Consider the following 72,089-nt stretch of genomic DNA (forward strand, 5'->3'; position numbering starts at 1 on the left):
TTTGGAAGTTATTTCAAATATGTCTTTGCCCATCACACTTTATTGTGATAATAGTGGTGTCATGGCAAATTCTAAGGAACCTAGGAGTCATAAAAGAGGAAAACATATAGAGCACAAGTATTATCTCATTAGGGAAATTGTGCAACGGGGAGATGTGATTGTCACGCCTCGGAGCACAATGTTACTGATCCATTTACAAAGGCTATCACAACTAAAGTGTTTGAGGGTCATCTAGAGAGTTTGGGTCTACGAGATATGAGTCACCTAATCTAGGGCAAGTGGGAGATTTTGTTGGGTATACTGTATGCTCTAGTTTATTGTATTCTATTTGATATCATTTATACTCCATTTCATTATAATGTATTTGATACTATACAACCCACTTGTTTTTAGGACAAGTGGGAGATCATTATAGTTTATGTCCTAAATCTCATGTATCATGTGGTTTGTAAAGATAAATTATATATCTAATAAATAAGAGGTATTTTATTAACGTTTAGACTACATTAATTCAATCCGATAAACTAAAATCCAAAGTTATATTATAAAACTTAAACATGTATGTAGAGACATACAGGTGGATCTTGTTTAAGTGATAACCTAAATGATCTGTAGTATATGGATAAAGCTGGGTATCTTATCTTTGTGACACTACGAACATGACCCACTTTGTAGATATTACAATTGTTGTAAAGTGCTACAAATGATCTGATCCTGATCATTTATGTGGAGACATGTGAGTAGAGGTATTCTATACAAAGAGTTTGTATAAGACTGGACCACGAAATGAATAGTCTTGCTTTATAACATTGTTGCTAGAAGAGACTTACATTTCACTAGGATAACCATAGGTGACTTGACTTTAATCCTGAGTGAGTTGTGAACTCCTGTTTATGAGGACGATCCTTTGATTTGTATGGGTGAGAGTGGCTAGATTATCCGATTCAACAAGCCTACCATTTTAGGTATTTTTCTGAATGGGGAGTTGAGAACAAAGCTACACAAGATGGAATTCACTCATTCCCGTCTTTAGAGGAAGTAGATAAATTGCTTCCTTAATAGCTGATTCTAGGTCTTGAACATTGAGACCTCAATGTCTCACTGGCCTGAGAGGTTTTAATTTATAGTTTGACTATAAACTGTTTGTTCATTAAAGGGAGGAGTGGTACTTAAGGAGTTAGATGTAACTACAGGGATAAAACGGTAATTTGATTTAGTTGTAGTTATGAGCAATTTGTGAAGGGTTGACTCATTATTGATTGGTTATATCTATGCACACAAAAATATATCTACAGTACGAAGAGTATAGTTATCGGTCTTTAGTGGAGTTCCCGGTAGTTAATGAATATTGATTAATTTAATTAAAGAGTTAATTAATTAGTCTCATATCGTTGGAGCTTCTAATCTGTAGGTCAATAAGGTCCACTTGTTAGCTCACCAAGGAAAAAGAAGAATGATTTGAATTATTCAAATCAATTGATGGAATAACATATTAATGAGATTAATATGATATGGTTAACTATAGATCAGATCTATAGTTAAGAGAGAAGTATTTGAATAGGATTCAAGTATTAGATTCTTATGAATTTGATTTATAAAGAATTAATTAATTAATATTGAGAGGTGGAGGCAAATAAACATATGATGTTTATTAATCAATTAAATATATATTAAATTGGATTTAATATGACTATTTAATTAATGAGCTAATCAATTAAATAATGGTTATTTAGTTATGTTAGCCTTAAGGGTAAATTTGGAAAGCTGTGGAGAAAGTCCCCATATAAATTCATCATTTTGCCCAAATTAGGGCCAGAGATTTCATTTCATGAAACCCTACCCTCCAAATCATTTTCCTCCAAAAAATTTCTTTTCTCCATATTCTCGATTTTTTTTCCTCAACCAAGGTGTGAGAGACCACTCTTCTCTCATTAATTCCTAGAGAATAACGAGATCTCACTTACGGTGGTGTTTATTGTTCGTTGGAGAATTGTTCCCGAGAAGACGACAAAGAAATCGTGAAAAGTTCGGGAATCGAAGAAGGTATGTGATATTCTTCTTCCCCTTTTCTTTTTTACTCTTCAAATAGCATGCTGGTTTATTGAATGTTTATCCCCTGTTTGGTTTTGTTTTTATGTTGATTTTATTTCAATTTAACTTAAAGAACGAAATACAAGGCATTCACATGCTTTGCTCAGGATTTGATCCCTTTAATGATTTAGTTATATCCAGAATATCCATTCAAGAAACAAAAGAAATCATTTCCTTCAAAACGAATAAGCATCTGGTCAATAAAAGGTAGTGGAAAATGATTTTATTGGTCATGGCGTTCAAATTTCTGTAATCTATACATATTCTCCACCTGGTGACAGTTCGAGTGGGTATCAACTCATTGTTTTGATTAGGGATCACATTGATTCCTCCTTTTTTAGGTACACGTTGGACGGGGGTCATCTATTTACTATCGAAAAAAGGGAAAATTATGCCCGTATACAACTGAAGGGATTGGAATTCCCCACAGCAGAATCAATTGGATGTATCGGTCTCAAGATTTTGTTTTATAGAACATACAACATAATTGAAAGCAATGAAAACTCATGGATAATTTTTTTTTTTTAACTTAAACATGTTGCTATTGAGGAAATACGTAGGGGAGAAGAGGAAAAAGATATCACATACCGTTGAAGAATATCATTTTCTCGCTTCCTCTCCCAAGCAAGAACACAAACTTTTTTCTCAATCTCTCGAACTTGGCATCGACATGAAAATAGCTATAGTGACTTGGACACCACCACGTGGTCTTCCTCGTTAATCTCAGGGACGAGAATCGTGCAGAGTTTCATGGCTTACACTCAATCTTGGTAAAAGGAGAAGAATGAAAGCTTGAGAGATTTTTCTGAGAGGGAAAAAACACAGAAAGTTGGGTAGGGATGAAGAAAAAATGATCATCTTTTTTCTATCTTGTTTTTACATGATTGAGAGAATAAAGGAAACCACTTTCTCTTATTTTTCACCAAAAAATTGAGAGAATAACTCCTAATGGGAGTTGTTAAATTAAATTCAAATTCAAAATTTGAATTTAATATATATTAACCATTTTAATATATATATAAACTATATGTTATATCACATATAATATATAACCTATAGTTTATATTATATCACATAATTATATCACCTATAGTTTATATTATATCACCTACAGTTTGTTATTCTCTCAAATAAACTATGATATTAATATGAATCATATTAAAATTAATTAGTTTTCATATGAATTTAATTCATATAAATAATATTTGAATCGCATTCAAATAATTATCTCTCCCATAAAACTATATAAATTTAATATGAATCACATTCACATTAACTTTAATACATAGTTTCTATATGAATTATATTCACATAATTAATATTTGAATCATATTTAAATATTTATTTCTCTTATAAAACTATATATAAATTTAATATGAATCATATTCACATTAATTTTAACATATAGTTTCTATATGAATCATATTCATATAAATAATATTTGAATCATATTCAAATATCTATTTCTCTCATACAACTATATAATGTATCAACATACACTATGCTTTATAATGTATCAACATTCATTATTTAATTGTATCTTTTACAATTAATTCTCTTTAATTAATTAGAACAATTCAAATTAAACCAAAGTTAATTTAATTCTCATTAATCCTTATTGACTTAACAAAGGGACCTTATGGACTTATAGATTAAAGCTTCAATGATACTTGATTAATTAATTAAACTCTTTAAATAAATTAATCAACTTTCATTAACTGTCGGTCACTCCACTAAAGACCGACAACTGCACTCTTCGTACTATAAATATATTTATGTGTCTATTGGATATAACCAAACAACAGGACGTTGACCCTTCACAAATTTCTCATAAATACAATTGAGTCAAATTACTATTTTACCTCTATAGTTACATCTAACTCCTTAAGTACCACTGATTTCTCTAATGAACAATTAGTCATAGTCCAACTATAACTGAACTCCTCTCAGGTCAGGAGAGGGTGAGACGCCTCATTGTTCAAACCCTGTAATCAACCTTTAAGGGAGCAATTCTCGTGTAGCTATGTTCTCAGCTCCCCAATCAGACAAATCCCTAAAATGGTAGACTCATTGAGTCAGAGAATTTGGCCACTCTCACCCATACAAATAAAAAGACCGCCCTCATAGACCAAAATTCAAAACTCACTCATAATTCAGGTCAAGTCACCTATAATCATCTTGGTAAAATGTAAGGATCTTCTAGCAACGATGTTATAAAGAGAGACTATACATTTCGTGGTCTGATCTTATACAAACTCTTTATATAGGATACCCTCATTTACATGTCTTCATATGAATGATCAATTCAGATCATTTGTAGCACTTTACAACAATTGTAACAATTACAAAATAGGTTGTATCAGTAGACCAGTATAAGACACCCAACCTTATCCATATACTACAGACTATTTAGATTATCACTTAAACATGATCCACCTGTATGTCTCCATATACATGTTTAAGTTGTTGGGGTTGATGCCTAAATCTCGTAGGGTTCTATAGTTTATAAATATTATTGAAAAACTCATTGTGTATTTAATATAATATATGATATTTTATTCAAATTCATTGTTTATAAAATATATGATATTTTAGTTGTATTAAACAAACCAATAAATTAACATCAAAGGTTATCTTTGTAACTTAAACGTGTATGTAGAGACATACGGGTGGATCATTGTTAGCTCTAAAAAAGAGCTATTATTCTTAGTTTAATTTAGACTCGTTAATGGATTTTATATGTTTATTGTCTTATTTTTTAGGTATCATGCATCGAGGAGGTAGAACCAAGAAATCAGAGTCAAACGAGACTGATTTGAAGCAATTTGGAGGTGATTAGAGCAGTCAGGCTTCAAAACAGTGAAAATTACGAAACTACCAGTACATTATCAAAGCGTTGCAACGCTCTACCCTGATGCTCTAAGGCAGATTGTGCAGCATTTCAACGCTATTTACAACCTTGCAACGCTCCAAAGTTATGCAACGCCAGTGTTGCAACATTGTTTTCAGCATTGTGATGCTGTGATCTTTTCTATAAATACTCCTCTTCGTCTTTAGGTCAAAATATGTCGAATTTTGGAGGCCAAATCAATGGAGGCTGAAGTTAATCTTCATTCTTCGTCCATTCCCTTCAATTTTCGGTATCTTTAGGTTAGTTTCACTTTTAAATTTGGGTTGTAATTAATGGAACGGATGTGTATCTCAGATTTTTATATGAATTGAGAGATAATCTCTATCTAGTTTCTTTGAGCAAGAGTCCTATGTTTAATTTCTTGAAGGTTTCATAATTAATTTAACTGCAATCTTGTGAATTCTTTGGTTTTATTTGTTTTAATCTTAATGAAGTTTTGATAAATTCTTCTGACAAATTAATTTGTTAAAATTCTTGTTTGCAAAATCATTATAGCCTATGCATCATTGATTTATTTAGTTGCAAGTATTAGGATCACATGTTTAGGGTCTAGACTTTTTTTGGTCAAACACATGTATGCCCTAATATAATCTTTCCAAATAAACCGTGCTACAAGATATGGCTTTCCGGCTTGTAATATGTCTCAAAAATTGAACCATTTCTTAATGCTTTTCAGTTTTAACTTGTATGTCTCTAAGAAGGAAAAGTTTTAAACTGAATTAGGGCTGGTTTGAATTTTTATCAAGATTTGCTAATTGGACTATTAGATTTTCTAATAGATTGAGGGATTGATAGATTCGGTGTAACTAATTAGTGCCTTATGAAAGAAATTACATAGGAACTCTCTCTTGCTTTAGAAATTAGATAGACTTCTACCCTAGATTACATTTACCTTTTTGTTTCAATTTACACATTTATCTCTTCCACATAAAAACCCCCCATTTATTGCTCTAGATAAAAAATTAACTCAACAAAACCAATCGCGTTTCTCTGTGGATCGACTCGGACTTACCACTATTGCTATATTTTAGTAGTAATAGGAGTAGTTCGGTATTTATAAATTTTCTTTTGTTTCAGTTTGGAGTCAAATTAACGACATTGATTCTCGATCCAAACAAAATGGCACTATTGCCAGAGAAGCCATTGATATTTCGTTAGTTAAATTTCTAGTTAAAGTATTCTTTTGCTTTTGTTTTGTTTTCTTTTTGTGTCTATTTGTTCTTTTATGGTAGGAAATATCAACAGGTATGGTTTTCCATATGCTGAGCAATAGGAATTACCAAAGGTAAGAGAGATTCATGGTTTAGAGATCAAATTTCTGAACTAATCTCTATTGTGCAAGCTTTGGCTAATATGCAAGTTTAGAATTTGCACGGTCCTGAGTGCGAATATCATCCTCCTTGGGAGTTGGCTAGCCAAGCACCATTGCTAATGCCATATCAATCTGCCCACGCAGGTATTTCTTTAAAGGATATAGTTAGGGAACTTTTTAATTGCTCTAGTGAGTTTGTGCAGGAACACCCCTACTATTATCAAAAACCCATCATTTTCCAGTAGGAGGACCTCTATTTTGAACGTGAGGTCAAAGCTGAAATTAAGAGTTTGAGTGACTAAATCACTTAGATCGCTGAATCAGTTAGGAAACTTGAGGAGTCTTATGAATCACCCTCCGAGGATGCCGAGGTGAGCAACGACGATATGAGCATAAATGATCCCACAGAACAGACGAACCCTCAACTTTTTTAGCAAGGTAAGGCATTGGATTATTTAATGTGTGAACGTACTAATGATTTTTCTAAGTGCGTAGGAAATCATTTAAAGCTATCCCGTGTCTGTGGCACTAAGCTCGACCTTGTGATGGAATATGTGTGGACCGATTCGGACGACGAGGTTTATCTTCTGCCACAACAAGAACGAGTTAGTGAGGTTAAGTATGAGTATGGGCTTAATTTAGAAGAATTTTAGGTAAAAGAGTCAGAGGCTCCCAAGCCTCGCCCTGTTCTTTGTACCAGTATTCCTCTTATTTTTGAATTTTTCTACCCTTCACCTCACAAGTCAGTTGAGTTAGAATCTTTATTTTCTGCAGGGTCAGTTCTTGTGTTTTTTATTTTATTTCCTTTTACTTATATGAAAAATATCAAATTCAACCTGCCTGGTTCTCTTCAAAAGATGAAGAGCCTTGTAGCCTTATCGGGCTATATCGACTCATCCAAGAAGGCAAGAATTTCTTTGTGCCTTGACAGGATAGGTCATGTCGAGCAATCGATGTTAAAAAAAATTCATTCCTGGAGGGAGCCAGGTGATAAAATTTACTGTTTTCTTTATTTATTTTCTAGATTAAGTTTCTTTTTGTTTTTGTTTTGTAGGGATGAACTAGAGGAGAGGAGCATCTTTTTCAGGTGAGCCTTTGACCACCACGATCTCGTGTGCGACTATGTTTTCAGGGGAGGTTTTCTATTCCCTTGTCTCTATTTTCATTGGGCTTAGATTAGAGATACATTGGGGACAATGTATCGTTTTAAAGTTAGCGGTGGTAGTTATATATGCATGTCTAGCAAGTCCTTGAGCACCTGAGCTCGGACTTTATGGTTGAACTATTGATATGATATTTATGATATATGTATTATGACGATGAATTTCTATGATAGGATTTAGATAACTCTCTCTTTGATCTGTTTAGGGTTCACAGAATGTATGCATGATTTTGGGCTAAATTTAAAAAATTTTCTTGATTCCCTTGAATATTTTGGGCAGCCGTCTTATTCATGGTTTTGAATGCTTAGGATTGGATTATTTTGTCCATACGTTTGTTGTCACTCCGAAAGGTCTAAGTGAGGGTTGTTAAGTAACTGAAGCTCAACTTTGTAATGCATGCTTAGGTTTTTTCCAAACTCTTGTGTTGTTAAGTAAAGCCTGTTATATGTTAATTAAAAGGCAAACATGTTGTAGAGTAAAAGAAAGTTTGTATGATATTTTTTAAGGGAATTACTCCTCTTTCTTGGGTTATGATTAACCTGGGCCGGCTATGACACCTGTAGTTTCCCTCTAAACTAAAGTATCCCGAGGAATAAGTAAGCTTCGACACCTTGTTAGGAGACATTGCTCGTAGTTGGATGATTCACATGACACTCGTGAGGGAAAGTCAAAACAAAGGTGATGTATCGAGATAAGGTTTCCTCTTTCATGTGTATAAAAGTGAAATAAATAATAATAATAATAAAAAAAAGGGTTTGGTTCCCTTAAGTGTTTCATTGCCACCTTGAGTCTAGGGAGCTTAATGCTTGATCCTCCGAGCCAGAGTAGGGGAAAAATGAGTTGAGGGCTGAATAAAATTTTCCCGGGCTAGTAGAGGCCTCGATAGGATTCGCTAAGCACCTGTCTCTTATACACATCTAGATGTGTATAAGGGGCAGGGGGAGGATAGAGAATTAGTTTTAAATTTCTTGATTAAGTGCATGCATTTGAATGACCCATTCGTGGAGAAAGTTTGTAATCTTTAGCCTTGAGATCCGAGTCACTCATTTGCATCATAAGTTTCATACTTATATTTTGTTCTGCCTTGCTCGAGATGAGCAAGAATTAAGTTGGGGGTGTTTATTAGCTCTAAAAAAGAGTTATTATGCTTAGCTTAATTTAGGCTCGTTAATGGATTTTATGTGTTTATTGTCTTATTTTGTAGGTATTATGCACCAAGGAGGTAACCAAGAAAATCAAAGTCAAACGGGATTGATTTGAAGGAATTTGGAGGTGATTTGAGCAGTCAAGCTTCAAAACAGTGAAAATTACAAAACTCCCACTGCACTATCACAGCGTTACAATGCTCTAACGCAGAATGTGTAGTGTTGCAATGCTACAGCATTGCAACGCTCCAAAGTTACGCAACACCAACATTGCAACGCTGTTTTCAGCGTTGCGACGCTGCGATCTTTCCTGTAAATACTCTCATTCGTCTTTAGGTCAAAATATGTCAAATTTTGGAGTCCAATCGATGGAGGCCGAAGTTAATGTTCATTCTTCGTCCATTCCTTTCAATTTTTGGTATCTTTAGGCTAGTTTCGCTTTTTATTTTGGGTTGTAATCAATGGAACGAATGTGGATCTTAGATTTGTCTATGAATTGAGAGATAATCCCTATCTAGTTTCTTTAAGCAAGAGTCCCGTGTTTAATTTCTTGAAGGTTTCTTAATTAATTTAACTGCAATCTTGTGAATTCTTTGGTTGGATTTATTTTAATTTTTAATGGAGTTTTGATAAATTCTTCTAACAAATTAATTTGTTGAAATTCTTATTTGCAAAATCATTCTAGCCTATGCATCATTGATTGATTTAGTTGCAAGTATTAGAATCACATGTTTAGGGTCTAGACTTTTCCTGGCCACTCATGTATGCCCTAGTATAATCTTTCCAAATAAATCGTGCTACAAGACATGGCTTTCCGACTTGTAGTATGTCTCAACAATTGGACCTGTTGGGATAATTTAGGGACGCGTTTTGTTTTGTTTTATTTTTAAGGACGAATGCGGTTGTACATTAAATCATGTGTTAGAAATGGCTAATGTGTTTGCTCCCATGCGTCTGAGATCATGCGTCAGAATGATGATTGATAATCTTAGCATGTAATAATCGCATGTTCCTATCACAAGTTTTGTTACGCTTGTGCCAAGTATAACACAAACACAAGTTTCTCGGGTAATCTGAGGTCGAACATGGGGACTTGTCACTCAATAATATTTGTGAAGTGATGCATTTTAGGCGATGAATAAGAATGAAAATAAAGCGAAGAAGGTTTAAATGTTTTACACACTACTCCTACTCCTAACTAAACTGATAAAGCAATAAAAGAATTGCAATGAGAATAGGTAGAGACACAACAACCATTAATGCTTAGTAACGTTGCACTAACGCATCACACCTCTAGATGGTCAGCCGCATGACTATATCTCTATAGTGAATGATTGCGTCGAGCATAAGATTGTGCCTATCTCTAGGAACAATACGAACCTTGCTTAGTGCGTTCCATCCCTTACCTTTTCAGGCAGTTAGACGCGGCTATTTAACTTATAGACAAGCGTTCCTACAGCTTTTCACCAAGCCTGTCTCTTATACACATCTAGATGTGTATAAGAGACAGATATAATACAGAGATTAGAAGGGAGATGAAGGACTCTGCGTCAAGGCTGCTGGTGGTGCCATGGTTGAATGGTGAAGATGTCTCTCTCGAGCTCTATCTCCGGCGAATGCTCCGATCGTCACTTGGTCTGGGCTGTGGAGATGAAGAATTTTCACTGGAAATCTCTTTAAAGCTCTCATCTGTTATCACAAACTTGTGCCTTGAGGCAAAAGCTCGGATGTATCAAAATGAAGGTCTCAAGGGCTATTTATAGAACTTGGACGCTGAGAGCTGTAATGATGAAGGTATGGCTCACTGCTGCTTTTGTCGCGGTATGGGCATTGTTACATCGCCTTATCTTGTTGATACTCCCAAGGTATGCGTCCGAGCTTAATTTAGCTGAAGTTATCAACACGTTCTACCGTCTTGCGACCTTCTATTATGGCTGTCAGTTCGTGGCCACAATCTCTATTTGTTCACTGCATTCTCCATGCGTTGGACGCATGTAATTATTGCAACTTCCATACGTTGGACGCATGGGGTTACTGCAACTTCCATGCGCTGGACACATGGGGTTACCATCTACGTTCGTCTTTTGTGGTCGCCTGGCTTCAATGCATGCGTTTGTCTGTGATTGCTTATTACAAATGCATGCATTTGATTCCTGTGATAGCTACAAAAATAGACACTTTGGCACAAAATAACACATAATATTGGGTCAGTGAGGTTTTAGGTGCTATCGACGCAAAATTCGATTTTTCATAAATTCTAAGTATTATCACCACGTTTTCTACCTGTTAACACTCATAATTCTAAATAAAAGGCTTATAATAACTGGCATTTCTGCCAGTTATCAGCTTTTTTAATGCTTTTAAGTTTTAACTTGTATGTCGCTAAGAAGGGAAAGTTTTATACTGAATTAGTGTTGGTTTGGATTTTTATCAAATTGGGCTATTAGATTTTCTAATAGGTTGAGGGATTGACAGATTTAGTGTGATTAATTGGTGCCTAATGAAAGAAATTACATAGGAACTCTCTCTCTAGAAATTAGATAGACTCCTATCTTAGATTACATTTACCCTTTTTCTTTAGTTTCACACATTTATCTCTTCCATGTCAAAACACCACATTTATCGCTCTAGTTAAAAAATTAACTCAATGAAACTAATCGCGCTTCTCTGCGGATCAACTCAAACTTACCATTGTTGCTACGTTTTAGTAGTAATAGGAGTAGTTTGGTATTTATAAATTTTCTTTTGTTTCAGTTTGGAGTCAAATTAACGACATCGATCCCCGAATCTGAACAATCATGTTTAAGTGATAACCTAAATGGTCTATAGTAGATGAATAAGGCTGGGTACCTTATCTTGGTGATATTACGAGTATAACCTGCTTTGTAGGTGTTACAATTGTTGTAAAGTGCTACAAATGATCTGATCCTGATCATTCATGTACAGACATGTGAGCGGGGATATTCTAAATAAAGGAGTTTCTATAAGACCGAACCACGAAACGCTTAGTCTCATTATATAACACCGTTCATAATAGAGATTTACATTTCACCAGGATGACCATAGGTAACATGACCTGAATCTTGAGTGAGTTGTAAACTCTTGCCTATGAGAGCTATCCTTTGATTTGGGTGAGAGTGGCCAGATTGTCGACTCAACAGGCCTACTATTTTAGGGTTTCCTTTGATTAAGGAGCTGGGAACACAACTACACAAGATGGAATTCACTCTTTTCTCAAGGTAGAAGTAAGTAGATAAATTGCTCCCTTAAGAACTGATTTCGGATCTTGAAAAATGTGGCACCACACCCTCTCCTTACCCAAGGGGGGTTTAGTCATAGTTAGACTATGATCTATTGTTCATTAGAGGGATCAATGGTACTTGAGAGTTAGATGTAACTACAGAGGGAAAATGGTATTTTTGGCCTAATTGTACTTATGAGCAATTTGTAAAGGGTCATCGTACTATTGATTGGTTATATCCAATGGACACAGAAATACATCTATAGTGTGAAGAGTGCAGTTGTCAGTCTTTAGTGGAGTGCCTGACAAATAACACATGATGAATAATTTAATTAAAGAGTTTAATTAATTATTCATGTACCATTGGAGCTTCAAGCTACAGGTTCATGAGGTCCCGTTGGTAGCTCAATAAGATTAATTAAGAATAAGTTTTTGGATTAATTTGAATAGTTTAAATTAGTGGAGGAAATTAATTATATATGATATAATTAAGTTGTTTCAATTATATGCTATAATTATTATAATGTATTTGATACATTATAGCTTAGTGAGAAAAAATAAATATTTAAATAAGATTCAAATATAGTTTCTATGAATTAGATTCATAGTTGTTAAATTTAATATAAATGTGATTTATATTAAATGTCATATAAGAGAGAAAAGAAACTGTAGTTTATATTTTATGTGATACAATATTAAAACTATAGGTTATATATTATATTTGATATAACATATAATTTAATATATATATAATATGATAAGTTAATTATCATATTTATATTTATATTAATTATTATTTTAATAATAAGGGAGGGAGTTACAACTCCCTTCCCTCTATTTTCTCTCCATCCACATAAGTGGGTGGTTGTTATATTTGGCATATTGAAAAAAAGTTTTTTCTTCTTCTTGCTTGATTGATTGAATTTGACAGTGAGGGAAAGAGACAGAAGAGTTATGGGTTGTGAAATTGTTATTGAACAATCTCCAAATCTCTTTCTCCTCTCTACACAAAATTCCCTCCTAATCCAAAATAGCCAAAGCCCATCACTCCTAAGTTCTCACCCTGAGAATACCGTGGAAGTCTTTATGGTCATGTTTGAACTTGTTCGAAGTTTTTTTTTCTTGAAGAAAGTCTTCAAGTGGTTCGTGTGCTGTTCGGGGAATCTTGAAGAAAAGTCTTCAAAGGTAAGGTTTCTAAAACCTTTTGTTAAGCATACTGTAATTTATATATAAATGCATATCTTGTTTATTGTTTTACTGTAAAATCTCACATTCAACGAAAAATGGAATTTAGGTCAATCTTGCTTTCGCTTACGGTTCCCTCCCATTAGGGATCCTTCATAAGTCACATCAGATTATTTTGGATCTTTCTATAATGGGTTATTGAATATAAAACTAATCAACCATTTATTCAAATAACATATAATTATAAATCTTTAGGGTATACATCCCAACATGTTGGGGTTGATGCCCTAACGTCTTGTGTCCTATAGTTTGTATGAACGCTTGTGATGTATAGTATATGATATTTTACTTCACTTCTTGATTTTGTTCACTTGTTTGTTTTATTTGCTTTACCACAAACTAATAAACATAAAATCCTTGGTTATCTATATGTAACCTAAGTATGATGTGGTGACTTATAAGTGGATCATATTTTAAGTGATAACCAAAATGGTTTATAGTATATGGATATAGGAGGAAAACCTTATCTTGGTAACGCTACGGATATGGCCCGCTTTGTGGAATGGTCACAAATGTTATGACTTGTCACAGATGGTATGATCATGATCATTCATGTAGAGGACATGCGAATGGGGGCGTCCTATATAAAGAGTTTGTATAAGACCTGACCATGAAGTATTAACATCTTGTTATATAACACCGTTCATGACAGAGACTTCACTTCACTAGGATGATCATAGGTAACATGACCTCAATTCTAAGTGAGTTGGGAACTCCTGCCATTGAGGGGGGTCCTTTGATTTGTATAGGTGTAAGTGGTCAGGTCGCCAACTCAAACCTACCATTTTGGGGATTCGTCTGATTTGAGAGTTGGGAACTTAGCTACACAAGATGGAATTCACTCCTTCCCCGAAGCAGGGGCAAGTAGGTAGATAGCTCCCTTAGGGGCTGGTTCCAGGGCTTGAACGATGTGGCACCACACACCTTCTCTTGGCCCGAGAGGTGTTCACACATAGTTGGACTATGTGGTATTATTCATTAGAGGAATCAGTGGTACTTAAGGAGTGAGATGTAACTACAGGGCAAAACGGTAAATTGGCCCAACTATACTTACGAGCATCTGTGAAGGGTCATCATACTCATGATTGGTTATATCCGATGACACAGAAATATATCTATGGTAAGAAGAGTTTAGTTGTTGGTCTTTAGTGGAATCACTGACAGTTAACAGATGGTGGATCGCGTGGCTAAAGAGTTTAATTGTGTGATAATTGGCTCGAAACTTCTCCTCAATCGTGCGTTAGTGAGAAAAACTTATTCGGTTATTGTAACTGAAAAATAAAATGAAAATTGGTTTCATTTTGCAAGGAGGTCGAAAAAATCGCTCAGGTGTGAAAACGTAATAATCGCTTACCTGAGAGCCTATATGATAACGCCCTATTGCCTAAACGATCGTACACCTCGCGTACTAAATGATCGCACGCATTCTCTAAATGATCGCTCAGCCTTTCTAAGCGATCACTTAGCGTGCTAAGTTTTCTAAACGATCACTTACTAATTACTAGACGATCGCTTAGTAAAGCTTACACGATCGTGTAGCTTTCTCTAAACGATAAGCATCCGCTATAAGATAGCCTTCTCCCACTTGCTTGTCGTTCTACACGATCATCCCTTTCCTCCTTCCTCTACCAATTTCATCAAAGACCACTATTTAGATTCTCACTCCGGGAATACCAAGGGCTCTAAGTGGTGGTGTCATCCCTGGTTGCTACTTGTTCGCTTGCTGCCGTTCGTGTAGACGATCGTGTTACTGGTAATCGACTGTTTTGCTGGGCGAGAAAGAACTTAGAGGTTTGCTTCCGCTGGGTTGAATTCGAAGTGAAGACAATCTTCAACTGGTAAATTAACTCAATCTATTGTTATTTATTTGTGAAAGCACGCCTATAATTAGTGTGAAATTACATACCTATTTGTTAGAATGTGTGTGTAGTAATTCAGTTACAATGAAATAGGAAAGATCCGAACGTGCTCATGGATACTCTTCTTTAAGAGTTCATTCACAACAATCCCTCACTTGCACTAAAACCAAGAAAAAATGTAGGTTGGTGAGACATGACCTAGAGCATATTTTTTACCCTACCTCCTCTCCCACTTGCCCTAATACACTAGAGGCATGTCTTGTAGTTATAGACATTCTAGGAGATCCTCTCACACTTTATTCAATATGAAACAGTTTATCTCGTAAAAGATCAACTCTTAACTATATACACCTACGTCTCATTATTCGTAAATTTTAATTTCCAAAACCTCAATGGCCATATCATCGACTTTACCGACTTAACTAACCAATTGTATACTAAATGTTAATTAAGTCTCATGTAAGATTTACATTCCTTCAACATTTGAGATATCTTAGGACACTTTTTCCTTAGACATATCAACTTCATTATAGAATGGTACATTAATATTTCATCTAAAGCAGTTATTAAACAACTACTTTGTAAACGCAAGATGCATGAGACAAATTTAACATCATGTCATAAACATGTATGGACTTTTAATATACAAAAATACTTCAAACCACTATTTGAAATTGGTTAAATAGTGAAACTTTCATATTGATTTCTACTACATTCATAATGAGCAAATATCAATATAAAACAAATAAATACCTACATTTCATTTTCTTGTCTATAAGTTATGATACTATGGCAAACCATATTCTCAATGATTCCAACTGTGAAATTTATTTCTCAAATGAGCATCACAATTTTGCAAACCTTTTTGCAATTCAATCTTTGAAATTTTTCTTGAAATTATGTAGATGCATTGAACTCCTTTTCATAAAATAAGTTATTCATTTTTACATATCTCATATGGAACAATGAATCAAATAATGCATAAATACTTTGGTGTAGAAACTAGTTAGAAAATTGACTCACGATTCATTTTCACTTAACAATTTTGTAGGATCAATATGGTAACCTTAGAGGCATGTGAATAGAGTTTCTTTAAACTAATTAAAACTTTTTACTAATTTGGGCCCAATTAAGTAATCAATAAACTTTTTGTTAGCCATTATTTTTTTTAACAAAATTAAGCATATAATATTAACTCAAAATAACAAAGAGAATTACATAAACAAATTCAAGAACAAAATATAGCAATTAATTTTATGCAATGAAAAATACTAACAAATTAATTGCAAAATTAAATAGGAGAGGGATAAAGGAATTGCCGAGAATTTTATAATGGTTTGACACAACCGATCTAAATCCACTTCCCAAACTTCTCTTGAGCATGTTACCATGAAATTGACTCTTTCCACGACTTAGAGTCGAACCGTATAACGTACTTTTTCCAAGCGCAAGAACAAACCCGATCCTTTTCATGATTGAGGATCAAATCGTGACAACGATACTTTTTTGGGATTAAGAACAACTCTTAGAATAGTTTGAAAAAATAAATAGCACACTCGACAAACTCTCTAAAAGAGTGGATTTACAAATTTAGCACCCAGTGAACCAATCCTCATAACATAAAATTTCTCTCTGAAGAAGAAGATGAAAAGAAGAAAATTGAAGCTTAAAGAGAGAGCAACAATAGTGGCTTAATGAGTTATGGAAGATTGGAAATAATAAAAATCGTTGTTATGATTTAGAAAAGAATATGAGTTTAAATAGAGAGAAATTTTTTTTGAATATCATATTTAATTTGGGTCATTGGATCTTGGAAAAGAAAAATCAATGGTAGAGATTTTAAACTCAACTAGTCTCAAACACAAATAAAAAAATAATATAATAATATATATCTTTTTAAATAGTTTCTTAAAACCTAACAAAAAAATAAATATTCACCTATGTCCAAAACTAGCCGTTAGAAACAAACATAAAATAATATTAAATTTATTTTCTTTTTAAATTCATTTTATTTCCAAAAATCAAAAGCCCAAAATCAAAAGCTCACATGTGTCACTCCTCCACTTTAAATTACACATTTCAATTGGTTCACATTGATAAGAAAAATTCTACCACGTCATCAACTCGAGATTTTTCTATTGAACTTGTTTCAACCATATCTTCTTCATTTGAGTTCCGATTTGAGTGATTCAAATTGCGTTGAAATCTTTTTCTTCAAGCTCTACGCAATAGACTATTCAAAACACTAAAATTATTAATGAATAAATTTAGATTTGTTATCATCAAAATATTAAATTATTAATTAATTTGAGATTAAGGGTTAAAAAGCCAACAGTCTCCATCTTTTATTATGAAAAACAACACAAGAAAAATAAAATACAAAGTGTATGATATGAAATATGTAGTTGAATAACAATCAACACTCACACATAATTTCAATTCACTTGAAAATATGGATATTTCATTAATAGAATGCTTTCATTTTTCTTATTAACTCTCCTCCTTTTGGAACCAATTAAAAAGGACAATTAAGAAAAATAATATAAAGACATGAAAGCTTCTCCAAAAATCATGAACACATAATTTTTTATTTCTTCTCCTATTAACATGCCTTCTAAAAATAAGCAACAATAATGTAAATTCAAGAAGCATCACATAAATTTTAAAACCAATTTAACAAATTTCTCCTCCTTTTGAAATCAATTGAACACTCCTTAATAAGGGACAAAAAGACAGTTAGCACATATTAACTTGAGAGTGAAATATCAAATAAAATTTCAAAACATATTTACTCCAAATACAATTACTCCCCTAGAAGGAAAAGCAATATGCATAAGAGGGGTACAAAGTGATATGGGAGTCAATTTCCTTCAAACATGAAATTCATATATAACAGTGTATTAACTCCCCCTAAAATCAAGCATTTTTTTTTTCTAAAATTCATTCGAATAAAATTCAAACAATTAAGATGCCAAAATATCAAAAAAATTATAAAATAAGCACCATTATTATTGAAAAATAAATCATGATACCAAATAAAAACAAAGTCACATTAGCAAATCGATATAAGCATGGTAACAACACAAACAATAATTTGACCAATTTTGAGTAAAAACTTCAAAGGAGTTTCATAATAGGAAAAAAATTCAAAAAATATTTCCCATATGGAAAAGAATTTAACAACTTTTAAAAGCAATATACTCAAAGATCAATTATTCTCTACATAGGACAAACAACATATTTAAAAATAGGAAAAATAATATGTTCAGTTAGTTTTCATTCAATGATGAAAACCATAGAATATGCCTAACTCATGCTAAAAAAATCTTTAACAAAAGTTTAGTCTATTTCAACCTAGAGCATAAGCAACATATATTTTAATCATAAAAATAATCTTGAACAAGATTCAATATCCTTTTGCTTAAAACTTTTCAAGAAAACATAAAGATAGAGCAAACATCTAATTGACAAAAAAAACCAAATAATAGACGATAAGAACAAATGTAAAATAAATAGATATACAATCATTTCTCATGGCAATTAAACCAATGATAAAAGTATTTCACAATATCTCAATTTTAACCAATCAAGAGGTATAATTTCCCTAAAGATACCAAAAGAATAGTTATCTCAACAATAATAAAATAATAATAATAATAATAATAAGGTTACCAAATAAGCTATTTTTGTTGTTAGATTCAAACAAGCCATTAAGTAGTTACCATTTGAATTATTCCACAATTAAAGTCCAAGCAACCATTTCTTTTTGACTCACACCTATAAAGAAATGCTCAACCAATAGATTTTGGTACCTATTTCTTGGGTCATTCATTGTTAATGAGCAAAGATTTTGGAACCCATTTAAGATTAATTCCAAGATTACTAGGACTCATTTTTGGTAAATAACAAGTATAAAATTTATGACCAATTTTACCACAAGAGTAGCATATAACATTGGGAAAGAATTTATTCTTAACAAATTGATTTTGCACCTTATTTCTATTAAAAAATTTCTTTTTAGGAGCATTTTTCAATTTAAAACAATTTGGTCTAATATGGCATTTAACTCCACAAAAATGACATGTAGGCACAAATTTTGATTTCACATGCAAATCTTTAGCGGTTTCATGTTTAGGCACAAATTTAGCACTATGCATATATTTAGATTTTTCATGAATATGTTTAGGCACACATTTTGATTTTTCATGTATGGCCCTAGCTTTTTCATGCTTCATAAAATTCACATTATGAATACATTTTGATCTAGCATGAGAATGTTTATGCACAAATTTTGATTTTCCATGAATATTTATAGATTTTTCATGCTTATTCATAAATTTAGATTCAACAACATTAGGTAAAACATCTTGAGACATGCAAGGTTTACCTATGTCAATAATCTTATCTAGTCTTTATGCACTAATAGTTAATTTCTTAATAGATTCTTTTGCAATTTCAAGCTCTTTTGTAGCAAGCAATTTTTTTCTTTAAGCATAAGCAAAAAATTATTTTTCTCATCAACATCATATTCAAGAAATTTAATTTTGTCTCCAAAATAATTTTTTTTCTTTTCTTAAAGAAGTATTACTAGTTTCTAACTCAACAATTCTATTTTGCGAACTAGCAATTTTATCACTTAATTCTAATGAGAAAGATCTAAGTTTTTCATTTTCGTTCCTAAAATAATTTAAATCAAATTTCATTTCACATGATAAAGATTTAAGTTCATCATTCTTTTTTCAATAATCTTAATTCTATCATTCAAGTCATTTTTCTCAACACAACAAGCATCAATATTATTATGCAACATCATATTATTAGCTTCATTTTTTAAGCATGCATTTTCATCTATCAAAGATTTATTATTTTTTTTATAGACAATGCTTTAAATTTCTTGGATAATTTTTAGTATTTAGATCTAAGCTTTTCAAGATCACATTGCATACTTTCAAATGCATAACATAGTTCGTCATAAGTAGGAGATCTTTGAATTACCCCATTTTTATCACTTTCATCTCGGAATAATGTCCAAATGAGATATTATGCACAAAGATGATCCATCATATTTTTTTTCCCCCTTGCATAGATTTTTCCTTTATTTTGAGAATGATAATTCTCCTTCACATCAAATATATCATTAATACTACAAGGAGGATTTTCTATGTTATACAAATTGTCAAGAAAATTCTGGAATTTTATCACATGTTTATTATTATCCAAAATATTACATATGATATTAATGGCTTGGGCATAAAATGAGAGCAATTTATCATTTAAATTTAATTTAAACAGTTTATGTTCACAAACATACAAGATATTGAAATCAATAGCAAACCAAAAAGTTTTCATTCTCTTTTTCCAAATATCAAAATTTTTACCATTAAAGAAAGGAGTTGGCTTTCTAAAGTTGACATAGCTCTACCGATGAAGCTTTTCAAATAAATCAAAATATTGATAATATTACAAAAATAATTTATGTAGAAGAGCATCTTACTCTAATACCAATTGTCATTGGCCTTGGTCCATCTCTCATAAACATTATGAACACTTCGTGATGCATTGGGCCTAGGGGGCAGGAGGACATTCCTCCGTGAGAACGAATTTGAGGTCATTCGCTACCAAATCTGTATTCATCGTATTTTTCCATGTTATATAATTTTTTCCAGTTAATTTTTCGATGCCAAGTAAAGTAACGATTGAATTAGACATGCTGATACAACACAAATTACTTATATTAGACATTTGTGCAAAAAATTCATTTTTCATTTTAATCCATTCAGTTTAGCAAAAATAACTAATAATGAACCCACGTTATTTATTTCATAATGATACATTCAGTGTTTCAGAATAAATGCCACCTTAGGGTGTACAGTTAAAGGTGACATTTATTCCTATCACTAAAGTGAGACACTCTCAATCAAATATTATCCCAGAATAACTTCTTACTCACATAATATTTAATTACCATTCATTTGATCGTATTTTATCGTAAGTGTAACCCTTCATTTTTAACCTTATAACCCCGCCTCAACTAGTCTACCTCAGGGAAGAACATGATTGGATCAATTGATTATAGTGATCTTATCCATTTCTAGAGTTTGTAATGCCCTTCCTCCATGCAAATACGTTCCTAAGGGAAGTTGCGCCTAGGGAACCACAAGGCTGAGCATAAAAGAAACATTACAAACTAACGAATGAAACCGCAGGATATGTTATCACACGTTTTTCTCCCACTTACTATAAAACATTTTCTCCATTCACCTTGATATTGACCCGTGCAAATATCTTTCTAAGGGAAGATGTGCCTAGGGCACCACGAGGCCGAGCATGAATCTCACCTTGTGAACTTTTAGGGAGAGTGTGGGTGAAAAAACGACATATCATATACATCTTTTTCCTCCTACTAAGTGTATACCTTTTGGGTTAGTAAAATTCAACTAATCAATTTCCAACCAAGTTATTTGTTAATTTGCTCAATATAACGCTTATATTGAATATTTAAAAATATATGATCTTAATCATTAAAATCTTTAACAAAATTGATCACTTATTGCATGCTTATAAAATATTTGCTCAATTCACCTTCCAGGTCCGTTCCTAGGTAGAAGTGTTCCGTCAGCTTAAATACCTCAGCGTAGACAGAACGTTCCTTAGAAAAGGTCCCTTATGGGCAATTATTTTATAAAATTAATCTTTTAACCAAGTTCATTTTAATCCCATTAAAACGAATTAAAAGATTAACATATTTATAATCTCATTAGAAACACATTTAATATAAGTTTAGGTGAATTAAGTTTAAACTATTTAAAATTATTATGACCTACATTTGCATGCAACTCTTGATTATCAATTTTAATTCTAATTCATTGAACTTATAACGTTTACAAAACAATGAATTTGTCGAAAACCTTTTTTGTTTGCATTAGGACAACTTTGATTAAATATAACGTTTATATTAATCTAAGTAATGTCATGCGCAATGCAAAGTTCATTTTTCATCTAAATATAACACTTATAATTATCATTCGTGAAAAAGAAACATGCATATTCATTATACATTATAACATTTATGATGCATGAATATGCTTACTCAAAACATGCATTCAAATAATATAACAATTAAATTATAATGCATGAGCATGCTTATAATAATCATGCATCTAGAAATATAACATTTATATTTAGATATGATGCATGAACATGTTTATCCCAATGAGAGATTTTAAATCTATATAGCATACGATATGCAACATATAAATCATACAATTCAAACATACATCTAATGCAAATTCTATTATATAAAAGACATTAATAGACCGATATTTGGCACCCAAATAAAATAATTAAATGAATATTGAATTACAAACAAATAAATCTAAAACCTTAGATTTTAGAAAATTCTAAAAGAAAACAAAGAAAAAACAAAAAAAAAAAATTGTTTCTGTTCGGTGACAATGGCGGATAAACTAGAGATCAAAACGAAGATCCAACCGTTCAAAATAAGGCTTTGTGTGTCTTGCACATACTGACCAAATTTCAGCTCGATCCAACTATTAGAACATCAGAAATCGATAAATTAGTGAATGTTGTCACTAAAAAATCGAACTGCATTGTTTCTCTCCGTTTTTTCTTGTTCTGCCTTTATTTTCCCAGGTTCTTTTCATAGCAACTTTTTTCCTCAAATGAAACAATCTTTTAGACCTGATTTACAGTAAAGTGCCCATAAACAACTAGCCCTTACATGATCAAATCAAGTAAAATGAGTCTATGTGCCAAATACCAAAAGCATCTATTAAGCTAAACCTCATACATTTTCAAACAAAATGCAGAAAAATAACTCATCTCGTGAATTGAATTTTATTTTAAAAAATAGAAAATAAAAATGCAAAAAAAAAAAAAAAAACATTGACTCTGATATCAATTGAAGGGTTTGAATCCCAAACGGAAGCGTGTGAATGGCTTGCATTTAGAAATTCGATTTTTAAAGAAACAAAAACAGTAAAATAAAACATGTAATTTTAGGACAAACGTTCAAAGAAAACATAGGCATGCTTAAAAATGGAAGAATAGGAGACATCACAACTTATCTTTGTTGATTTTTCTAGTTTTCTTTTTTCACCATTTGTTAATAATCTCGAACTTCTCCAACATAGAAGGACAACACCAATGAGGTTACCTTGTTATTCTCTAGGATTCAAAGAACTTAGAAGTGTGGTCTCCGAGAATTTTGAAAAAAAAAAATGGTAGAGAATTCTAGAGAAAAGTTGGAGAGAAAGTGGAGGCTAGTTTATTTTTTTTTGTTTTTTGTTTTTTTTTTTATTTTTTGATATCAAAATCTTACCTAAAATAACCAATGTATTTATATGGAGAAAGGTTAACCCCTTCAGCCAGAATTTCCTTTTATACCCTTAGTGTTAATTAATTAAATAACCCTTATTTAATTAATTGACACATTAATTAAATAAGCATATATTAAATCCTATTTAATATACATTTAATTAATCATCATAAATATCATATATTTATGCTAACCTCCAATCTCTATTATTACTTAATCAATAATAATTGATTAATTAATTAATTAAGTAACTATATTAAATTATATTTAATATGAAGTTAATTAATATATAAATATCACATATTTATATGTATACATCTCTTTACGAATCTAATTCATATGTATCTAATATTTGAATCTTATTCAAATATATCTCTCTTACATAATTTGGATTATAGATCATATCTATAATTAACCATTATATATTAATCTCATTAATATAAAATTCTCTCATTTTATTTGAACTATTCAAATTCTTCCTCGTTAATATTCTTTTGTGAGCTAGCAAAGGAACCTTATGAACCTACAGATTAGAAGCTTCAATGATATGAAATTAATTTATTAAACTCCTTTAATCCAATTAATCAATATTCATTAACTACTTATCACTCTAGTAAAGACCGATAGTTACACTCTTCGCACTGTAGATATGTTTCTATGTCCATGGATATAACCAATCAACAGAGTGATAACCCTTCACAAATGCTCATAACTACAACTGAGTCAAAATACCATGTTACCCCTACAGCTACATCTAACTCCTTAGGTATCATTGATTCCTCTAATGAACAAACAGTTTATAATGGAAGAGAGGACTCAGTCATAATGAGACTATGACTTATAGTTCATTAGAGGAATCAATGGTAAGAAGTTAGATGTAACTACATGGAAAAACGGTAAATTGGTTCAGCTGTACTTACGAGCGATTTGTGAAGGGTCATCATCTTGTTGATTGGTTATATCAAATAGACATAGAAATATGTCTGTAGTACGAAGAGTGCAACTGTCAATCTTTAGTGGAGTGTCCGGCAGTTAACGGATGGTGGATATCATGCTTAAAGAGTTTAATCAGTTATTCACGTACCGTTAGAGCTTCGAGCTACAAGTCCATAAAGTCCCCTTGGTAGCTCAATGGATTCTAGTTGAGAATCATATTTTGGGTTAATTTGAATGGTTATATATGATATAATTAAATTAATTCAATTATATGTGATATAATTGATATGATGTATTTGATACATTTGATTGGAGGTATTAATATAAATATAATTTATATTAAATACCATAAAATAGAAAAAGAATTATGGTTTATATGTTGCATTTGTTGCAATATTAAAACTATAGGTTATAAATATAATATGATAAGTTAGTTATTGTATTTATTCATAATTTAGTTATTATATTTATTTATAATTTATTAATTATATGATAATTAATATTTTTTTTCTCATAACCGACTTGAGTGGTTGGTTATTCACGATTTTATTGTAATTGTGAGATAAAAAAGAAAAATTATTTTTCAGATCATTCTATCACACATCTCACAGAAATACTATCGAGTAAAAGGTGTTTTAGTAAACGATAGCTTAATAGAGTATAAACGATCAAGTATCGAGTTTACTATACGATAGTTACTCGTTGCTACACGATCAAGTATCAAGTCTATACGCTAGACTTCCTTCCTTTGTCTTATACTTGATCGTTTATTCCTTCATCCCTCTATTCAAAGTCATCCAGAGCCCACAACTCCTAGATTCTCATACCGAGAATACTAAGGTACCCTTCTGGTGGTGTTGTTTTCTTCAAGGGTCGAGGATCGAGTTGTACTCGATTATGATCGAGGATTTTCCAGTTCGTGTTGTTTGCTGGGTTGCTCATTGTGTTCAAGTTCTTGTTTGGACGCGTTGGAGACTAGTCGAGGGAAATACATGAAGAAAGAGTTCTTCAAAGGTATTATACTCGATCCCCTTGTATTTAATTCAGTAGCATGCTGTAATTTTATCTTTATGCATAATCTGCTTGGAATGACTATAAATGTATGTGTTCTTTCTCAATGGAGTTTGGAACGATCCGCCTCCGCTCATTGGTTCTCTAATTTAGAGTTCCTTCAGATTGGTCATATCCAATGGACATAGAAATATATATGTAGTGCGAAAAGTGCAGTTGTCGGTCTTTAGTGGAGTGTCCAGCAATTAATGAATGGTGGATATCATGATTAAAGAGTTTAGTCAGTTATTCATGTACTGTTGGAGCTTCAAGCTATAGGTTCATAAGGTCTCCTTAGTGGCTCAATAAATTCAAGTTGAGAATAAGTTTTTGGGGTTAATTTGAAATATTCAAATTAACCAGAGGGAATTTGACTATATATGATATAATTAAATTAATTAAATTATATATGATATAATTGATATGATGTATTTGATACTTTATTATTTGATTTGAGAAATTAATATAAATACGATTTATATTAAATGTCATAAAAAGAGAAAAAAAAAATTATAGTTTGTATGTTGCATATGATGCAATATTAAAACTATAGGTTATAAATATAATATGATAAGTTAGTTATTATATTTATTTATAATTTATCAATTAGTTATTATATTTATTTATAATTTATTTATTATAAGATAATTTGATTTCTTTTTCTCCAACAAATTTTGTGGCTTAGTGTGATAAAGATGAAAAATAGTTTTTCGAATTACATACCACCAAACAAGTTATCAGATTCCTATCAAGTGACTACATGATTGACTATCGAGTTTACTATACGATAGTACTCTTTACTAAACGATCGAGCATTGAGTCTATGCAATAGATCTTCATCTTCTACACGATTGCATCATCGTATACTCGATCGCTTCCTCCTTTACTTCCTCCTTCCCTCAACCCAAAATAAGCCAGAGTCCACAACTCCTGGATTCTCACACCGAGAATACCAAGGTATTCTTATGGTGGTGTCTAGTTCTGTTCGAGGATGGAGTTTTACTTCTTGGTGTTTGAGGAAGTTCTAGTTGCTCGTTACGTTCGAGTTTGATCGAGGGACATACGTGAAGAAAGAATTCTTCAAAGGTATTGTCACTCTATCCTTTGATTTTTGATAAGAAGCATGTTGTAATTTATCTTTAATGCATTATCATTTCTGTATGATTGTAAATGTTTGAGTTCTTTTGCAATGGAGTTTGGAACGATCCACTTTCGCTCATAGGTTCTCTATATTTAGAGTTCCTTCATAAGATGTTTACTATTGAGAGTGCTCGAAAACTACTTGCTGAGATGATTGTAATTGATGAGTTGCCATTCAAATTTGTGTATGGGACTTTGATGTTAGTAAAACCAAATTTTGTTCTTCCTTTTCCAAAAACAATTGCTAGGGATATTTTGGGAATATATGATAGCATGAAAAAGAAGTTGAAAGACATTTTTATGAATTAAAGATATAGAGTGTCACCCATAACCGGTACGTGGTTATTAATCCAAAATATGAACTTTTTAGTTTTGATTGAACACTTTATTGATAAAGATTGGGAGTTACATAAGAGAATTCTTAATTTCACCCAAATTGAGAACCATAGAGGTGAGATGATAGGAAAAGAGGTTGAGAACTGTCTAAAATAGTGAGGTATTGAAAGGATTATGACATTAACCGTTGATAATGCTTCATCAAATGATACTGCCATTGCTTATTTGAAGAAGCGTTTTAAGCATGGATTGGTGTTAGATTGTGAGTTCTTGCATGTTCGATGTTGTGCACATATATTGAACTTAATTGTATGTGATGGCCTAAAAAATGTTAATGATTCATTGGTTCGAATTCGATATGTCGTGAGGTTTGTTAGATCTTCTCCTGCTCGACTTGCTACATTTAAGAAGTGTATCGAAGAGAACATAGATAGTAAATGTATGTTGTGTCTTGATGTTCAAACTAGATGAACTTCTACTTATTTGATGCTTGAGGCAACTGTACAATTTAAAAAGGCATTTGAGAAGTTAGAAGACTACGATACAACCTACATGAAGGAGGAGGAAATACCGACCACCAAGGATTGAGAAATTGCCATAATATTTATCAAATTCTTGTCAGTGTTCTATGAAGTAAGTGTTAGGCTTTCAGGGTCTTTGTATGTTACTTCCAACACAGTCTTCCATGAGATTAGTATTATTCAAAATTACATAAAAAAAAATATATATTCAAGTGAAATTGGTCCTAATGATGTGCTTTTGCATGAAATGGTAACAAAAATGCAAGAAAAGTTTGATAAGTATTGGGGAAAAAAAGATAGAAACAAATTTATTCTTGTATGTTTCCTTCGTTTTAAACCCTCATTATAAGATGAAATTTCTTTTGTATTGCCTAAATCAGTTATTTGATATTGATGTGGCAAAATTAGTAGGAAGTAAGGTAGAGGGTGTTTTGAGAGCATTGTTCAATGAATACAATTTGTCACTGTTAGTTGCTAATAAGGGTCAATTTCATGTACCACTAAAAGTGCTCTATTTAGAACTACAAGTGCTTCAGAGGTTTTCCGTTTTGATTTTGAAGATTTGGATGAAGATGATTCACAAAGTGTGGATTCATAAGTTGATATTTACTTACTGGAGCCTCGTGTTAATCGTGAGGTTAACTTTTGATATCTTAGATTGGTGGAAGGGGAATTCTTCTAAATATAATATCCTTAGCAAAATTGTACGAGATCTTTTAGCAGTTTTGGTATCCACAGTTGCTTTTGAATCCGCATTCAGTACTAGTGAGAGAGTAATTGATCCTTTTCGTACCTCACTATCTCAAACCACAATTGAGGCACTGTGCACAAAATTGGTTACGTTCAGAACAAATTAGCATTGATTTACGACAATACTTTGAAGAAATTGTAGATGACGAGGAAGGTTCGTATATTTAAAAACATTTATATATTTGTTAACATATTTTTTATATATATATTTATTATAGTAACAACTAAGAAGTTTATCATTTTTTTCTTAGTCTTCATAGTGGGTTTGAACGAAGCGGCAAAGACAAAAAACAAGGAGAAGAAGGGTGATGTGATGTGACAAATAATGGGAAGAATGTGAAGAAGACAGACATGAAAGACAAATAAACAAATTTGAGAATAATGATTGACAAGTGAACAAATTTGTTTGTATTGATTGGACTTTTATAATATGTTACTGTGTTATTATTAAGTGTTTGGTTTGTTATTTACTTTTATGTGACTTAAAACTTTGAAGGTGGTTGTTTGAAATTTCTATATTGTGTACTTTGTAGAAATCTTTAGTTTTTAACTTTTTATGGTAGTCATTTGGACATGTTCTTATTGTGGATTGATATTTAAATTATGTTTAGAAAAATTTATAAAATAAAGAAAGAGAAAAAGATTGTGTCACAAGCAAGAGAAAATGGAAGGAAGAAATAAAATAAAAGGCAAAGGAAACCAAAAAAATTTTAAAAATAAGGAGAGAACAAAGTGAAACCGATTTTTAAAATCTAACCAAATCGAATATATGCAGTTCGGTTTGATTCATTTCGAACAACACAATTCAGTAAGATTCAGTTTGGCATTCAAACCGAACTGAATCGATTCTACCCCTAGTCGCGATGTGTCATTTAAGTTTTTTTCCCTTTCTACCACTGGTCTACGATCCAAATCGTTGTCTTCCTAATCCTCGTAGTTCTGTGAGATTTGGTCCAAAATGGATTTCGGTTCAGTGTATGTTTTATGTAGTAGGCCACATTTTGTCGTAGAGTCAGCTGTGGTTTACGATGCTTCGGTAAATCCATCATAGAAGATTTTCATTTACACACAATCCAGCAAGTCGTCATGTAGATATCTCTTGACTAATTTCTTGAATCTTGTCCACGCGTCGTTCAATGTTTCATGATTCTTTTGTAGAAAATTGTTGATGTCTCATCACCTTTTTCATTCTCAATCGGGGAAAAAACTTCTTCATGAATTTAGTTACCATCTGTTCCCATGAAATAATTTTTCCTGGTTTCTGTTCATATGCCCAATGCTTTGCATCATCATTCAAAGAGAATGGAAACAAGAACAATTTCATTTCCACAGGGGTAACATTTGGAATCACAAACGTGTTGCAAATTCCAAGGAAGCTTTTTAAATGAGCATGAAGATCTTCTCAGGATGCTCCTCCAAACTGTTCAGGCGTTTGAATCATTTGCAGCGTTAACGACTTCATCTCAAATTTGGCACCTTCGAGTGTTCACAAGATGCCTGGCTAAAAGTCATACAAGTTAACAAAGTATAGTCTCTGATTGGTCTTTGATCGTTTGCTAGTAATATGGGATTGGCAAGTGTCCATGCATTGTTCACCACATCGTTGCCTCTGTTATTGATTGCATTTGGCACTACTGAATTATTTGGTTGATCTATCATTGCTCTAGCTTTGTTTCTTTGTCGTATTTTCCTATTTTTTCTTATGCATTTGTGGAAAGTCCATTAGATTTCAAGGTCATATACCAGGTTAGGCATTGAGCCCTTACTCAAACAATGTTTTATATCCTTCTTAGACGAGGATGCAATACACCTAAAATCGAATCCTGCGAAAATCAAAAACAAAAATTTTAGCACAAATTAGTTATCATAGTTCCCCGACAATAGCACCAAAAACTTGTTGCGTTTTCTAAAAGATATGATGAATGTTGTTTATGTCGTGCTCTAATTCCTACGATGATGCATTGGTGGTGAAATAGTATACACGCGAGACTCAAAATCTTGTGCTAAAGAGAATGGATGTTCAAGTTCTCTTCAAGACATAATGTTAAGAATGCCCATTGATTTGGAAGGAATAAGTTCGACAGTGGATCACGAAATCTTAGCGATCTTCTCGATCTCATGAATCGGGAGTCCGCTTTGAAATCATCCACCCTGCACCCATCAGAAGTCTGGGGCATTTGCTACCAAATCTCGTTGAAGTTGACTTTTAGAGTTTGGTCTAACGCAACCCAATGAGTTCTTTCAATAGTTGTCCTTTGCCCTTAAAATTATGTTACTTTAAACGCAATGTTTTCTCTAAATAGAACCAAGTGCACGCCTAATTAGAGTATTCTCGGGGAGATTCGAGGTTGATCACAAGGACTTACGACCAAAAGATGATGAAATAATTGTTTAATCTTGATGTAGTAGGTTGTTTATCAAGTATGTGATGAAAGTGTGCATTGAAAGTAATTTTCACTAACTAATAGAATACTTACATTAATGGTGGAATGGACGATGATATGGATGTGATGAAAATTCCAAGTACTAAATGAAGCAGTATAGGTTGAGAATGAATAAAAATATCAATGATTAAACAGGATTAGAGAAAGATTCACTAACATTTTTCTAAGTCGTGCATAAGTCATGCAATCATGCGATAAACTCTTAGAGTAATAACTTCACCTCTTAGTGTTTTGAGCCATATTGTCTTGTCTCTAGGATTCATGTGAGGAATTTCGATTGCAATAGTTTAATTTTATCTCTAAAGTTGTTTCTATTCTTGTTTAATGAGTTCCATAATCTTATACTTTCTCAAGCAGATAACTATTATCTAATTGGATCAATCTCTCGATTTGATCTCAATTTCCTACTTAGACCAATCTCTCGATTTAATCTTAGTAAACCATTTTTCATGCATTAAACAAGATAAGCGCCTACTTATACATAAATCAGTAAAAATCTTAGTTTATCTTTCTCAACCCACTAAGAATTTAACTGCTCATATTATTAAAAAGAGACATGAATGGAAAGAATATAGAAGAAAGAGTATTCATATTAAGATAAAAGAGTTTTTCAATTCCTAAAAACTTAATACAAATAAAGATGACAATAAGAATGTAAAGAAAATTGGAATTGATAATGTCAAGCCACTGATCACAATTTCTTGCACCCTTTGGCTCCAATAGTGGCTGCTTCACTTAAATTGCAGTGTTGTGAAGGTCACTCTCTCCATTTTCAGAGAAGAACTCTAAGCTCTCACTTAGTATTCCTCGTAGAAAAGCTCGAAGAAGTGGTGGTTATGGCGAATTTTGGGTAGAAGTTTAATAGAGTTTCGACCTCTTTTGATGGTGGAAATGTCTATATCTTATTCAATCTTTAAAGGACTATTTAGAGGCGTCAAAAGAAAGTTTCATCGCCTCTTTCTAATGATTATGTTGACACCTCATATTAAATTCCATCCCTGTTGCGCCGCCTGCTTTGCGTCAGAGATTCATATGAACTGCTAAGAACATATCACATCAACTACCAAATTGTTCTGTTGATTTAACTTCCATCACCCACGTGTTGGTCGTGTTTCATCTCATCACGTGGTACTATGTGTAGCCAAGTTGGGCGTCGAGTTGATTCCTTTTATGCGTTCACAGCTGCAGCTTGTTTCAATTTCTTCTTCATTTTATTTGAATCATATGTTCAAAAGTGATAAATTTTTTACTTTTCAAGAATTATCAGTTTTGTAGGCACATGATCGCAAGATATGATTATTTACATGAATTTCTTGTCAAACTAATGGTTTTCCTCTAAATTTTCCTAATTGTTCTCAATAAAAAGGCAGAATAACTTGTATTTCTACAAGTTATCAGCCTCTAGCAAAATTTATAGATCTTGGTCCAAGCTTAATCATCATTGAATTTGATAAACCTATTATTGTGACCAAATGACCAAGGAAGAGATGTATGACATTTTTCAGTTTGTCATTTATTTATCTCCAAATTTTAATGGCCCTAAATTTAATTAAAATGCCCTTTATTGTAATGGGGTAACAAAATTTGATTGGCCAAAATATTCTTCTCCAAGACTGATTTCAAGGGATGGGGTACATATTAATTACAACTGAAATTAAGCTCACTTAAACTATATACTTTTGATTGAAACATTAGTTACATGTCCACTTGCGCAATTTAATTAAGATATAAATATTGTTTTAGTCTTTGTACTTTTGTCTTTGGTTTATTTTGGTCTCTCTATTTTCAAAATGTAAATTTTGGTCTCTATACTTTCAACATCAGTTATTTATGGTCCCTTTCAAAATGTTCATTTGGATCCTTGTACTTTCAAATTTGGTTTATTTTGGTCGTTGAGCTTTCAAAAATTGACAATTTTGATATTTTAAAAATGAATAGATCAAAATGGTTACCTTTTAAAAGTATAAGAACTAAAATAAATCAAAAGTAAAAAGGTCAAAGATTAAAATAAATATTTTTTTAAGTATAATTACTAAAATGAATCACCACAAAATGTATATATATATATATAAACCAAAATAATATTTAAATCTTTAGCTAATTTAGTGTCCATAATAGTAAATATAATTTACTTTTAGACTACGAAAATTAGCACTCAAAATGGATGAATAACTAAAGTCTATATGATAACAAATTGTTTTTTGAAAAATTGTGATTGTTTTATTACAATGGTTTATATTTTTTAAAGTAAATTAAATTTTAGTCAAATATGAAAAAATAAAATTTTTATAAACTATTTCTTTTTTCAAAACCTAACTTGAATTTTAAAAACATTTTAAAGAAGTTTTTTAAGTACAATTATCAAATGAAATCAAAATAAATTAGTGGTCTGATTTTTCTATAACAAAATTGTATCTCATAGTTTATTTAGATCTTGTTTGATGATTATATCAGTAACTATGATGAGAGATAGTAGCAACAAAAATGAGGTTGAAAAAGAAAGAAAGGTTACGTGAAGGAGAAGGGAAAAGGGAGAACTTTCTTTTCCCTTTTTTTCCTTTTTTAACAAAAAAAATATAGTACACATCACCATTTTTTTATTATAAAGTTGTTTTTTTATTTCAATTTGAATCAAACACGTCAACTCAACATATTCATGGGCTATTTAACTAGAAAAAAAATATCTATATTATATTTCCTTTATTTACCCTATAAATTTAGCTATATAAAATATAAATATCAATAGATCTGTTCTATTTTTTTAAAAAAATATTACATACAATATATATAAAGAGAGAAATTAATAAATGTTAATTTAAGGACTAATTTGAACGATTTTACAAATTCAATGATATTAACATACAATCTGTTCCCATCCCTAATTATTGTACTAAAACTGTCATACTTGTAGTGTAAGATTGCACGATTTTGAAACCTAAAAATCTAACGACTTGTTGCTCAAAGTTTAGGTGGGACCCAAGCTCAGGACTCACCTAAAAGTCCACGTCATACATCTCTTCAAGCCCTTATCCAAGTCCCTCCGTCTTCTAATCCCTCGCCGCCGCTCTCTCCTCTCCATCTTCCGCCGCCGCACCTCATCATGAAATCCCATTTTTGCCACCTCAAGCTCCACCAACATCTCCTAAACGCTTCCGATTTGATGAATCTCCCATCGCCTAATCTTCCCCTCGAAAAAGCCACCACCCAAGAATCTTCTTCTCCTCCTCATTCCTTCAAATTCTCCCAATTATTCCCACCCTTCACCCTTAAAACGGCAGTCATCCTCCTAACCCTCCTCCTCGTTTTCCTTCTCTTCACCATTTTATCAATCTACATCCGTAGCTACGCCGAACGCCGCCACTCCTTCCCTCTGCCGCACGTCCGGCTGCCGCGGATGGCGGCGGGTTCCTCTGCCAATGGTGTGGACCCGGCCGTCGTTGGGTCGCTTCCGGTTTCTGCTTACTGTTGCGACGACAAGTTGCAGGTCGATTGTGCGATTTGTCTGAGCGAGTTTGAGGTGGAAGAGAGGGTTAAAACGATACCGTTTTGTCAGCACGTGTTTCATCCTGAGTGTATTGACACGTGGCTGTTTTCACACGTGTCTTGTCCGGTTTGCCGGTCGACGCAATTCTTTTTGTTGGTGCCGGAACGGCGAGCGGAGGACGATTGATGGTGGGAAATGATGACACGTGTGGAGGTTGGGACACGTGGCGTGAGGAGGATTAGCAGTTGTTCCAACTTTGCTGGGCGAGGTACCATGGAAAGAACACTGACCTTTTGATAAACGTGTGCAAGAAAAATACTGAAAGGAAACTGAAATTGACAAAAATCATTGTTATTTGTTTTTAAAATCAATTTTCTCATTACACCCATTCTCTTAATTGATATGAATTATGAAGGCTAAGAAACCATTTTTGTTTGAGAATGGTGGGTGTAAATTAAATTGTATTGAAAAAATATGCATGAGTGATGATTGAAGTTTCCATAAACACATAATTGTTGAAGATGTCTATGATTCTTATATTGACGTAAACAATAATAAATTTATTTAAGAGGAAAAACAATAACCTGCATGGTGTGGTGCTTGCAACACACACTTTTATATTTTTAAATTAGTTAGTAAAAAAATGGAACAAATAGGAAGTTTGAGAATAAGGAATTGATTTACTTTGATTGGAGTCATATTGATGTATTTATATTGTAAGTTAACCTAGATCATCTAAAACAAAATTTTGGAGTCAAATTGGATTAACCCTTTAACCAACTAGGTCAAAGCTAAGCATACATGGTTCATTAATATATTAGGCTCAACATTGGCCTAGTCAAGGTTTGAGCAACGTGTGGACTTTAGTTCTTGACCCAAATCACTAACTCTCTTTAACTCATTTTAGTTCTAGAAGGACTATTTTACTTGAGTTTTCATCTTTTCTAGACCGACTATTACTTATCTTCACTAAATATTGATTATGTCTCACTCACTATTATAGATATTTGATTCCTTTAATGAAAAGAAATTAATCTTCTTTCATTTAGGAAAAAAATGAAAACTGGTTAGTATTTGTCTACCCTAACTAGGAGGGATTTTTTCATTATTAATATTGTTACTAAAATATTGTTGTTATATTGTTCTTGTCTCTTGAAAAGACGGTGTTCATATTTTTTTTTTTTTTAAGGATTCTCGTTTCTTCTAGAGGCAAAGCAACATTAAATTTAATGTTTTCTTAGAAAAAAAAATTGTCCATTCAAGAGATGGGAGTTCTATACCAAGAAGTACGGGTTCGCAGGTTCAAGTCCCTCAAACGCAACCCCTTTTCATTTGTTATTTGGAGGGTATTTGATGCACAATAAAAATAGAGTTGAGTTGATAATTACTATCTAGTTAAATTATTTAGAGAGTTACGTTATCTGTGTTTGATTTACGTGCAAAGTTGAATTGAGTTGAGATATTTGGTGTTTTGTAAATAAAATTGATTTTGTTTCTTTTTTTTAATTAATGTTGATTTTAATTTTCAACTGTACACATATTTTTCTAACTTTTCTAAGATAACAACAAAAAAAATTCCAATTCTTTTCCATTCTCAAAACATAATAAATTATCTACAAAGTATTTACACAAAATTTTAAATTCAATTTTTTAAATACTCAAATACAAGTGAGTATTCCATTCAAAAATCCAACTTAATCATTAATTACCGTAAAAATTAAAAAGAGCTGAAAGAATTAGTGTCATCAAATGAAACTATTGACATTGTTTTAGATAGAAGGGATGACATGATCTTTAAAAAAAAAAAAAACCAAAATCTTACAATTTAAATCATAAAACCAAACCAACTATAGTCTTTTTTGACCTATTTGAGGAATATGGATTTACCTTTTTCTAAAATCGGTGATATGATTTTAGAAATATTGATCTCTATTTTTTCTACTATTATGTTGCATCATTGTACAAATTATCTTTTTTTAAAAAAAAAAAAAAGAAAAGAAACTTGAGTCATAATTCCAAATTCTATTATTTCATTAGAATTATGTAATATTTGAAAACATCAAGGGATAGGTTGTTTAAAACATATCGTTGAACTTGTTTAGTAAAACAATAATAGGACATCGTATATAATATTTTTTAGATCTAAGAAAAAAATGAAATGGAAGAAGAATAATTAGATCTAAAAGAACAACCATAGAAAGAAAATCAATAAAGCCCATACGAGCCAGACAAAGAAAGAAGAGAGAAAATGAGAAAGACGAACCAAACGGTGAAAGAAGAGAGAAAATGAGAAAGACGAACTAAACAGCGAAAGAAGATAGATGATGAAAGAATGGGAGTAAATGTGAAGAGAGTATGAGAGAAAGAGAAACGAGAAAGTAATTGAGAGAGTTGGAAGAGTAACGAAAACGCATGGAAAAACGGGTGAGAGTGAGAGTGATAAAATGGTGGGTAATTTAATTAAACCCACCATTTTATTTTTGTTAGTGGTCGTCAAAGTTTGGCACACGAAGGTGGTAGGTAGATTATGTCGCCGAAGTTGCTTGTGCGAATGTAGTCATTGGAGTTAGTTGCTAGAATTGTCGTTAGAGGTGGTTGGTGGAGCCCGGAGTTCTTTGTCAAAGTTAGTCATGCGAATGTGGAAATCAAGGTTTTTTTTATCAAGATGGTTGTCAGAATTGGTTGCCGGAGTGTCATCAGAGGTGGTTGTCGGAGCTCGGAGTTATTGTCAGAGTTGGCCACCCAAAGGTGGTCATCAGAGTATGTTGCTAGAGTGTGGTAGTAGTAATCGCCAACGGAGACCGATGGGTGGAACCATTAAAAACATTGGAGGGAGAGAGAATTGGGGAGAGTTGGGGTGAGTTGGTAGAATAACAAACTCAACCCCACCAACATTTAAAGTTGGTTGTCAAACATTGAGTTGGTAAAAAATATCAACTCAACTCAACTCTTATTGGTTGTCAAACCCCCCTTGTTCTTTTTCTATTTTCTTTTTTGTTTTTATTCTTTTATTTATCTCTTAAATTAATTTTCAAATAATGCAAGTGGAATTTATTTTGAAGCGAATGTTCTAAAAATTTTTTGCTTAAAAAAATTCAAAAGAAAAAATCGAATGTTTAGAAACTAAATGTGTAATTTAACTATAATTAATAGTTCATTAAATTTAAATTTCTTTAAAATAAAAAAAAAAATGTAATATAATATAGATTTCAATCTTATATATGGAAGACAAGAAAAATAGCAACAAAAGCAATCAATCTTTACATATTTACGGGAGAAAATAAACAAAAAGAAATTGGGTAAATTATATAAATGTATGACCTATTGGTTACTAACACATTCGTATGTCGATTTAGATATTCTCACTTTGATAGTAAAATTTATTTAATTTTTACATTATAAAAGTTTAAAATGATTTTTATGATTGAAAGTTTAGAGAAGCAATATTACAACCATCGTACTTTAAAGATTGTTTATGCATTCACTACTTCAAAATCCAGTATACATTACACTTTAGTTTAGAGATAAGACCATGTTTTTTTAAAAGAAACCATAGTCTAATGTTGTATATATTTAACTAACCATAGTCTAAAATAAATACAACCATTTTGAGACTACGTTTAATAAAAACCATGGTCTAAAAGCATGGTATGAACTACAGATTTTAAAAATCATGATCTAAAAGTAGAGTATTGACTACAGGTTTTAAAAACTATAGTATCAATGTTATCTTTATACAACGGTCACTAAAAATCATGGACCAAGATCCTAGTACAGACCACATTATATAAAATTATGATCTAAAAGCATATTATGAACTACGGGTTTTAAAACTTGTGGTCTAAAAACATAGCGTTGACTATGGGTTTAAAAACTATAGTATAACTTTTATCTTTACACTAAGTTAAATAAAACCCATCGTCCAAGATTCTAGTACAGACCATATGTATATAAAACCATGGTCTCAAAACATATTATAGACTACAAGTTTCAAAAACCATGGTTTAAAAGCATAGTATGGACTACGGGTTTTAAAAACTATATTATCAATGTTATCTTTATATCATGGTCAATAAAATCTATGGTCCAAGATCCTACTACATACCACATATATATAAAACTATGGTCTAAAAGCATATTATGGATTGCAGGTTTTAATAGTTGTGTTCTAAGAGATATGAATTTTAAAAACTATAGGATAACTTTTATCTTTACACCATCTTAAATAAAACCCATGGTCCAAGATTCTAGTACAAACCATATGTATAAAAACCGTGGTCTCAAAGCATATTATGGACCATGTGTTTTAAAAACTACGGTTTAAAAACGTATTGTGGACTACAGGTTTTAAAAACTATAGTATCAATGTTATCTTTATACCATGGCCAATAAAATCCATGGTCCAAGATCCTACTACAGACCACATGTATATAAAACCATGGTCTAAAAGCATATTATGAACTACGGGTTTTAATAGTCGTGGTCTAAAAGATATGAGTTTTAAAAACTATAGTATAACTTTTATCTTTACACCACCTTAATAAAACTTATGGTCAAAAATTCTAGTACATACTATATGTATATAAAACCATGGTCTCAAAGCATATTATGGACTATGTGTTTTAAAAACCATGGTTTAAAAGCATAGTATGGACTACGGGTTTTAAAAACTATAGTATCAATATTATCTTTACATCATGGTCACTAAAACCCATAGTCCAAGATCCTCGTACAGAACACATATATATAAAACTATGGTCTAAAAACATATTGGACTAGGGGTTTTAAAAATCGTGGTAACAATATTATTAGTACACCATTATCATTAAAACCCATGGATCGAGATCCTCGCATAAACTACATGTATATGAAACCATAGTGAGCATGTATGGACTATGGGTTTTTCAAACCATGGTATCAACATTTTATTTTTGTCACGATCATTAAACCCACGGTCCAAGATCTCAGGAAAAACCATTAGTCTAAATATTAACATTACACCATGACTAACGTCAACTATGATTCATCGTTATCTTATCATTTTCCTATAGATCACGGTCTATTTGCACCATGGTTGAAATTAAAAAAAAAAAAAATTATGTTACACTATAATCAATGAAAATTATGGTCATATATCATACTATAGACTATACAATAGTCTAAAAAGGAAATTTACACCACAACCAATTAAAATTATGATCTAAAATCCAACTACAGACTAAATAAAAATTTATACCACAACTGATGTTAACTGTGGTCTATATGTTCATTGTTATTTTAAAAAAAAAGTCTGTATTTTAATAAACGCAATTGGTGTTATAGATGGTCTATTTGCACCATGATTGAAAGTAAAAAAAAATATATGTTGCACTAATCAATGAAAATTGTGGTCATATATCATACTATAGACTATACAATAGTATAAAAATGAAATTTACACTACAACCAATTAAAATTATGGCCTAAAATCTAACTACAGACAAAATTAAAATTTATACCACAACTGATGTTAACTATGGTCTATATGTTCATTGTTATTTTAAAATAGACCATGCTTTTTTAACACCATAGTTAAAAGTGTGTATTTTAATAAACGCAATTGGTGTTATAGACGATAATGTTTTGATACCGTGATATAAAATTAACTTTACACCATGGTGGATAAATATAATGATCTAAAAGAATACTATAGTCAGCAGGTATATAACATCATTGTTAAAAAATTAAATTTACATTAGTGCCCACTAACATTATAGTCTAAAGGCCAACTATATACCACAACTATCATTAATTATGGTCTATAATTGATTTGTTGTTTAATCTTTGATTAATAATTCAAATTTCAATTAGCTTTGCACCATAGTGAATAAATATCATGGTCTAAAAGCATGTTGTAGTCAACAAAATCATCAAAGTGAAAAAGTTAAACTAGCATTCCCGTCCATTAAGACTATAGTCTAAAATCCAACTATATAGACTATCATGTTATCGAGGCAGCAATCTAAAAATAGAATTTATACCATAACGAACATTAACTTTATTTTTTAAGCATGTCCAAAATCAAATTTTAGTTTTTTTATAAATATTTTAGTGGATAATTATAATAGTTTATAATAATTTTGTAATTAATATTTACATGGATATAGTTTATTCTATAGCAATATGTCAAATTCTTGGCCAAAATAATAATAATATTATTATTATTATTATTTTGGCCAAGAATTTTAGAATAAACTATATCCATGTAATATTATTATTATTATTATGAATAAAAAGTATAATTTTAAAAACCAAAGGGATAGATTTGAAACAAAATTGGAAGAGTACTCTTCAAAATCAAGAAAAAAAATTAATCCAAATCAAGATGGTAAATGAGACGGTAGAGACAAAAATCAGTATACGTAAGAAAGTCGAACAAAGTCAGTTAACTACAACTTTAAAACTTTTAAAATAATTATAAAACTATACACTTGAAATTAATCAAATCAATTAAGAATTTTTTTTTAAAAAAATCCTAGCTAGCCCTAGAAAATAAAAATTAAAAATTAAAATGAATTTACACCTTGTCGACCCTTCCTAGACTGCCATTCACTTCTGCAACTATTATCCCACAAATTTGATTCATATCTTCCTATTCTTCTATGCCTACAATAATACATGATTATTACAAAAAAAAATCTTTGTGACATTTTTAATATGGTATGAGAGTTAGCAAAATGTATATATATTACCTGATGATACCACGATAAACGAAAGTTCTTTGGTAAAAAATATCCAAAGTTCGTCGAGAGGTAACATCAAGAGTGATATTACTGTTGTTGGAGGTATTATTTGGGTTGTTGTTGATGATGAACAGAGACTAATGATGATGAAATCTATTTTTGGAACTTCACCACCACTTTGATTACTTATCATTCCATTTATTAGTTAACGGTGAAGGTAGGTAAATTGTGGTTGCCGCTAAAATAGAAGAAGAAAGAGAGGGTATGGAGAAAAATAAAAAGTTTTTTTTTTTTTTTTTATAGTTTTAATACACAGAGAACAATGGTGATATTAAAAAAAAAAAAAACAAATAAATGATTTAGAAACTAAATTTAACGAGGGGAAAGTATAAAAATTTGTTGGGTGTGGAGCTATACACCTTTAATATTAATATTGTTGTTTTCAAAATTGTTGTTCTAGGAGAAGTCAAGGGTTGAGGATTTGACTAATGTAGAGATCGAACGTTGAGAACTCGACAAACAAAGAAAACTTGGAAACAATACGGGTTGTCGAGGGTTGAAGTTTCGACATACATAAATCGAAACTTCAACCTCGACAAGGAAAAGGAAATCTCGTCGAAACTTCAACCCTCGACAAGGAAGATAAGTGGGTGAAGCTAATTTTGTGATGAGGATCTCACTCTAGAAAGAAATCTAGTTAATTTTGTGATGGGGATCTCGCTCTAGAAGGTAATCTCACTAGAAATGTGGACTGAATCTCGTGAGCATCGCAAGGAAGATAGTTTGTTAAAGAAATGCTTGAGGATCTCGCTCTCTCAATCTCGCTCTCGCTCTCTCTCACAATCTCCCTCTCAATCTCGCTCTTTCTTACAACATCTCGCTCTCTCTCACAATCTCGCTCTCTCTGATCTCGCTCTCTCTTACAATCTCACTCTCTCTTATCTCGCTCTCTCTTACAATCTCGCTCTCTCTTATAATTCAAAATTCTATTATTGTTGTTATTTTTTCATTAATGATTATTAGCTTTTTTTCCGATTGGTCATGTGTGTATATATATATATATATATTTCAATGGAAAGTAAATAAATTTATTGTATATTCAATTTTTTTATTATAAAGTTGTACATTATTCTTTTAATTAAGTTGTACATTATTCTTCTAATGAAGTTGTACATTATTCTTCTAATTAAGTTGTCCATTATTCTTCTAATTGAGAAACAAATATTTTTTTAATTGAGAAATAATTTTATTTTATTTTTTTCAGATCATGGCTTTAAACCCAGGACTTGTTGATCCGATGTTTTGTACGACCAATCCATTCATCGATCATCTGTTGTATGGCGAGATCGTCCTACTGTAGAAATATCTTGCAGGCGTAGAGAGGCAGTTCTCCAGTGCACTATCCCACTCCACCCTTGAATACTACCGCTATTGTGCACATCTGGATCTATAGGGTTGCCAGATTAGGATTTATTCAGTTGGATGACATCTGATCACAGCCTTGGTCGAGAGATAGAGGCCCGAGACGCATACCTATTGTTCCTCCACCAGCTCCTAGACATAGAGAACCTGTTCGGGAAGAGGATGAGTTTGATGAGGTTGCACATAATGTGGAAGAGTTACCCTATATGATGCAGACGTAGAGTCAAACTGATTATGTTAGTCCGATGATGATGATGCCAGCATTTGGTTCAGGACATTATGATTCAGAGGCTGGTCCTTCGTCTTCATACATGCATGGACATGGTTGAGGTCGTGGTGAGCATAATGAATATTTATATTATGAAACGCCTGCGCAACATCAAGAAGAACCCAAGCAACCTCAAGTTCGAAGTCGATGACGAAAATCAGCTCGAAATCGACGACGTCCGCCTTGTGGGACACATTGATTTTTGTAATTATTTTTATATAAATGAGATATTTAATTTACATTTTTTATTTTTATAAGATATTATTTTTTTTAGAGTTTTAATAAAATAATAAAATATTTTTAGAAATTGTCTTTATAAAATAGAAACTTAAAAAAAAAAAAAGGAAAAAAGAAGAAGGTGGAATGTGTAATAATTAAAAGAGAGAGAAAAAAAAGGAAAATTTGTACAGATAATCTCGCTCTCTCTCAAAATCTCGCTCTCTCGTTCTCTTGTTCTCCCCCAATACAAAATTATTTTTAACGCATCAAATAATTATGAGTGTTATGACGAATTTGATAGTTCGTTATTTAGTCAGACTTACAAAATCCGTAAAAGACCTTATGATACGATAGAGGAAGATCTCCAGAATGATAATGTTAAGAAGGGCAAGGTTGAGAGTTCAAAGTTCGACCTACAAATCTAGGTCGAATTTTGAATCCTCAACTTATTTAAAAATAAAATAATAACAATATTTTTTTTTTTAAAAAAAAAACAATATTTTTTTAAATAATTTCTAAAAGGATAATATCTTTTAATTGTTTAGTGGAGCTATTGCGATATTTTTGTTGTGAATTTGCAAGGAAAGTTGAGAAAGAGAGGGGATTCCGTTGGGCATTAATTTACTTTTTTCTCTTAATTTAATATTTTTTATATCCTTCAAATTAACTATAATATAGACAAATTAACTATAATTGAGCTTGTTGACTTTAAAAATCATATTCAATTAATAAATTTCTAAAATAAATAATTTAATACTTAATTATTTTAATCTAATTTAACCAACTTAGTTTTTATAAAATAATTTTTATTAGTTTAATCAAATCAATATATTTCTTTAAAAAGATAAAATTTCATCTTTCATGTATGTAATTTATTTATTTAATATATGAACATGTGTGTTACTTGTGTATGATAGATTTTATACTCTCTCTACATATATATATTATTTTTGATAACTTCATAGATTGTATTCTAATTTTATTGTTATTTGTTAAAATAACAATGAATCAATAATATGAGCAAAATAATTAAAAAAAAAAAATAGTGAACACAATAAAATAAATGGTTATATACCTCAAAGTTTGAAGCACTATAGGATAAGAGAAAAACAACTCTCACGTGTGTATATATATATATAAGTTATAATTCATCATTTGAATTTAACTCAAATTTGAAGCGCTATATTATAAAATAAAAACAACTCCTACATGAACATTGAAAGAAAATCTATAGTAATAATTAAAATAGAATACAAGTTAAGAACCACTTTTTGTCCTTAAACATTAATAAAAGTTTGATATGTAGTTTCTACACTTTGATTTGTAACTATTTATCCATATACTTCCCAATAATTTCTTGTAATTTAGTTCTGAAACTTTAGTATCATTATACTTTAGAATTTGTAATGATTTAAGAGTCAAATACGTTTAAAATTATAAAGACTAAATCATTATATAATAAAAAATGACACTTAAGGATAAAGTACATGGCTAAATCGTTTATAAATCAAAATTCGGGAACTAAATGGTTACTTCTATGAAAAATCAAGAATCAAAAGTGACTTTTAAAACAGAATAAGAAATTTTTTTTTCAACAACCAAATTCCACTATGATTAAAACTTAAATTGACTAGTATAAAATCTGAATTGTAGTATAGGGAGAAATTAAAATTCATGATACTACAAAACAATGTTCAAAATTATTTGACTTACCAATATTGTCCACATAAGTAAAAAAAAAAAGTTCAACAATTGAGAATGATTTTCAATGTATTTTGACACAAGAAAACAAATTACAATGAAGATGAAAAGAATTATAAAATTGTGATGTACATTCAATCATAGAAGCTATTTATAGAGAAGTCAAGTTGTCAATTATTTAATATTTCTCTAATATATACAACATGAGCATTTTCAAAAAATAATAATGAACATATTAGATTTACAATTGAATTTTGTATCAATAGAACTTTAAATTATCCCCTCATAAATTTTAAAAAATTGAATTCTTAGATGTAAACCTAAAATCTAAGAATCCTAGAAATTATAATTAAAATTGAAAGTTTAAAAATCATTTTACACATCTTTAAAGTCCATGGATTAAATACAAAAGTTAAAATTTATAGATAACTAATTATCATATTCTCAATATTAAACATTTTTAATAGAACATATTAGATTGGAGGCCTAATGAATTTCCTATTAAATTAAAAATAATAGATATTTCAAAAACTAAATTAAAAATCAAAACCTTCTAATATTGCCTAAGATTGAGGAGTAATAAATTCATAAAATAAAAATGAAATAAAATATTTTAGAATATTTTAAAAACTAAATCTAAACAAACCGTAGCATTGGGGGTAATTTATTTATAAAATAAAAATCAAATCAAATAATTTAAAACATAAAATTAGATAACAAACTTCGCAATTTTTGTAGGTTATTGTAAAGAAAAAACGATGGAGTGGGTGAAAACAGTGTGACACTGGGGAGTTTGGTGAGTGCCGCATTTTGAAGGTTTGCACGGACGTCTTCTATCGATTTGTAGCCGTTCATTTGCATTCATCTTGGAAAACCAATCACCATTGTTTGTTGTTTTTTTTTTTTTGTTGTTGTTTGTTGCTGCCTTACTGTATGTTAAGCAGGTCCTCTCTCTCTCTCTTTTTTTTTTCGATTTTCCTTTATAATGATCTTTTAATTGCACCTATGATAGTTAGGAATTCGAGTTTAATTATGGAAATAGATTCCTAATTTTTGTTATATTATAGAATGTCAAGTGAAATTGTCTTGTCTTAATAACTTACTTTTTTAGATTTTCATTTAATTAAACAAAAAAAATTCGGTTCAATATTTTCTCAAGTTTTATTCTATATTCTCTTTCACCCTATTATATTTTTGACTTTGTTGTTTATGAGAGAAAAGTAAATGTAGGATCTTATTTCATATGTTTTGTTTATCAGTACTAAATTTTTGTAATAATTATGTTTTTTTTTTCATATGTTTTTTAGAAAATATAATATAAAAATTAGTTTGTTTTTAGATTGATGTATCATGTATTTAATAATGTTTTATTGATATGGAAGTGTTGTTAGCCAAATGAGCTATGTTCTGCTGAAATGATATTGTAGTAATGTGGTAGTTTAATAAATCTACTTTGATTGTTTGATTAAGATACAACAGTATATTAGAGAGTATTACCTCCATTTCCAACGAGCCTTTTAGACGATTGTTGGGATGTGAAGAACAAAATATCGTTTCAATTTAGTTTCCACAAATTATTTTATAATATATAATAATATTTTACTGAGAAGGTTTCGTGGAGATGTGTATTTGAAACATTGGTGATTTATTCATGTTTTGTTCTTTTGAGACATATTTCTTATATTTGCTAACATCAACCAAGTTTCTCTATGTTATATAGGGTCTTCATGTTGATCTAAAATTAGCCTTACACAACATATCAGAGGTATTTATTCTTTTGTTAAACAACTAACATTTATGCTTTTTTCTTGAAGTGAGTGTCTATATCGTATTTAACATTGTTCTTCAATGGATTATATTGATTGATATGTATGTAACCATATAATCTTTAAATAAATAATGTGGCATACATGGAGTGAAGTAGATATTATAATTGGTTTGACGGAGGAGGGACTGTCAAACTATTTGGTGGGTTTTGATGTTTTATGCTCAAAGTTTAGGAAGTCTATGAAAATATTATAGTAAAATAAATCTTTCTTATTTCATGGTAGTATGTATTTAGTTCTTCATTTGCGGAGTGATTTAGTTAAGTGTTATTTAGGGACAATGTGCATTAATTTTCTTTAGTTTTGTATTATTATGAATAACTATTTTTCCTACGTAATATATAATCCATGTCATTATTCAACATATTATAATCTGAAGACTCTATTTTGATTTGATCAATTCTTTATTGAGCCAAGTTATGACTGGTATAACTAGAATATACATTTTGATAGAATTATAACAATGTAAATATTTGAATTATTTTATAATAACTTTTTGGTAGATACCACATATTTTTTTCGAAATGGATAAATCATGGGTGAGAAAAAATAATTGTCAAAAGAATATGAAAAAAGTTTGTAGAATTTGCTTTAAGTAATACATATGATCCATCTAGAATTCATTGTCCATGTCTAAAATGTGGAAATATTGATATGCATGATAGAAAAGAAATTAGAAATCATTTGATTGTTAATGGAATGAACCTGAGTTATTCTACCTGGTTTTGGCATGGTGAAGAGCTTCCTCAAAAGTCATGTAAGGATAGTGCAAAGAATCTCAACTCATTAAAAAAAACATGAAAAAATTATAATTAATGAGACAATTGAAATGGTACAGGCAGCACAAGAAGATTTTTCTAATTCCACGAAAAATTTTGAAACTTTATTTAACAATGCTGAGAAGCCTCAATATGATGGTTGTAAAAACTTTACTAAATCATTAGCATTTGTGAAGTTGTACAACTTAAAAGTTAAGTATCAATTGAGCAATGTAAGTTTCTCAGATTTGTTAAGTCTTGTAAATGAGATGTTGCCAAAGAAGAATGTACTGTCTCGATCAATGTATGAAGCAAACAAGATATTATGTCCATTAGGAATGGAATGTGAGAAGATTCATGCATGCCCTAATGATTATTGTCTATATAGAAAAGAATATATGAACATGAATAAATGTCCAGTATGTGGAGGTTGAGTTAAGATGGAAACTACGTAAAAATTCAAATGAAGAGAAAATTGGGGTTTCTACCAAAGTTCTATGGTAAGAGTAAAGGTTATGCAAATATTACTAAAGAATTGGTAAGAGTGATATAATTTTTTTTTTCCTTTAATATGTTCATACATAAGCTAATGCTAGTTATTTATTGTAGAAAAAAGGAGTAAATATAGAAAACATGGATAAATCAGATTTCTGGATATTAGCACGGAAGAATAGGAAAGAAGAATTCTTAAACGATGAAACTGCAAAAATGAAGAAAAAAATTGTAAGTACTGATATTATTGTGTTCGTAATGATACAATTAGATATAAGTATATATTATATATATATATATATAATATATATATATTATAGTATTATACCTATATATATATATTCTTATTTTCTTTTGTAGGGTACACTTTCACAATCATCTACAAAAGCCAATGTAATTCCATCATCAAATGATGTGTAAGCTTTAGGGACAGATGAACATAGCGGAGGAGTGAGGGCTTTGGGGGAGTACGTTCTGCCAAGTACTTATTTCCAAAATCCTACCAATAATGTAAGTTTTGATGAACACCAACATCTATTTGTTGAGAAGATTGAAGTCGAAAAAACATGTCATCGTCTGAAAGAAGTGAACTCAATCCTTGAAGAAAAATTGAGAATAGCAGAGGACCAGCTCAAGATGTTTAAAGATAATCAAAAGTCTGAAACACAAACCCCCATATCTCAAAGATGTATTTCCTCACAACTAACTAATAAAGAAGCAACACAAGAAAAAAGACATTTGATAAAGGTATGTTTATAAATTATTATTTTTAATATATTATATGTATATTTCTAATGAATATTTTTAATGTATAGAGAAAACCATGTGAATTAGCTGTAAATAGTGATATGATGATACATGATGATAGTTGCATCAGGTTTCGTGTACGAGACAAATGATCCAAATGAAATACTACATGACATGCCAAGTGGAGGAGATATTGTCAAAGTTAGTATAGAATTGGCAATGATAGAAAACCGTTTGTTATCATATTCAATTGACGACAAGATTGTACGAGTCAAATATGCAATTGGATACGAAGTTGCATGGCCTCGTGAGTTTGTTATCTATCCAAAGATTGTTAAGGTAAATATTTAAACTTAATTATTTTGATGTTAGATGAAGTTAACTTTACATATATGATATTTTTTTTTCTTTTTTATGTGATAGTTGTCTCATCCTAAAGAGAAAAGTATATCTTTTGATATTGAATTATCAACCTTACCGGAATCATTAAGACCATTATTTAAGTATGCAAATTTAGAGATTCCATGTGGTTTAATAAAGGTGTAATTGTCAAAAGATGTATTTGGAGTGGGACAAAATTGCAATTAATAGCATCATACTTTATATGAAGTAAATTTATTTTTTTTAATTAATGAGAATATATTTATATGAGTGTATGGTTAAAAGATTAGTTTATGTTTTTTTCTTTAACTAATATGAATATTTTTCTGTAGGTACTTATATAAAGTATTGGTCCAACTCAATGTAGTAGACAAATTTTTATTTGTAAACCCAAGCTTAGTTGGTAGCAGCATTGGAACATTAGAAAATCTTGCTCGTGCATTAGCATCTAGGTTACTTGATGTAAAACCTAAGTAATGAGTCATGATTCCTATAAATGTTGGGTATGTAGACCATTTTATTCATTCCATTTATGTTATACAATAATAAATAACTTCTAGTTTATATATATANATATATGTTGATTGTAGGTATCATTGGATACTTGTGATAGATTTGTATGGGGATGCTACATATTTATTAGACTCAATTCCAAAGGCTACTCGTGATGAAGCTAAAAGTCTTGTAAACATGTAAGTAGTTTAAATTTTTGTTAGTATATTTACATAGGTCCGTAATGTGTGCATCTATTTGATTTTTAATATAGGGTCGTACAGATATTTAGATCCGAAGTGAAATTGAAAGGAAGGAAATGAATTATTTGGAATTCTTCTATTAAAGTAAGTAGTAAATTTTTCTTTATTATATTGATATAGTTATCTCATAAATTTATATTTGTTCATATTTTAATGCTTATGATTTATATAGAACCCTCGTCAACCAGGATCTATAAAATGCGGATATTATGTAATGAAATATATGAGGAATATTGTAATGGATCACCAAATCAATTCTCTTAAGGAGTTGGTATGATATGAGTTATTTAAACTCATTTGTTTATGCATATCATGCATACACACACGAATATACGAATAATTTTTTCCCTTTTTTTTTTATAGTTTATTAGAAAGAAGACATATTCCCAAGAAGAGATTGATGAAGTTCCCAATAAATGGGGACAACATCTACAACAATACATAGTTGTACAAAAATGATGTCCAGTAATTTTAATTTGTGACTAAATTAATTTGCATTACATTTGAACGTTAATGTTTTTATGTATCTTTTATGTATTGAAATTTGAATAAGTTCTAGTTTATAAAATCTATATTTGGATGAGTGGAAGCTTTAGAGTAATTAATTTTTTAATTAATTTTCATTTGAAAAAAATATGTTCACAATGTGACTGTGGTCCATTATTGTATAAAGTACAGTACACTTCAAGTGAAGCCTATTGTTAAAAAGCCACATGGAATGTCATATGTTGTCGACCTACATTAACCATGGTGAATAATACAGGTCTTAGTTGATATAAGTGTGGTTTATCAATAAAAAAATACAGGTGGTAAAAAATATAGGTCTTAGTTGATATAAGTGTGGTTTATCAATAAAAATCATGGTTAAATGACTAATATGAACTGTGGTGTATACAACTATAAACCACGGCTAAGATTAACTATGGTCTATAATATAAACCACGTTTAATATTTTTCGTGGTCTATGACAATATAGACCATGACTAATGTTAACTGTGGTCTATAATATAGACCATACCTAATGTCAGCCGTGGTATGTACTATAGACTACGGCTAACATCAGTCGTTGTCTATGTCCAAATAGGCTACGGTTGACATTCAATGGGGTATGTAATATAGACTACGGTTAACATTAGCTGTGATCTATATTATAGACCATATCTACCGTCGGTCGTGATCTATGGTCATATATACCATGGCTGACGTTATGTGTGGTCTATAGTATAGACCATAATTAACGTTAACCATAATCTATACTATAGACTATGCTAGAGTAGACCACAATCACAAAACCATGGTCTAATCTAATAAACCATGGTCATATGATCATAGTCATTGTTATTCACTATTGTTGTTCGTCATCATCATTCATCATCATCTGGCCTTTCGTTCGTCATCGTTCCTAACACCACAAAAAGCTAAAAATAAGATGTTTGTCATCACCACAGCCTAACTTCCACTCATCGTCGTTTGTCTCATTATCGTCGTCTGTCTAGGCTGGGGTATTTAAGTTGACGGAAACGTAACACCCTTACCTAGGAACTTACCTGGAAAGGTGAATTAGATAAATTTGATGCATGCATGCAAGTTAAGGACAGTACATTAAAGTGTTTAAATGTGACTACTTGAATTTGTTCATATTTCATAGACAAACGTTGTTTATGAGCAGAGTTTAAAAAGATGACTTAGACTAAAATCAGTAGTCGAATTGTCTAAGTTAATGAATCTCTAGGTAGAATATTCAGTGGGAGGTACTTGGGGTATAAGATGCTTCACTTAAACCTTTCACGTTTCTCCTAAATAGTCCACACCGTGAGATCTACCCTTGGCCTCGTGGCACCTTTGGCGTGTGCCCCCAACAGATGGTGTTTGGGTAGGTCAATATCAAGGTGGATGGAGAGAGTGTTCATAGTAAGTGGGAGCGAAAAGTGCGACAGCATATCCCTCAGTCACCTCTGTACATCGCTCACCTCTGTGAAGCTCATCGACGAACCACCCACTCAGATCGTTGAATGGATTTGTCCTAGATTGGATTTGTCCTAGATTGGATCTGTCTGATTCAGCCCTTGCCCAGATCAGCACCTCTTAGATCATCAAAGAACTCCTCTCAGATCATCTATGACAGGATTAGCCACGATAATCCATACGGAGCCGTCGAGCCAACCATACTGACGTCACCGAGCCAACCATGTCGAGCCGAGTTGTCGAGTCGCCAAGTCGAGTCATTCTGATTTCTCCCAGCTGAGAGCAGCCCATCGAGCCAGTTTTTCTCCTCATTGAGTCGAGTTGAGCCAGTCTTTCTCCCAGCTGAGTTGAGTCGTCGTTCTTCCTAACTAAGCTACGTGGAGAAAGATCATGTGTTTCGTCTTATTAGTGTTATTCTTGATAGGACAAATTATCTTACTTGGCCTCATTAAATAAAGAGTTTTCTAATTGCGTGCAAGTTATGGCGCATGTAGTCTCCTAATTTTGTTTGGGTTTATTTAAATAAATCTAATTATTAGAATAATTTGTCTTAATTTTGCTAATTATCTACCTTTATTTTTTTTTCCTTTAAAAATGGCTTGTTGTAAAACTTTTAAAATTTTTATGAATTTGGTTAAAATAACTAAATGGATTAGTTAAAGTAACTAGGTGAGTTAGGAAAGTTGCAAAAAAAAAAAAAAAATTGAAATTGTGTTTATTTTTCAAAATCTTATACCATTTTGGGTTGAGACCAACTTTGACACTTTTTTCAAATTCAAAGAAACTAGCTAGTAGAGTTTTTTTTTTTTTTTTTTTTTACTTTTAAAGAAATTATTTTGGCTATAAAGTCATCTTCTTCTTCAACAAAAGGCATTAACACCACATATAGAGAAAAACCCTAGAAAATTTGAACCACAGGGAAAATCACGTAAAAAAAGAGAAAGAGAAAGAGAAAGACTTAGTTTGTAGAGGAAGGAGATACAAGGAGACCGACATATTACATGGTAGTAATGAAAAAGGGGAAAATCGAAAAATACAAAAAAAAAAAAAATTTAATCTAGGTCGGAGGTTGCATTTGGTAGGGCTCTGTCCCAAGGATTTGCACCTCGGGAACAACGTAGGGATTTGTGTTCTTCGATCTCCCCATCCTTCTCTGCTCTCTCTCGAACCCCTAAAACAGAAGCAGAGTTATTTTAGATCTATTAATTTTTCTTTTTTTTGTGATTATTTATCTTTTTTTTATTCTCTTTTATCACATTTCTTTGTTAATAATACACACAAGTATGTGTAACTTCTTTTTTTACAAAGTAGAAACATGCATGTAGATAAAAAAATAAATAAATAAAAATGGGTAAAAAGATTGAGATTAACATACCTTGAAAGGAGGAGTTTTTGTTTGTTTTTTTTTTTTTTTTTCTTTTTGTGCTTTTAAAAAAACAATTTTGAGGAGTAAGAAAAACCAAGATTGAAGAAGATAGAAGTTTAGAGAGAAAAAGTCGAGACGAAAAGAATGGAAGAATTTTTTTTTTTTATCTTCATGTTCACAAGAGGGTTTCAAACTATATTCATTTTTACTTAGTTATTATTATTTTTAGGTTTTTTTTTAAAAAAAAAAGTAAAGTAAAAGATGTAATGGCTCTACCTTTATAATAATAATAACAATAATAATAATAATAAAATAATAATAAATATTAGTAGTAGTAGTAGTTTCATTTTAAGAGTGTTGTTGGGTGTTGGTAAATGTGATGGTCATCAATCCCACATCAATTGAATTTTTTCTTTTTTTAATGGATGGTGCACTTACGCTCAGTCCCTTTTTTTATTATTAAATTATAGTTATATTTTAATAATTTTAGATTATTTTAAATGATTCTTAAATAAAATGTTATTTTAAAGTTTAATTTTTTCTTTTAAATTTCATATTTAAGTTCTTTTTTATTGACATTTATCCATTTTATTTTTTATTACAATTAATTATTTTATTTTACAAGTATTTCATTGTATTATCATTTTAGATATATTCATGCTATAGATTTTATTACACCAATATTGTTAATGCTTACTATTGTTTATAAAAAATATTCTGATGAATGGATTATAGAAATATTTGGGAGTCCGATCTTCTAGATTTCTGAAGTGAGGAAGTCGATTTCTTTGGGAATCCAAGATCGATTTCCAATACGTTTTTATTAAAATCCTAGTATGCTTTTTCATGTTTGCTTAATTTATTAGGATGATTCTTTATTTATGTTTTGCTTGTATAAGGTTCATATTAAGTCTTACTTGATTTCTGATTAAAATCTCTCAAAGTTTTAAAATCATTCTAATTTAAATTTCTCTAAGTTTTAAAATCTTTCATTAGAACTTTTTTTAAATCACTTAAAAATTTTCTTTAGAATTACACTTTCTGTGTTTTCAAACATTCAAAAATTAATCTATGATTTCGGAAGGAATCACATCTTTGAGAGTCCGAGATTTGGTCCTAAGAGAAAATGAACTTAATTTTTTTTTAAAAAAAATCTTTTATTAAAAGGTTATTTCTATGACGAGTTTTGAAAAATTATAACAATTTCTCGCATTCTTGAGGTGAGAAATTTTTTCTCATTGTAATATAGCTTAATCAATTGAATTTACCCACTTATTTTATGAGATCATTATTTCAAATATCCGAGTGATGAGGAGTAAAATAAGACATTTATTTTAAAACCTTTTTTACCAAATTATTTTCTTTAGAAAAAATAATTTTCGATTTTAGATTTAAAATACGGCCACCATTTTTTAAACGAGCGTTGTGGGGTGCTAACACCTTTTCCATACACAAGCGACTCCCGAACTCAGCTCTCATTTTTGCAGATCTTTTTTATTTTATTTTATTTAAAATTTTTTATTTTATTTCGATGTCCAATCACACCATAAAAAGGATTAGTGGTGACTCCTTTTTATTTTCTTTTAGAATTAACTCTTTTTTAGAACGTCGCCCCGCATCGTCTCGGACATGTGGCGACAATTTGGCAAATCCATGGGGATACAAGGCTCCATCTCGAGAGTTTGGCCTTTTTTTTCTTCTTCTTTCTTTATCTTGAATTGATTTAGTCCTTAATTTTGTTTTAATTTATTGTGTGTATTTCTTGAGTATTTTACTTTTGTACACACAATTACAAGCCTCCTACCCGGGCTTTAACCTACTAGGATTAAAATTGAGGACGAAGTAGTGTTGACTTTCGAGGAGTTTATGCTCCGATGCAGGCACACAAAAAATCCTCACTCAATTTGGTCATTACGTCGTGCACGACTTTGACTAATTTGAGAACCTTTTTCCTATAGGACTTTAGAGCAAACCGCACTTTGCTTGGAGCCTTTATTTTTATTTTATTAGTTTACTTCACACATTATCACAAGCCCCCCATCGAGGTTGTACCTATTAGGTTTAGATTTGAGAACGAAGTAGTGTTGACCTTTGAGGAACTTATTTTTCTGTACAGGCACATGAAAAGTTCTCGCTCAATTTGGTTGTTGATCAAGTATGACTATACGCCAGAGGACCTGTGTCAAATAGGATGTTAGTATCAACCTCACTAGTTTGTTTGAACCTTCGCATTATTTGTTTGTTTTTTTCCCACATCATGCATTTACATCTAGGTTCATCTTTACTTACACCTGGTCTTAGGATGGTAGACACTCAGCCGCCCAAGGTATTTGCCCAAATTATCCCTAATGAAGATGGAAGCTGCTTCAACTAGAATCAAAGACAATTTGGCCCGAGAAGATGGAAGTTCCACTTCCGCGGACATGTCAGATGGAGTTTATCGATAACAACCTAGAAGATTTGAAGTATGGGAAAACCTAACCTCAGAGCATAGAATGGAGTTTGCAAAAGGATATAGAAACATAGTGATCTCATGTATGCAAGCATTAGTGCTTTGCTACACTTCTGGGATCCTATAGTGAAGTGTTTCACATTCAACATGATAGAGTAAACATGCATAAAACAGAAGCTAAGAATTATTTAGCACTCTAATTACACTTAATTTGAGTGATAAGCATGTTAAAATACATAGTTTCAATAAAAAGGGGTTTCAGCTTGAATACCTTTGTAGAATTCCACTTGGTCCTTGCTATATCCACGAAATTGACCTTCAATTTCTTCAGTAGATCACCAAGAGTATCTTCTCTACTATTCCCAGTCTTAGAATGAGTGGTGGAACTCTGAATTGAAAAGGAATTGGGAGTGGATTGGAGATAGTTTGAGAGAAAATTTTTTACATAATTTTCTTCTCAAAAAATTCAAATTGCATGCATCCAAAATCTGATAATTCGAGTATTTATTCAAATTACTAGTGCAAGTACTACAAGGATCAGCTGATTGACACTTCAATTAGTACTATCCAAGTAGACTAAGTGTTCATTTATGGATTAATCCACTCAAAATCCATTTTTTGGATAAATCCACTTTGACAATTTAAAACCTTTTTAAATTCTCATTTTTTTATTTTAAAATAAAATTAAATTGAAAACTAAATTGAATATAATTTAAATTCAATTTCTAAAATTGAATTTCTTTTTTTAAAATGAATTTAATTTAATTAATTAAATAATAATAATTTAATATCAAATATTAAATTAATAAATACCTAATTTAAACATGAATCATATTCATGTAATCAATATTTAAACATTATTTAAATATATTTAACTCTTCAAATACTTTTAATTTAAATAAATTTAAACATTAATTATATCGAATATAATTATCCAAACTCTAAAAAATGAATTTGGACCTTTCAAATCCAAACCCTAAAAAAAATGAATTTGAACATTTCAAATTCACTCAATATTTTAATCCAAGGTTTAATCTTTTACAAGATAATAGAGGGACCTTGTGGATCTACAGATCATGAGCTCCAATAATTTGAAATGTATTTGTTAAACTCTTTAATCTGAATTAATCAATATTTGTTAACTACCAAGACATGTCATTATAGCTCGATAGTTGCACTCTCCTCACTGTAGATATACTTCTGTCCACTTGATTTAACTATGATTAGTAAGTCGATCCTTTACAGGTCGTTCGTATTTACAACTAGGTCAAAATTACCATTTTATCCTTGTAAATACCTCTACTCCTTAAGTCACTATTGATCCTCTATTGAATAATTGGTTTATAGTTCAATTAATAAACCATGTCCCTCTCTATCATGAGACGGTAGGGCCCCTTTTGTTCAAGACTAGGAATCAGTACTTAGAGAACAACCTATCTACGTACCCTAAAATTGGATGGGAGTGAATTCCATCTTGCAGAGCTATGTCCCTAACTATCTATCCGATTTTATCCCCAAAATGGGAGGCTTATTGAGCATTGTTGTTGAACTACTCTCACCTATATAGATCAAAGGATAATCCCGAATAAATAGGAGTTCATAGTTAACTCAGGATTAAGATCGAGGTACTCTAGTTCATTGAATTGAAATAATCAATTTTAACAGTGTTATAAAGAAAAGTGACTAGTTTGTGGTCTTGTCTTATGCAAACGTCTTTTGCATAGGATGCTCTCATTCGCATGTATCCACATGAACGATTTCAAAATCACATCGTTTGTATTAGTATACAAAGTAGGTCACATCCATAGTGTCCCCAGGATGAGGTACCCAATCTCATCCATATACTTATAGATCTTTTAGACTATATACTATAACTTAATCCTCTTTACGTCTCTACATAAAGTTAAATTATTCATACTATAGCCATGGGTTCGTTTATTAGATTTTATTATAGAATGCAATTTCAATAATACTTTTATTGAAAATAGAATATGTTTCATACAATACAAACTGCGAATTTTAGGACATTTCCAACATATGTTTGACTTAACTCCTACTATGGAAGAATATCAAGTTTTGATGAACATACCACCTTACACCGAAAATAAGGTATACGTGTCTGACAGAAAGTTGACTCTACAAAGGTCATTATCTAAGTTTCTGGGTGACGTTCATGCATCTGATATTAAAAAAGCAGATAAATGCCAAAGAGGGAAGAAACTGTATCCCCATCGACTACTTAATTAGTCTTACATGCGAGGGTTTGCCACAGAGGAAAGATCTGTCTTTTTTGGCGCTATGTATTTAGGTATGATCATTTTCCCAAGAATCAAGGGGGTATGTAGAAGCAAAACTTGTTAAACTTTTTGTTGAAATAGAGCGAGGAGTAAATCCTATCATCCCAATCCTGGCAGAAACCTTTAGATCACTGAGTTATTGTCGAGTTCAAGGTAATGGAAAGTTATTCGGTTGTGCTTCAGTTCTTTTTATATCGATTTTCAATCACTTAAAGTATCCAATTGAGTTTGGGTATCCTCAAATAAAATTTAGTAGTCCTTGGAACAGCATAAAGAACATCGTTAGAGACTTTAGTGATGCGCTCTGGAATCCAAATACTCCAAATCTTGCAGTTTGGATGCAATTCCTAGGTCATGTGATGTTGGAAGAGGTAGTATGGAGAGCACCCTGAGTCTCCATGAGTCTTTTGATGTACCAATGTGGACAACTACCATTTGTCTCGTTACTAGGCTTATGGGGAGGGATTGCTTACTCTCCTCTATTGGTATTGCGCCAAGTATGGTCAAAGTAATTTGCACCAGTGGTCTATGGGTTGGAAGATTGGGACTTCTCGTACGAGGTTGACACGACAGTTGCCAAGGTGTAAGAAGCAATTGAAGCATCAAAATTTGTCAGAAGAATGAAGAGTCTGCAACATTGCGAGGGAACTACAAGTCTGTACGACAATTGGAGGGCAACTAGGAGTAGGATTCAAATTGTTATCGTACCACGGTCATTGGATCCAAGCAGAATTTTTACGACAGGTCAAAACAATTGAGAAAAGGATTTGGAGTGGTTAAAAGAGATGAATCAGGTCTTAGAAATAAAAAATGAAGGTTTGAGAGAAGAGGTTAAAAGATAGGTCCAACAAGCTACTAGAGCCTAGAGGCAATTGGAGAAGGCAAAAAGGTGTCTCCAAATGCAATCAAAGTTGGAAAAAAAATAGATTCTTTGAACATCGAGGCGATTCAAATGAAAAATAAGAATAAGAGATTACTAAGAGAACTCTTCCTTTCACAATGAGCTAGAAACACAAAAAGAGTACATCAAAGAATTAAAACAAGAGTTAGAGAATATGAATAAGGTTGCTGCAAAGTTTCAGAGCGCCATAGATGAGCAGGCCACATCATCCCAAAGAATCGTTGCAGAGATTGAGAATCTACAGAATTCAACAAAAGAGTACAAATCCCAACTCACTGAGGAAGAATGGAAAAATGTGCTTCTTTAGGAAGCTTTTACAAGCTTTGAACACCAATTGTTGATATGTTGCAATGCGCGAAGGTGGTAATTGACAACTATATTCATTTGAACAAAAAGTATAAGGAAATGTCGGTGGATTTCAGCGTAGCTAGTTATGACAACGTCAGAGGGTAGATAGAACAAGGAGCTGAGAAGTTAAGGCAGATGGCAAAGATGGCAGATCGATTCTCAGCGTAGGCTACGACCCTCAAATTAAGCATCATACCCACGTGCCCTGGCAACAAAGAGTTGTCTCGTTTTTTAGGGATCATAGGGCAATATCTTGGATGCTTTGGGTGCTACCACTAGAGTTTAGAGTCATTAGTTTGGGGCATGTGTTTTGCATCATACTTTCGTAGGACTTTCACATTATAATTGGAGTCAATCCTTGATGCCTGTCATTCTGCATTAATCTTTTTTTAAAATGAAATGATTTTCTTTTTTTTTTTCTTTCTCCTTGTCTCTGACTAATCAAATCATTATTTATTTGTCTTATAAATAAGAAGAGGTTCAAAGTTTACAAAAATATCTCAAAGTTCACCTCCTCATCATCCTTATTAGACAAGAAGAAAAGTGAGAATAATGGATGATCAAGCTAATTAATAGGTCTAAGCAGTGCATCAAGATGTAGAAGAGTTGAAGGAAAAATTAACAAAGACCTTAGAATTAATCACCATTGGAAAAGGAAAAAAATTTCGTCGCAAGTTTATCACAAGTTGAATTTTGTATGAATCAGACTTAGAAGAGATGCCTGCTTACCCCCTAGGTTTATTCCCCAAGTGACATCAAGCCCGCACCTAGTGAAAATGTCATATCCTAAATCATCTCCCGCACAAGTTTCTAATCAAACCTTGTAGCAAAAAGTCCACGCGAATGATCTTGTATCCACTCCATTTATGGAGAGGGGTAGGAAAGTTCCAGAAGATTAGGGTAGCAAAAGAAGACTAGAGTTTTTAGAGAAAAGATTACGAGCAATTGAAGGTGCGGATATATACAGGGATGTTGATGCAACACGATTATGTTTAATCTCAGATGTAGTGATCCCACCCGAGTTTAAGAATCTAGATTTTGAAAAGTATAATGGAACCACGTGTTCAAGAAGTCACTTGGGTATATACTGTTAAAAAATGTTGACTTATGCTCATGATGATAAACTATTGATTCATGGCTTCCAAGATAGCTTAATCGGCCCCACCTCTCGCTGGTATATGCACTTGGATGGTTCACAAGTGCATAAATGGAAGGATCTCGCTGATTCATTCTTAAAGCAATACAAGTATAATATTGATATGACACTAGACCATTTAGACCTCCAGTGAATGGAGAAGAAGAGTGTTGAAACATTTAAAGAGTATGTGCAACGATGGAGAGAGATGGCCACACAAATACAACCCCTTTTAATCGACAAAGAATTGGTAGCTATCTTCATAAATACCCTTCGAGCCCCATACTATGACAGGATTATTGGGAGTGCCTCGACCAACTTCTTAGATATCATAACAATTGGAGAAAGGATCGAGTTTAGGGTGAAGAATGGAAGAATTTCTGATTTCTCTTTAGAATCAAGAAAAATGATGACTCCGAAGAAGAAGGAATGAGAGGTGCACGAATTGAGCTCGACTCAAAGAACAGCAACACATATATCCTCATCAATTGTTGGACAAACAAATTATTCTCCTAACCATCAGAATGGACGACATAATTAATTTGTTCGGTAAAATTAGAGAAATGAAATGAATAATTGGAAGCAAACTCGCTTTGATCCTATACCCATGTCATATATTGAACTTTTGCCACAATTGTTAAAAAATCATCAAGTAGCCATTATACCACAAGAGCCTCTACAGCCACCGTATACTAAGTAGTACAACCCAAGTGCAAGTTGTGAATATCATGCTAGGGTAATGGGGCACTCTACTGATAATTGTTATACCTTGAAAGCTAAAGTAAAAAGTCTAGTTAAGGCCGGCTGGTTAAAATTCAAGAAGACCGGAGAAGAACCGGATGTCAACCAAAACCCATTCCCAAACCATGAAAATCTTGTTGTAAATGTTGTTGATACACCCTCAAAATGTTCAAGGATGATGTTCACGATTTGGCCACACTGATGGAGACTCTTTTCCTAATTCTTCATGAAGCTATATATATATCACCGAGAGTTGATAGAAATGATGTGGGTAGAATGGAATACGTTGGTAAAAAGGGATGTTCGCTTCACCCTGGAATGAATGGACACTCCATAGAGAATTGTGTCGAATTCAAAAGAGAAGTACATAAATTGATGGATGCAAAAATTTTGATAGTAAGCCAAGTGGACATGCAGGAAGTCGAGGTTGATATGATTTCTGGCACTTCATCTTCAGGGGAAGCTGTAAAAGGAGCATCATCTATGCGAGAACCATTAATCATTCATTATGAAGAGAAATTGAGTATCACTCCCTGTATCCAAATGCCAAAGGCAATAACTGTTGAAGTACCAAGTCCTTTTACTTACAAGGACAGTCAAGTTGTACCATGGAGGTATGAATGCCAATTCATTACAAATAGTATTAATTCTGTAGCAGTTCAAGAAATGACTTGTAGTGGGAGATGTTATACGTCAAATAGTCTGAAAAATAGTTCAAAAGAGGATAAGGCTCTTCAACGAAAGAGTAAAGCTGTGGAGATGATGAATGAGGATGATCTAAATGATTTGAGCAAAGATTTTGCAGAAAAAGGCACACTAGCTGGAAAGAAGGCAGATCTCGAGCCCTCTCCAAAGAAAGAGTGTGTGAGTTTCTAAAGTTGATTAAACAAAGCGAATACAAAGTAATAGAGCAGTTACATCATACTCCAGCTCATATATTGATTTTTTCATTATTCATGCACTCTAAACCACACCGCAAGGTTCTGCTTGATATCTTGAATCAAGCGCATGTGGGTCATGACATTTTGGTGAATGCACTTAGTGAAATTGTAGAGAATATAACTGCTACAAATTGTATCTCCTTTACAGATGAAGAGATCTCGCCAGAAGGTACGGGGCACATAAAAGCTTTGCACATATCGATAAAATGCAAGGATCACCATATAGCTAGGGTCCTTGTTGATAATGGATCATCCATGAACATAATGTTGAGATCCACTTTAATGAAACTCCCTATAGGCCCCTCCTACTTAAGGCCAAGTTCCATGGTGGTTAGAGCCTTTGACGGGGCTCATAGGGAGGTGATTAAAGATATAGAAATCCCACTAAAAAATGGACCTACCACTTTCAACGTGCCGTTTTAGGTTATGGATGTTAACTCTTCTTATAGTTGTTTGCTCGAACGACCGTGGATCCATTCAGCAGAAGCAGTCTTGTCTTCGCTTCATCAAAGGGTGAAGTTCAGTGTAGAGGGTGTCAGGCCATTGTTTATGGAGAAGAAGACATGTTTGTCACAAAGACTTCAACGCTTCCCTATGTTGAAGCAACAGAATAAGCTTTTGAATTCTCGTACAGATCATTTGAAGTTGCGAATGCTACTCTCTTACCAATGGAAGGTTTGGATATTGGTCGTTATATGTCTCGAATATCCATAATGGTTGCAAAGACAATAATAACGAGTGTGGTTATCAGATACATGGAGGTTTGGGAAAGAATAATACAGGAAGCCCAGAAGTGATATCTCTTCTTAAGGCTAAGGAAAGGTGTAGATTGGGATATAAACCACAGCTTCTGAATGGGAGAGGGTTCAAGCAGAGAAGAAGAAAAAGAGAAGCACACGTCTTAAAGGACGTAAGGTTGAATCAGGTAGAATGCCTATACCTAAGCTGTCTGAAACTTTCGAGCCAAGGGAATTACTCTTCGACGATAAGCAGTCAATGGAATGCACCAAGGGATTTAAGGCCTCCGTTCTTGTTATCTCTGAAAACACTCATTCATCTTGTCAATTGGTTTATCCTTGTCTGCTAGAATTTGAGTTGAACAATTGAGAGATCAATAAGATGTCAAGTGTCACTAAAGGATTGCTAAAGTAATAATGTTTATTAGGCTAATGATAACGGGCAGAAATGCACGTTATCATAGTGCTAATTTCTTAAACAATGTTGGATTACGTTGATAAAATATGTTAACTTGCGTCCATTAAGCATCGTTTTCATGATATTGCGATCACATGCATTCAACGCATTAGAACAGTTGATTTTTGTATTTTTTGTGCAGAATATGCGTTAATGCAATGCAAAGATTGCGATCATAGGAATTTATTGTCGAGTGCAACTTCACCGTAAGGCTTTACGTTGATCATGCTCGCAAACATTCACCTGAGAAGGATCGTCGCAACTTGGTCGGCGTAACATGGTGGGTGCATCCGGGTGAAAGGATAATTAAGTGCGATGGAACAGAAAGCTGATGACAGTCGAATCCAAATTAAGTTAACAGCTGATAACGGTCATAAAGTACATTCAGCTTTATCGGTGACAATTATTCGGCGCATCAGTCAGGAATTAAAGCTATCCAATCTGTACAACCAGGAGAGAGAAGTCGCCTTTCGCCATGGATGCTCTATAAATACCAAGGGCATTCTTCAGAGAAAGGGTTCATCAGTTCACGAGTTTAGCAGTTAGAAATTTCATACTTCAGTTCGCACATCTTTAGTTTTCTTTCATATTAAGGCGAATGCGAGGGAAGAAGTTGTGTTGGCAGATCGTTCCGGTAAGCTTAGGAGAGCGCCGGAAGCTTCAAGGATAGAGAGAGGGCCGACGCCTGCGGAAGCAAGAACATCTTTAGATCAGATTAGAGATTTCAGTGTAAAAAGCCTCGGTCAGCAAGGAATTACTACCAGACTCTCTACCTTTACTTTCCATTGTCATTTTGTAATTAACTCATTTATAAAAATGGAATTTCCTTCTCTATATTTGTTCACTCTCTGTTATTCACGCATGAGTAGCTAAATTAGTTGAATGGGTTTAGAAGAGCTAGCACAACTAGAGAATCTTCATTCTTTGCGATTATCTTGTTTATGTATGCTTCATTCGTCTATTAGAGATACTCGGGAGGGTAGTCTAAAGACAGGATCTAGACTTGGGAAGTTCAGGTTAGAATCTAGACTCGGAAGAGCCAGATTAGAACGCATGAACAAGAGATAGGCACTTAGGAATGAGCATTATTTGTTATCAACGCATCGTATGCATCCTAAAGATAGGATATGATTGTATGCGGTCACCTTGCTTTTATGCATTTTGTATCATCGCATAGGACAAGAGTAGAGATTTAGGGATGAACCCTATGGACATTTTGCATTCAACACATGCGTCCTAGATTTAGGAGCATCGTATTTACATTGGAAAATGACTTGTTGTGCATGGTTGTAACGTGATCGCATAATCTGACGCATTCCCAAGTAATGCTAGCTAAAGATCTTCTCAACCCGTTCATCGCATACTCATTGCATCTATCAACGCAACTATCTTTTCTCAACTTCGCCACATTTTTTTATTTCTTTTTCATCAACGCAAACAATAAACCCAACACTTTATTTATTTATCCCGTTACCGCAAAGTTCTTCATAAAAATTACCAATGCAAACTGTTTTCACAAGTCCCTGTGTTTGACCCTGGACTTACCAAGAAACTCAGAGGAATTTACACTTGGATTCCGCTGGGGAAACTTGAGTGCACAATGCAATTTCATCAATGCATAGCATCCATATTTCCACTTTATAAATACAAGCATCAAGTTTTTGGCACTGTTGCCAGGGATTTCGACAAGATAGTTTGCTAACAGTAATTTTTTTTATTTCTTTGTAGACTCTCAATCTCTGGCAAATTACGACCCGGAGATTGAGAGGACTTTTAGACGAAGATTGAGAGATCGCCAATAGCAACCACAATCAGACAAAGAAGAGATGGCGGAGCAGCCTGGAAATGGAGCACCAAAGGATAATAATGTCATGGTGAATCCAATTCTGCTGGCAAACGATCGCAATAGGCCCATTAGGGACTATGCATCGCCAAACCTCTATGATTTCTCTCTGGAAATCATGAGGCCTGCCCTTGACAGAAGCAGATTCGAAATGAAATTGGTGATGCTGCAAATGATCCAGACTGCAAGTCAATTCGGTGGAAGGCGTGGCGAGGACCCACACGCCCACCTCCGAAGTTTTTTTGAAATCTGCAATACTTTTGTGTTCTCAAACATCTATGTTGAAGAAGTTCGACTAACGTTATTCCCATTTTCTCTCTGTGATCAGGCTAGGAAATGGGCATATTCTCTCGAGCCGGGAGAGATCACTTCTTGGGAACAAGTAGTGGAGAAATTTATGAAGAAGTATTTCCCACCTACCGAGAATACAAGACAAAGGAAACTGATTACAAATTTTGAACAAGACATGGACGAATCGCTCAACGATGCTTGGGTGAGGTTTAAAAGGCTGGTCTGGGATTGTCCACATAATGGGTTACCAGACTGCCTTCAAATGAAGATTTTCTATCATGGTTTGAATCCCGCTTCGCAGACCGCTACCAATGCGGCAGCCGTTGGTGGTCTGCTCGACAAAACATATGATGAGGTGAAGAATATCTTGGATCGCATCTCTAAGAACCATGAAGATTGGAGAGAGGGTGACTAGAGATTGAGACTCAAAGACTCTGACGCAAACAATGGTGTGATTGCTTCATTACCAAAACCAGATGATCGCAATGATGAATTTAATCTAAGGAATTGCGATCAGCAGCCCAACACCGCAAACTGGGCAAATTAACGTAATCAGTCACAACACTGCAAGGTGTGCGACTTGCGGTGAGGAATGCAGTTGAAGAATTTCCCTTATACAATCCATCAATCTGAATTACATTGTAATAAAGCTACAAGCACCTTTTCACAACTCATCGTATAACTAAAACACTGGTCTCGTAGAAATACCCACAATTTTTGTATGGAAGAATGTTAAGCCAACAAAAATTTTCATAAGCTGTGTGTCGAGGCAAAAAGAAAGGGCCACCTAAGCTTCTCTCTAGACACTCCGCCCATTTTTCTAAGACGTGAAACTCTAACTTTTGATCACATCGAGTAACGTAAGTAGCTCACCAAACTCAAACGCACGTCCCGCACATTCATTTTCATTCTCGGCTGATGCGATGGATGACCTTACTTTTCTTGTTTTGTTGCCTTGCCCCACATGTAAGTACATACAGAACAATGCCGAACCTGTACGTTCACAGTAATTGATCATCAGATAAATTACGTACTTTACTAAGATTTTCTTTCTTGATCAAGAATCATGGGTTTTCTACATGATGATCATAGTGACTTCCGATTTCTGTGATAGCGTATTATTTATCTAGTCCACTTTAGTTATAGTCTATCTTATTTATTTTAATTATTTCTCCGAAGTTAATAGTTTTGAACTAGCTTTGCGTTTCAACCTTCCCAAGCTCTAACACAAAAAACTACCTCACCCCCAAATCTTTCACAACTGTGCTCACTCTCCTCATGGCCAACAGATATTATACAAAACTCGAATGTCTATGCGATGTAGCTCATCGACTTAAATGCTATTGGATCGACTTATTTTAATCTTTTTGGCATTGAAGGATCGAGTTGAACCGATTATTAAAGAAAAGTTGTGGGCAAACCTTCTACTCGGAAATTTTGTCAGTGAAAAGGGACTATTTATTTCGAAATCAAGTTGCTTATCTTCATACTAAAATAAAAAAAAAAAAGAATAACAACTCCACTATCAACGCAATGAGAAACCCATGTTGATAAGAGTTAAGTTGTAAAAGGCACTTACCCGTAGTTGGATGTCCGCATGACACAGTGGGGGCAAGCCAAAACGAAAGTAAGTCACCAGGATCAACGAATAAATAAATGACCGCAACTCCACTGCCAAAAAGGTATGAGTTTAGTCTGAGAAAGAGTGTCTAAGGCCATAGAGATTCCTTTGTTAATAAAGGCATCTTTTAGCTCTTTTTGTCATAAGAAGTTTTACTTTCAATGTTTGGTAGTATTATGTACTTTTATGGATAAAGAATTGAAAAGATGATCGAATCTCTTTTTATCCCAATCGTTGTATCTGTTCTATTTCGCTTCAAAACATGTTATTGTTTTTTATTTTCCTTTTTTTTCACTTCTTTTCGCCTTCTCTACTTTTTACCAATACAATTCTGGATCAATAATAGGGATGCTAGAGACGAAAACAACGTTGATGTAAGTGTTGATTTTGAAAATCCAATCTTTAATCTTAAACAAAGTATGGAAGATGAATGTGAGGTATCACTGGAGTTAAAAAGGATGATAGAGCAAGAGGAAAAGAGGACTGTGCCATATCAAGAGCCTTTGGAAATTATTGATTTAGGGACACTAGAAGAGGTGAAAAAAGTACAAATTGGAACTATGGCTTCGGAACAAGTTCATTTGAATCTTGTGGTTTTGTTTCATGAATATAAAAACATATTTTTCTGGTCCTACTGATAACGGGCAGAAATGCACGTTATTACAGTGCTAAGTTATAAAATAATGCAGGATTGCGTTGATAAAAATATACAATATTGCGTCCAAAAGCATTAAGTTCACAATATGAAAATCGCATGCATCCATCGCATTAAAACAGTTAACTTATGTATTTTTGTGCAGAATATGCGTTGACGCAAGGCGAAAAATGTGATCCAAAGAAATCAACGGTCGAGCGCATTAAGAGATTGCATTAACACGAGGCTATGCGATCGTTTGCACTCATAATTATCTGCTCAAGAAGGTTTCCGCATAGAGCCAGCGCATCATGGTGGGCACATCTGGGTGAAAAGCGTAATAAATCACGATGGGACAGAAAGTTGATGACGATCGATTCTGAATTAAGTTGGTAAGTCGTTAAAGAACTACTATAGCAAGTACACTTAACTTTTCAGTGACAAATATTCGGTGCATCAGACAGAGAATTAATGTCATCCCATCAGTGCAATCATAAGAGAGAAGAAGTAGAGGAGTTCGTTCAGTTAGATAATTTTCTCAATAGATAGAAGTAGCCTTATTCATAGTTTTCTTATACTTAGAAGGCAGAGTGAGAGAAGAGAAGAAACGCCGGAAGATCGCCCTGGTCAGCTCGAGAGAGAACTCAGGAGGCATGGAAAAACAGAGAGAGGGTCGACCCTTGCGAGAGCAAGATTATCTTTAGAGCAGAGTAGAAAAGAACAGTGTAAAATCCTTGGGGAGCAAGAGATTGCTACCAGGCTTTTTATTCTTATTCCACATTGTTATTCTATATTTCAATTATATATCTATAAAATGGAACTTTCTTATCTACATCTGTTCACTCTCTTAAAAGCACGTATGAGATGTAGATAAGAAAGTTCCATTTTATAGAGCTACTCGAGAGAGAGTCTAAAGAAAGAACCTAATACTTGAGAGAGCTAGGTTAGAATCTAGACATGAGAGAGCTAGTTAGAATCTAGACTTAAGAGAGCAAGATTAGATCTGCATAAGCAAGAGATAGGGACTTAGAGATAAGCTCTATTTGCCAACATTCATCGCATGCACCCTAGAGATAGGTTATGGTATTATGCGGTCGCCTTTATATGTGTGTGTGTGTCATTCATCATCGCATAGACAAGAATAAAGACTTATGTGTAGGTTCTATAGACATCATCGTATATATCACATGCGTTCTAGAACTAGAAGTCGTAGCATTTGCATTGAGAGATGATTTGCTATTGTATGTGTGTAGCATGATCACATAACATGAACGCAATCCTAGGAAGTGTTAGCTAAACCCTTCTCAACCCTTTCCCTGCATATTCATCGCATCTTCCGTAATATTAACTCTTTTCTTAACTCCACTGCATACATTTTATACTGTAAACAACAACCCAACAACTCTTTGATTTATTGATTACCGCAAAGTAATCTAAAAATTATTGTGGCATATTGTTTTCCTTAGTCCCTGAGTTCGACCCTAGGCTTACCAGGAAACTCAGTAGGATTTATACTTGGGTCCTGCTGAGAAAACTTGTTGCACAACACGAATTTTCTCTCAAAATTCTGTAGATTGCATGCCCGATTTTCACTCCAAGCTTCTCATTATATTGCAGATCAACAAGAAAAGAGAAGAGCTGCATTAGTTACAGCTCATGCTTGGAGAAGACAAGGCAAATGGTTGCTTCATGTGTAAGCTACTTCAAAGATGGATAATGGAAAAACTCATTTTTCCATTTTGTGTTTTGATTTCTTTTCCTTTTTCAATTTTATCCAAAAATCAAATTTTTATTTAAAAAATCTATTTGAGTTTAAAAATGAAAAATTAATTAATTTCATAAATTAATTATTAAATAAAACTTAATTAATTTAATATCAAATATTAAATTAATTTTAGCACGTATCCATCTTTATATATTTTAAATCATATTTAAATATATAAATTCTCCTATTCCGTTTAATTCTAAAATTAAACATAATTATATCTCATATAATTACTAATTCCCTTAATTCTAATTTGAACGTTTCAAATTAACTTATCACGCTATTCTAGAGCTACTCCGTTACGAGTTAATAGGGGGACCTCGTGGACCTACAGATCATGGGCTCCAACGATCCGAGATTAATTGGCTAAACTCATTAGACCAGATTAATCTCCATTCGTTAACTAATGGGTCATTCCCCGAAAGCTCATAGTTGCACTCCCCTCACTGTAGATATATTATGTCCACATAATTTAACCATAATCAGCAAATCGACCCTTCATAGGTTGTAAATAATAACGGCTGGGTCAAATATCTGTTTTACCTCCGAGATTACGTCTTATTTCTCAAGTCCCTATTGATTCTCTAATGAACAACTAGTTTGTGATCCAATCACCAAACCAAACTCTCTCAGCCCAGTGAGAGTGTGAGACCCCTTGTTCAAGACCTGGATTCAGTACTTAAGAGAACAACCTTTCTCTTATCCCTAAATCGGGTAGGGCTGTACTCCATCTTGCAAGGTTATGTCCTCAACTATTCATCTGGTCTTATCCCCAAAATGGTAAGCTTATTGAGTAGTGTTGTTGGACTACTCTCACTGTTTGCAGATCAAAGGATAATCCCGAACAAACTGGAGTTCATAGCTAGTTCAGGATTAAGATCGAGTTAACCTAAGTCATCTAGGTGAAATAGTCAGTCTTAAATAGTAAACAGCGTTATAAAGTAAGAGTGACTTATTTTTTGGTCCTGATCTTATGTAAACTCATTGCATAGGACACCCCCACTCCTCATGTCATAACATTTATGAATTAGGATCACATCGTATGTAGCACTTTACAACTCTTTGTAACAACTACAAAATAGGTCGCATCCAATGTTGTTACCTGAATAAGGTACCCAACCTCATTCATGTACCATAGATCATTTTGACTATTTACTCGAACCCGATCCACTCTTATGTCTCCAATAAAGTTCAAGTACTCATACAATAGTCATGGGTCTTAGTTTATGGGATTTAGACTTTCATACAATTTATGAGATCAATAACAAGTATATTGATAATAAAAAAATGTTTATCATTTTATAAACTGCGAGTTTTAGGACATAAAATCCAACAATACTCCCACTTGGACTAAAACTCCAGTGGATCAATATATACAAATATATATAATGTTGAGTTTACATGGAGAGAATAAAATGTATAAATACAATAAACTAGGGCAACACAATACCCATCAATTTTCCCACTTGCCCTAGTAGTTTAAAACTCGTAGACCTAGTCCTACTAGGTGATCCTCGAACACTTTAGCCAAGACGGTCTTCGTAAATGGATCAGTTATGTTTCTTTTGTTGATTCGCTTACAGTAACATACTCAGCTTCCATTGTGGAGTCCGCAATACAACTCTGCTTAATGCTTCTCCATACAACTACTTCTCCGTTCAGAGTGAATACTGACCCCAAATTTGATTTTCTCGAATCAATATCGGTCTGAAAGTCATAATCAGTGTATCTAGTAAGGATCAGATCCTTAGGACCATACACGAGCATATAATCTCTTGTTCTCCAAAGATACTTGAGAATGTTTTTAACAGCAATCCAATGGTCATGACCAGGATTGGACTGAAATCTGCTGACAATTCCTATGGCATAGCATATATCGGGACGAGTACACAGCATTGCATACATCAAACTCCCAACTGCAGATGCCTATGGAATTCGAATCATCTCCTCAACTTCTTGAGGCGTCTTAGGACTGCTCCTTAGACAAGTGAATTCCATGCCTAAAAGATAAATATCCTTTCTTGGAATTTTGCATTTTATACCTAGACAACATCTTGTCTATATAAGATGCTTAAGATAATGCCAATGTTTTGTTCTTACGATCCCGAACTATTTGGATGCCAAGAACATACTGTGCTTCTTTCAAATCTTTCATTTGGAATTGTGAAGCTAGCCATCACTTAACATCAGCTAGATATTCTACCTCATTCCCAATGAGTAGAATATCATCAACATACAACACCAGAAAAACGACAGTTTTGTTGACGATTTTCTTGTAGACACAGGGTTCATCAATATTTTGTTCAAAGCCATAAGATTTGATCGCAGCGTCAAATCTCATATTCTAGGATCTAGAAGCTTGTTTTAATCCATAAATGGATCAATTAAGCTTGCAAACTTTTTGCTCTTGACCCTGCTGTATAAACCCTTCTGGTTAAGACATATAGATACTCTCTTCAAGATAACCATTCAGAAAAGCTATCTTGACATTCATTTGCCATATTTCATAATCATAAAATGTAGTTATGGACAAGAGTATTCTAATAGACTTTATCATGGCAACTAGAGAGAAGGTTTCTTCAAAATCTAACCCCTCTCTTTGGATAAACCCTTTTTGTCACAAGTCTAGCTTTATAGGTCTATACTTTACCAACTTGATCTCGTTTTCTCTTGTAGATCCATTTGCAACTGATGGGTTTTATCCCTTCCGGTTGATCTACAAGATCCTAGATAGAATTGAAATACATAGATTCCATTTCAAGGTTCATGGCTTTAATCCATTGGTCTTTGTCCACATCGTTCATTGCTCGATTAAAAGACAATGGATCCTCTAGACCATCATCTGGTATGATGACTTGAGTTTCAGTTAAACCCATGTACCGGTCAGGATGTTGCATAACCTTCCCAATACGACGAGGCATTCTCAACTCTTGAGAAAGATGTGAAGTATTAGTTTCATCAACAACTCTTTTTTATGAACCTACTCTATCAACAACTTTTGTTGAAGAACCTGCTCGATCAACAACTCTTGTTGATACATTTGTCGTTTCTTTGAACATTTCTTCTATTACTAGTTTACTGCGAGGTTGATGGTTCTTTATATAATCTTCCACTAGGAAGGTTGCATTTGTCGTTACAAACACTTTATCTTCCTAAGGATCGTAAAAGAAACCACCTTTTATTTCTTTTGGGTAGCCTACAAATAGACATACTTTTGAACGGTGTTCCAGCTTTTTAGGATTCTGCACCAACACATGTGCTGGACAATCCCAAATTCTGAAGTGACGTAAATTTCCTTTACGTCCTATCCAGAGCTCATAAGGCGTTTCAGAAATTCT

The sequence above is a fragment of the Benincasa hispida genome, chromosome 10 (assembly GCF_009727055.1).
Source record: "Benincasa hispida cultivar B227 chromosome 10, ASM972705v1, whole genome shotgun sequence".
Classification (NCBI taxonomy): domain Eukaryota; kingdom Viridiplantae; phylum Streptophyta; class Magnoliopsida; order Cucurbitales; family Cucurbitaceae; genus Benincasa; species Benincasa hispida.